General features: G+C 41.8%; 2 protein-coding genes and 1 long non-coding RNA gene across 3 annotated transcripts in view; 1 reads left to right on the top strand and 2 right to left on the bottom strand.

Annotated features, from left to right (window-relative positions):
• Positions 1–22,704: 22,704 nt before the first annotated feature.
• Positions 22,705–40,131, bottom strand: LOC116508379. The gene is made up of 2 exons (XR_004255324.1): positions 40,055–40,131; positions 22,705–23,122 (listed from the first exon to the last, which is right to left on the bottom strand). It is a non-coding gene; the product is annotated as an uncharacterized LOC116508379 (long non-coding RNA).
• Positions 40,132–49,883: 9,752 nt separating this feature from the next.
• Positions 49,884–52,113, bottom strand: LOC116508011 (acetyl-CoA acetyltransferase, cytosolic-like). Its single transcript, XM_032216450.1, has 3 exons — positions 51,781–52,113; positions 51,093–51,203; positions 49,884–50,142 (listed from the first exon to the last, which is right to left on the bottom strand). The coding sequence occupies exons 1-3, from the start codon at positions 52,096–52,098 to the stop codon at positions 49,975–49,977; spliced, it is 597 nt and encodes a 198-aa protein (XP_032072341.1). The 5' UTR covers positions 52,099–52,113; the 3' UTR covers positions 49,884–49,974.
• A 6,604-nt stretch (positions 52,114–58,717) lies between these two features.
• Positions 58,718–72,089, top strand: part of LOC116507570 (acetyl-CoA acetyltransferase, cytosolic-like) — a 46,439-nt gene continuing 33,067 nt past the window's right edge. Inside the window, 1 exon segment of the mRNA XM_032215791.1 lies at positions 58,718–58,810. Within this exon segment, the coding sequence (XP_032071682.1) occupies positions 58,756–58,810 (55 nt within the window). The 5' untranslated portion in view covers positions 58,718–58,755.

Below are 72,089 nucleotides of genomic sequence, written 5' to 3'. Positions count from 1 at the left end.
TACAATTAAAATGAACATTCTACCTAGAATTCTATACCTGTTTCAGACAATCCCAATCAGATTGGGTAAGGATTTTTTTCAAGATTTAAATAAAATAGTTTTGAAGTTTATTTGGCAAGGGAAAAAAGCTAGAATAAAACTTAAATTACTACAAGATGCTAGATCTAGAGGAGGATTTGGGCTACCTGATTGGGAGCTATACTATCAGGCAACAAACTTGATGTGGATTAAGGAATGGATATTATTAAAAAAACTCTAGATTATTGAATGTAGAAGGTCACGACTTACTGTTGGGATGGCATGCTTTCTTATGGTATAAGGGTACTAAATCACATGGTTACTTTAGAAGACATTATATAAGGGAGGCGTTGTTGTTAAACTGGGAAAAGGTTAAAAGACTACATTATTTAAAAATTCCAGTCTGGATATCAACAATTGAAGCATTTTCATATCCAATAATATATAAAAAGGAACAAACAGTTAGATATACAGAATTATTGAATACAGAGGGTGAGCTCAAATCTATTCAAGAGTTGAAACAAGAAGGGGTGGAAATGAACTGGTATTCATATGTACAGATACAATCTAGATATAATGATGATAGAAAAACTAAAGGTCTTTATAATAAAATGACTGAGTTAGACAAAATTTTAACAGGCACTGATGAAAAAGTAATTTAAAAACTATATGGATATTTATTGGAGTTTAAATTGCATGAAGAACAAGTTAAAGAAACTATGATAGCTTGGGGAAAATTTTTTAGGTATGGGATTGATTTAGAGAATTGGCAGAAATTGTGGTCTCAAAATTACAAAATAACAATGTCTACTGCATATAGAGAAAACTTGTATAAGATGTTTTACAGGTGGCACCTACCCCCGACCAGAATCGCAAGAATGTTCAAGAATAAATCAGAAATGTTGGAAATGTCACCAGATACCTGGCTCATACTACCACATGTGGTGGACTTGCACTGAAGCTAAAAGATACTGGACTAAAATCCACATGTGGTTGGAGAAAATGACACACAAACAAATAGACTTTAAACCAGAGGTCTTTCTATTGGGGATCATACCAGAAACCTACAACAAAGACTTAAAATATTTGATTTTAAATGTGTTAACAGCAGCCAGAATTGTATTTGCAAAAAACTGGAAAAACGAAACAATACCAAAACAGGAAGAAGTTATCCGAAAAATAATGGACTGTGCTGAAATGAGTAAATTGACATTTGAAATTAGAGAGCAAGAGGATGAACAATTTTATAAGATATGGGATTTGTTTTATCGGTGGCTAAGGGAAAAAAAAACTTTGGAAATGAAAAATGATATACTTATGCCTTAATTGAAGAAAGTAAATGATGATATAATTATGCTGTGAAATAATCTAATAATGACACAATGAAGTGTTAATATAAGGTCTGGGGATATAATGTATAAGGTTAAGAACTTATTATAATGATATTTCACTGCTGATAAGCAATTCTAATAGGGGAACAAATGAAAACTGGTATATATAGGCAACGATGCTTTGTTGAAAAATGAAGGAATAAGATCTCTGTTTGAAGGTATGAAATGCAAGGTTAACAATAAATATAAATATACTTTCTGGGGAATAATAATGATAATGTTAACTGAATATATATTGTAGAATGAAAATGAGGCATTTAGTTATATTAGATGAAATATTTGAGACGGTAAATATTATTTGAAGATGCAGATGTTAAAACACTTGTAACCAAACGACATGCTGTATGTGATGATGGTTTTTTTTTCCTTTTTTGTCTCCCCCCCTTTTTTTTAAAACCCTAGGTTATTGTGGTGTGTATTAAATATACAACAGAGAGATACGGGATGTGTGTATGGGGGGAAACGTAGTAGGGATGCACCTGTGATCAAATGACATATTGTATGGGATGATGGGTTTTTTTTTCCTTTCCTTTTCCCTTTGTTTTTTTTTTCTATTGTTATGTGATGTTGTCTATGTAATAAAAAATAAAATTATTTTAAAAAATGATAAAGTTTTTTATTCAGACCTGTTTTGCATGGCTGCAACATGGAGAGTTGTAATTTTAACGATGATGTGCAGAGTACTTACCGGCCAGTATGTGAAGCAGCGAATGATGCTTCATTATCGCCCTGCAATGGTAAGTAAATATGTTTATTTATTTATGATGTTGTAAATGACACTGGAGTGGATAACTCACTAACAAGATGTGGTTTATATTTTGCAGACTCCAAAATAATAACTCCTAGACAGCAAACTCTTCAAGACACACCGATTTTATATTCCGGTGCTATTAGCTGCGGTCATAAAGCTTCTGCAGATTTTTATGATCTAGACTATAACTGGGATTCTGAGCTATCCCAGAGACCACGCTATCTAAACAGTGAGTTAAAGAACTGCAATTTGTGTAAAGACTGGTTTGCTTGCAGCTGCGGACATGATTTGTGGAATACAGACTCAACGAATTGTAAAATAGCATGTTATGCACCTCTATATTCTGCTTCTGATAGTGGTGATGAGGAATATTTTTCTGATGGAGGGGACATGACCCTCTGAACTCTGTATAGCCAATAACAGATTGTGTTAATGTCAATGCTTGCCCCATTTGTCGGTGTTCTTTCAATATAATGAAGCATGAAAGGCTCTAAGCCATATTTATTATACTCCAGGATATGTAGGGAGTTATGGAGGAGTAAATACCCCTTTCCAGGAAGCTAGAAAACATGATAAAAACCTGACCATGAAGCAAGTCAAGACCTGGCTGGCAGGGCAAGATGCTTATACGCTTCATAAGCCTGCAAGAATTAATTTTCCTAGAAATAAAACAGTAGTGCTTAGATCATCAATGGCAGGCCGACCTCATAGATGTCTCCAAAATTTCTAAAGAAAATCATGGAAAAAAAATACATCTTAGCAGTTATTGAGGGTTATCTAAATATGCCTGGGCCTCCCCTTTATCTGATAAATCAGGGAGGGAAGTTACATCCGCCTGATGCAGGAGGGGGGTGCATAGGTAAACCCACCAGTGGCTGGCCAGGTTAGGTGGTCTTAATAGAATGGACCTTATAAATTCATATTAGCTTGGCTTTTCATTCTAGTGCCCTGGAGTTCCAAAGTTGACTTTTAGCTGGAGTGAACTTTCTCTCCAACTTCCTCATAAGTATTAAAAATAGGGCTGAACAGTGTGGCAAGACCCTGTAAAGGAGGGGCACAGGAAGCCAGGCGTGGGTGAGAGAGAGAACAGAGGTGAAACAGCTAACATTCCAAATGAACTTCTCCTTTTCGAAATGTCATGCTTGTCTTGTGTATGGAAACGCCTTGAGAATGCACAATGTGGAACATGGCATAAAAGTAGCATCCTGGGCAGAGCCCAGGAGTTCAGATTTTGGTGTGTGAACACACTGAACTTGATGCATCAAATAAACCTGTTTCTCTCACCTTCGTGGTATCGAGTCCTGGTCTTTCGTAAGTAGATTACAAACCTCAATCTGCTGCAACATTTTTGGCGAGCCAGCCAGGAGTCGAGGGGTCTTTGGGACCCTCTGGAACATCCACCCCGGTGTCGGGGCTCATCCTGTCAGGGGGAACCTCCCTGGCGCCAACGGACCCTTGATCCGAGGGACTTCCCAGCGACAGAGGGCTCCGGCAGCAGCAGTTGGCGATTCCAAGAACCACCAGAGAAGGACCAGAGACCAGGCACCTGAAGGCTGGCCAGCATCGCAGGAGGGAAGCCAAGTACAGGAGGCAAGTACTGTGGGAACCCTATTTAGGCCCGGACTCCTTGTTGAGCCGGAGGTGAGGCCTGATCTCCCTTGCTAGGTAGAAAGTTTTGGGGAGGATTGTTTAGTGTATGTGTGTGTGTGTGTGTGATTGAGGGGGGGCTACTGCATTTCTCTACGGTGGCCGTGTTTACCTGGTACCCTGGGTCAGAGCCTGTGTGGGGTGATTGCTAAATCTTTGTTGTCTGGTACCCTGGGAGGACCATGGGTGGGGGCAGCAGTGTTCCCTTGACCCCCTTACAATGTATGTTAAATCATTTTAAAGAAGGGTATATGACTCAGGATTATGGCATTGAGTGGAGCAGGCATGAGCTTAAAAAGTTTTGTGAATCTGAATGGCCCACTTTTGGTTTTGGATGGTCCGACAAAGGCACTTTTGATCCCAACATAGCTTTAAATGTCCATAGGTTAGTGTTTGATCCTGATGTAGGATATCCGTATCAGGCCCCATATATTGACGTGTGGTACAATTTGTTGAGGAGACAGTTTGGCTAAAAAAAATATATGCAAAGACCAACAGTGTATGCTTATGGCTGTTCGGGTTGCACACCCCAAATGTCCCAAGCAGAGCCCACCAATCCTAGCTAGTGCCCCAGAAGAGTTGCCAGAAGAGGAAGAGGATCACCACGACCCTCACCCCGACCATGCCAAAGGGGGCTACACCTAGTAGCCTTGTTGATGCCTTGAGGGCATCAACAAGCCGAGAATCTGTGGAGTGGATAGAGCGAGGGCTGGACGTTGTGACCTCTATGATGTCAGAAGAAAGTCCTGTCAGAGGGACAGGGGATGTGGACCCTCTGAGCTCACCAGAATTTTGGGAGAAGAAGAGGAGATAGAGCAGTTGCTGGGGGCTGTGGGAAGAAAGCCAGAACCAAGTGAGGACCAGTCGGTGGCAGCTAGAACCAGAGCCAAAACTGCTCCTATTTTTACTGAGCAATGCTTCCCTTCAAGGGTCCCGAGATGGAGCCCCTATGACCCCCACCAGCTGACTCTGCTACGCAATTATCAACAGTTAATTGTAAGGGCTGTCCGGCTGGGAGGGAAAACCAGCCACCAATATGTCTAAACCCAGTCTCATCACTCAAGAAGCTACCGAAAGCCTCAAGGCTTTTTATGCTCGTTTGGTAGAAGCCTACCAAATGTATACTCCAATTGACCCCACCCTTCCTGAAAATGCTCGGATGTTGGCTATGGCGTTTATTTTTCAGTCAGCCCCTGACATCCGATACAAGCGGCAGAAGCTGGAAGGGGCACTGGGGAAGCCCCTCAACGAGCTTATGGAAGTGGCTAGAAAAACTTTCGTCAATAGGGACTTGTTGGAGGAAAAGAAGAAAAAATCAAAAGATGCAGAAAAAAAGCAGAACTGCTCGCAGCAGCAATTATGACCATGCCAGGGGAGAGAAGAGGAATTAGGGAGGGGGACAGGGCCCCACCCTTGGGACAGAACCGATGTGCCATCTGTTACGAACATGGCCACTGGAAAGGAGAGTGCCCCATCCGGGACTGGGCTCCACCCCCTGAGGAAAGGGAAGATGACCTCCCTAGGATGCCAAGGGATTCCCCCCCCCACCAACCTGCCCCAGGAGACGTGAATCTCACAGGAGGCCCTTCAATGGCATGCAGAGGCGAAATGGTTTTCAGTCATTGATTCAAAGGATGCTTTCTTTGCGATCCCCATCCATCAGAAAAGTCAGCATTTGTTTGCCTTCGAATGCCCAGTCACAGGCAGGAAGCAACAATATGCTTGGACACGCTTGCATCAAGGCTTTGAAAAAACTCCCCCACCTTATTTGGAACTGCATTAGCCATGGATTTGGAACTTTTAGACATTGCCCCACCTGATGTGGTTTTGCAAGATGTAGCTGACTTGTTGGTCACAGGCCAGATGGAGGAAGCCTGTCATGCCAATGCAGCAGCCCTACTGCTCCTCCTACAGGAGAAAGGCTACAAGACCTCTCGGACCAAAGCCCAGTTAGTCCAGTTAGAGGTTAGATATTTGGGTTACGACATCCAACAGGGACAAAGGACTCTGGGCCATGAAAGGAAGGAGGCCATTTGCCAATTGCCACCCCCACGAAATAGGAAGGAATTAAGGGGCTTTTTGCGAGCAGCTGGGTTTTGCCGCATTTGGATTCTCAACTTCGCATTGTTAACAAAGCCACTCTATGAAGCTACCAAGGGGAATGGAAAAGGAACCCTTGAGGTGGGAGGAAGAGGAACAGAATAGCTTTTTGGAATTGAAGCATGCTGTTACTCAGGCTCCTAGTTTCCTGACTTGACAGGCCTTTTCAGTTGTTTGTGGACACTAAACAGAATATGGCTATTGGGGTACTGACCCAAAAGTTGGGAACCTGGTATTGCCCGGTTGCATATTTGTCCAAACAGTTGGATCAGGTGGCAAGAGGGTGACCCTCCTGTCTTAAAGCTGTAGCAGGAACTGCCCTGCTTTCCCAGGAAGCCAATAAGCTCACCTTTGGACAGCAATTAAATATCTACACACACCCCCATGCTCTCAGAGCTGTCCTCGACCAGAAAGGTCATTTGTGGCTTACCAATCCACAAATGTTGAAGTACCAGGGACTTATTACGCATAACCCCCTCAAGCTTGTCCAGTCATATGCTTTGAATCCAGCAACCCTGTTGCCTGAACCAGATTCTAAAATCACCCATGATTGCTTACAAACAATTGAAGAGACCTATGCCAGCCACCCAGATTTGAAAGATGAACCCCTCTCCAACCCAGATGCAACTCTTTTTACAGATGGAACCAGCTTTCTACATGAGGGCATGCGGAAAGCAGCTTATGCTGTAGTCACTCTTGATGATGTGTGGGAAGCCATGCCCCTACCTCCAGGAACTAGTGCCCAGCTGGCAGAACTACATGCACTCACCAGGGCTCTAGAATTGGCACAGGGTCTACGGGTCAACATTTACACAGACTCCAAATATGCCTTCCTCACTGTCCAAGTCCATGGGGCTTTATATAGGGAAAGGGGCCTCATCACAGCAGCAGGAAAAGACATCAAATATGGCCCCCAAATTATGCGTCTGTTGGACAGTGTCTGGGCCCCCAAACAAGTTGCCATTATGCATGTACGGGGTCATCAAAAAGGGATTTCAACAGCTGAAAAAGGAAACAACAAAGCTGATCGAGTTGCCAGAGCAGTGGCCTTGGATCCCCCTTCTTTACAGGCCACCTGCCTCACTCTGTGGACCCCGGCCCAGGAAGAACAATCCCCATCGTATAGTCACTCAGGAACCCAACAAGCTGAAGCGATAGGGGTGGAACTACTAGATGGGTGGTGGGTTCTGCCAGACAAAAGGGTGTTTGTTCCCCAACAGTTGGCATGGGACGCTGTCTCCTCCCTGCATAAGCAGTTGCACTTAGGAAAAACGGCTTAAAAAAAAAAGCCTTGGCTCAGGGAGGTCTATATCAACAATTTGTCTAGCTTGGCTGCTGCTGTTTGCTCTCAATGTCAGGTATGTGCTGCTAATAACCCACGTCAAGGCCCAGTTCAGGTGGGAGGGTCAAGAGGGCAGATCACACCATAAAGGATAAGATGCCCAAAATTTGTCAGGAAACCCATCTCGAATGGCCAAATGCCCACAGCATGGCGTTGCTGGCAAAGAGGTGCGCTCCCACCAAGGAGTTGGGTGTCTCGCCGTTTAAATTGTTGTATGGGAGGGTTCCTAATTTGCTTGGCCCACAGGTGTTGCCCATCCCCAAGTTGCAGACATGGTGAAGCTCAAACAGTTGCAAGCCCTGAATGCCATAGTCCACCAATTGCAAAAATATGTTCAGTCTTGTCGTTCTCATGTAATTGTAACTCCAGTCCACAACTTCCACCCAGGACAAGAAGTCTGGGTGAAGGACTGGTAGAAGGAACGTTGGGCCCCAAATGGTGTGGGCCGTATACTGTTGTTTTTTCTCCCCTTGTTGTTAAGGTAGCTGAAATTAGGCCTTGGATTCACTGGACCCATCTTAAATTGGCTGCGAAAGATTACTGGAAGGCCTCCAGTGACCCCACGGAGCCTCTGTGCCTCAAGTTCCAGAAGCACCAGGAGGAACGCCACCTCTTCTGCAGACACACGGGAAGCTGTCGCTTTATGAACAGGTGGTGAAGAACCAGCGCCCCCGCCCAACGCCCAGGCACAACCATGGAGACTGACTAGCGCCTACTCCAAGCTGCATGCATTAGGAGAGGCCTGATGCCAGCAGTTCTGATCATGGTTTTTCTCCTATTCATTTCTATTCTCATTGACTCTCTTTATCTCTATCAGGCAATCCTGGCCAGAGCGAAGGGTGAGGCCTCACTGGTGGTGTGGGAGGTTCCGAATGAGTACGAGGACCCAACCCCCTCTCCTGCTCCATCCTTTCCTAAAGGGGGGAATGAGGGTACTCCCCAACAACCGGAAGCTAGGCCACTCACCTCTACAAATGACTCCCCTCCACTGGTAACTTCTGAGCCAATGCTAGAGGAAATGGGTTCAGGGCCCTTTCCCCCTTTGCAAAGAATGCTTTTATCAGGGTGAACAGGGACTGCATTTTGTGTATAATGAACGCTGGTTATTAAATTGCCATCCGGAGGAGAGGCTATCCTCCTGTTCAGAGGAGACAGGGAACTATTGGCAGTGCCGAGTGAACCCCAGTGTCACAACTTGGGCACCAAACAAACGATACAATTCAACCATTAGGTGCCATCACAAAAAGGCCATTCAGAGACCCTTCCCAGACCCCTTTCCAGAAAGGACAAGGGCTCAGGTGAAGCGGGCACCCCTTGATTTCAGCCTGAAAATGGAATATGACATAACTTATGACCAGATTCCCATAATAGTGGAGTTAACGTGTCAGCTTATTGGGGATGTAGGGAATCAGTGGTTTCTACAATGATGGTCAGAGGATGAGAATCTGTCAAGCATGAATGCACAAGACCTGAGTAAGTACTGGTGCAGAGGTATAACGTGCAACACTAGTGCTAAAGCCAGTTGCCTGGAGGTCTGGATAATCCAATCCAACTACTTAGAATCATATCAATGCCATGCGGGGACACTTGACAAGAACCTCAGCAGAACAGCTATAGCCACTCCTACCACAGGGAGCCACTCCTACCACAGGGTAGGAACCCCCGTCCCACACGGACCCCTCAGGAGGGTGGGAGGGGTGGCTCACAAGGGAAGGAAAAGGGAGCCCCAATGGAACCCAGGGCCACAAGGGAGGCCATTACCCCCTCTCCATTGGAATGCACTCAATGCCTGCAGGCTCCACAGAAGGACAAAATGGGAAAAAGCCACAGACCCCATCTGGCCCTTGGGAAGCCCCAGAGAACATGTATTGGATTCGTGGCACATTGGCCTACGAAGTCCTCCCTGTGTTCTTTCTGTTGCCCATCCAATCACGACAGGTGCTAGGGGTCCCGGTGTATGACTCAGTGGGCCCCACCCGTCAGAAGAGGGAGGTGGACACAGCCTTCTCTAACTTTCCTTGTAAGGAACTGGCTGAATACGAGAAATCCAACATGTGGAACTCAGAGAGAATCATATGCACATATGGGAGGGCCACTTGGGCTGAGGATGGGTCTTGGGGTTACCGCACCCCCATTTACATGATCAACCAGATCATGCGCTTGCAGGCAGTATTGGACTTGGCTGGGGAGAGCATTGATAAATCTTTGAATATCCTCTCCACTGCCACTGACAAACTCCGTACTGCAGTGTACCAAAATCGATTGGCTCTTGATTACCTCCACGCAAGTGAAGGAGGGGTCTGTGGGAAGTTCAACTTGTTTAATTGCTGCCTTCAAATTGATGAGACTGGACGTGTCATTAAGCAGCTCACCACAGAAATGAGGCCACTCACTCATTTCCCAGGGTAGGAATAGAAAGGATTTGATTTAACCTCCACTTTTAACTCCTGGTTCCCAAAACTGCCAAGGTTGCAGGCCATCATTGCCTTGATTGGCCTGATCGCAGCAGGCTGTGTAATCATCCCCTGCCTTATGCCAATCTTTGTCCGCACTATCACAAACTCCTTATCACTCTTGATGGAGAAATGGGCTACTGCAAAGGTCCTGGCCCTGGTGGGACGCTCAGAAGAAGGATGCTCGAGCAAATATGTTGGGCTCATGCTTAATGGAGAGGAACCTGCCATTTATGAAACTACACAGTAATCTTAGGATTGGGTGCAGTTTCAAAAGGGGGGAATGATGCAGGAGGGGGTGCACAGGTAAACCCACCAGTGGCTGGCCAGGTTAGGTGGTCTTAATAGAATGGACCTTATAAATTCATATTAGCTTGGCTTTTCATTCTAGTGCCCAGGAGTTCCAAAGTTGACTTTTAGCTGGAGTGAACTTTCTCTCCAACTTCCTCATAAGTATTAAAAATAGGGCTGAACAGTGTGGCAAGACCCTGTAAAGGAGGGGCACAGGAAGCCAAGCGTGGGTGAGAGATAGAACAGAGGTGAAACAGCTAACATTCCAAATGAACTTCTCCTTTTCGAAATGTCATACTTGTCTCGTGTATGGAAACGCCTTGAGAATGCACAATGTGGAACACGGCATAAAAGTAGCATCCTGGGCAGAGCCCAGGAGTTCAGATTTTGGTGTGTGAACACGCTGAACTCAATGCATCAACCTGTTTCTCTCACCTTCGTGGTATCGAGTCCTGGTCTTTCGTAAGTAGATTACAAACCTCAATCTGCTGCAACACGCCTTCCAGAATATCTTTGAAACAGGACGTGCACCCCGAAAAATACAGACAGATGCAGGTAAAGAGTTCTTGAATACGGCGCTGAAGAAACTTTTAGCACGTTATGACATTCATCATTTTGTCACACATAGTGAAACTAAAGCAGCAGTTATAGAGAGGTTTAATAGAACCCTAAAAAACAAACTCTGGAGATATTTCACAGCTAGAAATACCCATCGGTATGTGGACATTTTGGCAGACACTCTTCAGGGGTACAATAGCACTTACCATCGTAGCATTGGGACTGCTCCTAAAACCGTAAATTTGTCTAACGAAAGGAATGTGTGGCTGAGACTTTATGGGGTAGGTTTAAAAAATAAAAGAAAGGAAAAATGTCTTAAGGTGGGGGATCATGTCAGGGTATCTAGACTGAAGGGGAAGTTTGAAAAGGGCTATCAGCAAACCTATACGGATGAGATATTCATCGTCAAAGAACTGGGGACAAGGGGGCAAGAGTGGTGTATAGATTAAATTATTACGCAGGTGACCCGATAGAGGGGGTATTTTACTTTGAGAAGCTCCAAAAGGTTCCAGCTGACCAACAGCGTATATACAGAATAGAGAAAATTATCCAAAAAAGAGGGCGGGGGAGAGACAGAGAGTTTCTAGTCAAATGGAATGGCTGGCCAGAGAAGTTCAACAGTTGGGTTAAGGCTACTGAAGTACAACATCTTTGAAATGTCAGATTTTTACATCACCCTCCCCAGCAATGCATCAGCAGCAATTTTCCCCCAAAACAAAAATTCTAATTTTACTATTCAATTAGCGAGATCGTTGGATCTTTCAGGGCCATGGGAAGTAGGTCTAGCAGAGATACAATATCCACATAGCTGGCATACATTAACATCTCCTGGATATTTTGAAATTGCTAACGAGAGAAAGAAATGGCATTTTTCTTTGAGAAGCGGGTACTATAATAACATCTGACAACTGTTGGAAAATATGAACAAACTTATATCAAATGCCAAGGATGGACCCAAGACAACCCTACATTATGATTCAGTGGGTCGGAAAATTAATCTTAAAGGAGATGAACCGCATACCATTCTAGTTAGTGGTGAACTTGGACATCTGTTAGGTTTGCTCCCTGGATTCAGCACCTTATATGTTTACACAGACATTGAAGAGCTCCAGATAGTAGGTGACTTCTATGTGCCATTACTACGCTGTGTACCTGTGCAGGGACAAGACAATGATTTCATAACTATGACCTATGCCCGTCCACATTATGTGCCAGTCAGCAAACATCACATCAATACCGTTACTATAGAAATCAAAACCGACCAGGACAAAAACGTGTATTTTTATTACGGGAAGGTGATTGTCAAGCTTCATTTTAGGCCTTGGAAAAGTGAAGGATGGTTGTAAACAAGGAGCACGGGAGACCTCAAGACTATGTGGCTTACTACAGGGCACAAGCTGGGGGAGGCCTTCCAGGCTTACGAGGAGCCCCCATTATATACGGGACCGGTTTAGGAGGGTTGTTCCGTGGACTTTTTCAAAAAGCAATGCCTTTTTTGAGGCGAGGATTAGAAATCATAAAACTGCATGTGAAATCTGCTGCCAAAAATATCGCCAGAGATGTTGCGGGGCATCTTGTATCCCGTGTTGTTGAGAACGGGCAGGATGGATCAGGGCTGGCCATAGCCAGGAAGAATTACGCATCGGGCCCACCTATTCCGTTTAAAAAGAGAAGACTTGTGAAAAAGCCCCGTCATACCAAGAGGAGACGTGTGGAGAAGAGGAAACCCTGTGACAAGGAAGACATATCTAATACATTATGTCATTTATTCATTCTGCTTCAGAGGAATGTTTCAAATCTGAACTGGATCTTATTCAACTGGCGCCTACACAGACCAGTATTGAAAACAGTTCCTATATCGAGATCCCCCCTTTATCAGCGCTAACGCCCAACAGACCCCTGGAATTTTTCATCACGGGGCATGGTGAGCATTACATGGATTTAAACAACACCCTCCTGTATGTGAGTTGCAAGATTGTAAAAGCAGACAGGTCGGATATTGATGACGGGGCAAGGGTGGCCCTGGCCAACTACCCCATAGCATCTCTGTTTAACCAGCTGGATGTTACCTTGGGAGATTGACTCATTACCCAGAGCCATCATTGCTATTCGCATAGGGCCTTAATTGAACTGATTCTCAACTTTGGTGGTGATGCATTGGGCACCCAATTTACTTCTGGGGGATTTTATAAAGATGACTCATCTCATGGAGAGTACTCTCCTGACAGCGGCTGGGAACTCTGGTTTCAAAGCGAGAGCGAGACACACGGCCGGTAGTCGAAAATGGGACCTGCTTGGGCCTCTGCATAGCGATCTGTTTTTTCAAGACAGACTGTTAATTAATGGCATAGATGTGAAAATCAAACTCACAAGAAGCAGAAATGAATTTTGCGTGATGAAGGATGGCAATGAGAATTACAAAGTGCAACTCCTGGCAGCTTCTCTCTTTGTAAAATGTGTGAAAGTAGCCCCGGGAGTGCGCCTTGGCCATGCAGAAGCTTTGCTAATCTCCAATGCCAAATACCTCATTGATCAAGTGGGGATGAAAGTTTATAGTATTCACGCAGGTAGTCTTGTGTGTAATTAGGAAAATCTATTTCTGGGTCAACTGCCTAAACAATTAGTGATTGGGTTTGTGGACAATGCAGCTTTTAGTGGGGATTATGAAAGAAATCCATTCAATTTTCAACACTGCAATGTCAATTTCTGCGCCCTGCATTGTGATGGCGAACAGATCCCCGCAAAGCCTCTTCAGCCCAATTATGAGCATGATCTTTTTGTGAGAGAGTACATGCAGATGGTGCAAGCAACAGGCAAAGGCATGAAAGACAGACCGATGTTAATCAGCCGGGAAGAGTTTAACTGAGGGTATACTTTGTATTGTTTTGACTTGAGTCCTGGTCAGGGATGCTCTGAGCACTATTCATTGATCAGGAACGGCAACCTCAGAGCCGAAATTAGATTTCCACAGCCCCTCCCCAACACCGTTAACATGATACTCTATGCAATCTTTGAAAACCTTATTGAAATAAGTCACACAAGGAATGTACTTTTTGATTATATGTGAGTATGGATACACAGCAGCTCCTCCACTTGTTCTCTGGAAATAAGGCCTTTCTAGGGGGTCTACCTTTGTGACCTGTTACCCCAGAGACAGATCACCAAAAGACCTTTTGGATTAATTGTAAATACCCATCCTCATACTCTTCCTGGGGAGCACTGACTGGCCCTCTACTTTCCATCTCCAGGATATGGTGAATTTTTTTATTCTTATGGAAGACCTCCGGATAGCCATGACTTTCCTGACACCGTAGTGATGTTTTTGGAGCAACAAGCTGAGAAGTACACATTTCACCAACGCCAATTGCAACACCCCAGTGCTGTGACCTGCAGGCAACACTGTGCATTTTTTCTACTGAACCGTACTGAAGGAGTGACCTATGAAAATATTTTAAAAATGTACTCCAATGCAGATGTTAAAAATGATCAAATGGTAAAGCTGTTTGTAAAAACTATAAAGGTGGGGAGGGGGCTTGGACCCTGTAGCCATCACCAGTGCATGCAGGCATGCATGCCTTACTGTAAAATAAAGAAAAAGACTTAAATGTTTTAAAGTTCACTGTGTTTTTATTCATTTTAAAAATTGAGCCAGTCACGAGAAGAAGGCAGGGCTTAGCAGTGAGAAGACGGAGTTTCAGGCTATTCCTGAAATTCCTCTATTCCGAAGGATTTTTGGACGGGTTCTTTGAACTCTAGCTGTCCCGGAGACGACAGTGAAGGTGAGGAGAGACCCAGGACCTCAGAGAAACCCGCAAAGTCTCTGGGGGGGGGGTATTAACTCCTCGTGCCAATTCCTTTCTGGATTAGCTGCGTGCTAACTGAAACTGCAGGTTGCTCCTAAGAATGGCAGAAGTGATGTCATCTGGTAAGCTGATTTTATTACTCAAGAGAGACTGTCCGCGGTAAAAGCCTAAACTAATTGAAACCATAAAATAGAAGAATCTAGCGGCGAATTGGTCTTTTTCTAATGGATTTATGGCTGGTGGCTACCTTATTTCTTAAATACTTCAAGGAATGCTTCGGCAACCCCCCTCACTGACTCTTTTAAAGTGGATCGTAAAGTCAACTTTCTCCTAATTAGCCTGTTACGATCTGACATCTTTACTACCTGGCTGTGTTTACGATCAGATAAGATTGCACAGTTTTCAGCGTGTTTATATTTGGAATTTCTAACTACGACACATCATGGCGTCTGAAGCCTCATTTCAGATTCTTCTCTCCGCATGTCAAGAGCTTTTTGACTCTTTTCAAAAATTGGAAAGAAAACTGGATCATATGATTTTAAAATATGAAGGAAAAACTGAGATTGTTGAATGTTTGAATGTTCCTGAAATACAAATGGAAAATCTGAGAAATGGCATCTGGTCTATCTCAGAGGAAGAAAGGAGGGGGGGAGCCATAAAGAAGATCCATTTAAAGAGACAGAGTGCAGGAGAAATGGAAACTCCACCCTGGAGAATTAGTCAATCTGAAAAATTTTACAAGCCTGGGACAACATCATTATTTCATCACTGACATTCAGAGCCAAAAGGTGCTAAGATATTTTTGTTTGGACTTGCTTATAAAAACATTTGGTAAATTTATTCAACGAATGGCAACTGGATTAAGAATATTTTGCTGTTGGAGGGACACAGGCTGACAGATGCAAGAATATAACTTAAAATTAGCTAAATCTGATTATTTTAATTTGTAATAGATACAGCTGAATAATAATTGATATTGATGGTAATGTATATAATGTGGAATTGGCTGATAGATTGAAGAAATCTAGCTAATCTAATTGCTCTCTTTGTAATAGATATAGCTGAATAATAATTGATATTGATAGTAATGTATATAATGTGGAGTCGATATGATAAATAACAATTGGATATGAGAAAACATTTTTGGATTATACATAAAGAGTATTAATTACAATAACTATCACTATTATAAAAACTAAATAAAATACATACAATCAAATGTTAATCAACACTGGGAAAATGTTATGATATATGATATAACTAAATATTATGGATGTCCAGCTAAAATAGGATATGAGGATTTGATGTAAATAGAGGACTTTATAAGTAGTAAATGAAATGTCAGCATGTGTTATGGATTAATTTTCTGGTATAGCTAAGGATGAAGGATATTTAAATAACTATAGGTAATTAAAACTGGAGGTATAATGATGTTAATATGGTAAACATTTGAGTTAAGATATTTGAATTAATATGAATTAATGGAAGAGAAGCACCAAAGCATGTTGTAACCAGCTGATATACTTTTTTTTTTAAATAGATACCTGTGTTTTGTTCTTTTTCCCTGCCTGTCGTGTTTTTTTTTTTGTCCTATTTTTTTTTTTTTTGCCTTTTCTTTTTGATTTTTTCTTTTCCCACTGGTGTGGGCAGGTATTGTTCAAGATTATTACTTGTATTAATACTTTTAAATAATAATTACAGTCAAATGAAAATGGATATATAATAATGCTTAAGTTAATATGAGTTATGTTTGTTGACCGTGGAGGATCTGTAATCGATTGATACACTCTCTACAGATGTAAAGAAAGATGCTGTACTTGTTTAAATTAAAATTAAAAAACATTTATTTTAAAAAAAAATTGAGCCAGTCACCAAACCTGAGCTGACTTCTAGGTTTTATTGTCCAAGGGCTAGTGGGTGTGCCTGTAAACATAGCCTTCTGAGCCCCAAAAGGTGCTGTCATAACAGAGTCGGGGCTAGCAGCAGTTTCAACCTTAACAACCAGAGTATCTTTCAACTTTTCTATTTGCTCTTTAACAGCAGTAGACCCCAACACAGAAGTTGGAACATTCACTTCAGCCATAGCATTCATAAAATCATCCCATCCTTTAGGTTTCCACTTCTCAGTAGGGGCTCGGTGTTGCGAGGCGCCTTTCACCAAGTCCAAAATATTAGTACCGGGAATAGGTATACCTTTGTATAAAAAGGTACCCCGATCATCCCAGGTTGAGACGTCCTGGTGTTTTTTCATTTTGTTCAGCAAAAGTTCTGCATTTTTCCTATAACGAGTGCTCACACCGCTTAGGATATCATCCATAGCGGTGGTCTGTGGAGTTGTTTGTGGCGGCTGTTCTGGTAATGTTGGAAGTGGCTGAGGCGGATAAATGAGATTCAGTTTGTCCTTTTCAGACTCATTTTGCCTGGTCAGTCTTAGATACCTCTGCAGTACAGAATTGTAGAGCTTAATCTTGTCATCCTCACTCAAATCATGCCTCTGAAGTATGTTGCGCATCTCATCATCCAACCGGTTAGTGGCTGCAGTCCCCATAGTAGGCGTCCTGCCCTGTAGCTGCTCCATCTGATGATGCGACACCAGATACATTTTCTCTGCATGGTCCATGGTTTACCCTGCTAACAGGCTAGTCAACAGAGGAATAGCAGCCCCTAGCAAGGGACCTATAAAACCGCCCGACTGAAGTATGATCTGTTTCTTCTTTTTGAGTGAAAGCTTTCTAACACTCAGCTTTTTAATGACACCCTTCTTATTCTTTAGAGACCGGAATTGTGAAGGTTTCAGAGGAAGATTTCCTTTTAGGGTGTTCAGTGCTATTTCTGCTATTGACCCCACCAGGTCATTATTAGCATTGCATAAAATGGCTTTTCTCTGTCTTGGTCCGGACTTTACTAAGATTTTTAAAAGCCCCCAATTTCTACGTAACCTCTCTGACATCTTAAATGAACTAGTGCTAAGATAACCGGGCTACAACTTTTTACTCTTCTTTTTCATTGTGTAAACAGTAGGCCAATCGGGGGAAGAGTCCCGTTCTTAGCCTATAGGATTCTGGAGTGGTGGCTGACAAATCTACTAATAGGTACCCGTGTGATTTGTGAGTGGCATCTTGGAATAATTCTAAAATACTTTGTGTTAGTGGGATCGATTTGCATTCGATCACGAATAAAACCAAATATTTGGAATTCAGAGCTATTGTCCTCATTTTCCTACCTTGAAAAAACAGGTTTTGTAGTAAAAGCCTTCTCTATTTGGTCACTGTCACTGACAGATGCCATGAGATCATCTATCACAGCTAGAGTTATTTGATTTGGCGGAAACAAAATATCATCTTCAAAAGAAGACGGAAGACCTTCCATAAACTTAATGTAAGGGAATTTATTAAGCAGTTATTTGAACAGAGGTTGCCAACAGCTATAAAACCACACAATATTTTGAGGACTTTGAGACAATACCCCATCACCATGTTCTAACATTTGTTTGATAAAAAAAGATTTGCCAGAATTGGACAGCCCACTTATAATACAGGAAAAAGGGTGTACAAATTGTGCAATGTTTTCCATAATCCTTAATAACCATAAGGCAGTGTACAGTAATCCTCACTCTTTAATAACCTTTTATTATACACTACTTTTAGAGTTTTTCGGAGGATCCTCGTTTCTAGGGTCCACTGTTTCTTAACCCTGACAATTCCCAACTGTTCTACACTGATCTCTTTTTTTCCCTCTGCATCAGGCAGACAATAATCATCTACCAAATCTTTCAAACTGTCAAAGTTAACTTTACTGCTATTACCACAATTTAGCATGATACCCTTCACTTTTACCACTGCTTAACCGTTGGACAAAGCATAAGCATACGTTTTGGGGCCGGCCGCAACAAACTCTGTTATCGTAGTGTTTGGTGGAATTTTGCTTGTCAGTTGTCCTAAATAATCACCCAAAGGGGGTGTCCACGCCCCCTCTCTACTTACAAAGATGACTGAATTGGTGTCATGGTACAGACATCTATTGCCCAGCCCCTCCAGTAGTCTATATAATTCTAGCCGTGCATAAGCGGTCGTAAAGCTGGCGATGAATACATTAGTGCATGAGGATTTGGTGGGTTGGTTCTTGGCTGCTTTCCACGTCATGACAGCTGTCTCTGTATCCACAAACTCACATGAAGAAACATCATAATAGAGCACAAAAAGATATTTGAATAATTCCTCAGGGTTTGTCACCACTGATGTAGTCAGGTGATTGGTGCTCTGGCCAAACTTGCCCCACAATGAATTTAAAAAGAGTTTGGCAATCTGTCTTTTGGCAGGATTTACTTCAATGTGGTCACATCGTAAATGCACCCCTTCCATCTTTTCATAATCCTGAATATATTGCTATTTATCCTGATCTGTTTTGCACCATTCAGGGTAACCACTGGCCTCCTGTTTCTGTCTGAGATGCATGTTCATATATCCTGAAAATAGCTCATTTGAAGTTCTTTCAAAATGCCAGATCTCATAGATTTCAACAATTCTGTAACCTTTTTCTAAGGCTACATTCAATTCAACAGTACACCATGTTCCGGTCAGAGTTCTTTCTTCATCACTGTGTTTACAGGGGGAGGTTTGCAGTTTTTCTGTGCAGGTTGCACACAAACTAAACATTAATTTGCCCCCTGATTTGTGAGTTAGGACTGGGAAATAGAGATTCCTTCGTGGGTACACTTTGACTTTGACTAGCCCAAAATATTGCTTTATGTCCCCAAAGTTTTGATAGATGATTTGAGGGTGCCCAATTGGATACTCCTTGGTCTTATTCACAAAAGGGTACAAACTGGTGAAATCATAGTATAAGATTTGTTCACCAGGTTTTGGTTTGTAGTACAGGCATGTAGCATTTGTTCTACCACCAAAAAAAGCATCTCGAGGATTCAAAGGAGTTGGGAGCTTATTCTCAACTAGAAACTGCTTCAAAGAGATGTCATCCTCCACCATGGCACGCCACTCATGTTCCCAGATGCAGCACACAGCATAACCCTGTGCCCTGTGCCCTTCTTTAATCCTAGTATGGCTGTGCAGGCTGCCATATGTTGAATCAAGTAATTTGTTGAAGTCTTTTTCAGAGTAGCAGACAGGGCACCCATGAAAAAAACACCCATGAAATTCAAAAGCTGTGGGGGTTCCATTTATGACCGCAAAACCATCCAAAAAATATTTGCCCACTTTCTTTTCACCGCCCTTCAGAGCATGTTGAATATTGAGCTTTTCAGTGTGCTCTATATACAACAACCATTGAATCGCTGGAACCGAATACCTTTTCTGTGTATTGTGATAATTGTCCAAAGGATCTAAAGCAATGGTATTGCTTTTCAAATATATGAACAGGTACTGCGCCATGCAGACAGATGCCAATGTGATATATTGGAAGGGGTCAATGCATTGAATCTCCTCAACAATATCCAACCCGACCCCACTGTGGTACTCACGCTCAGTCATTTTCATCACCTGATCCCTAAATCGAATACAGGCCTCTCTTAATATATCTACATCCTGTCTGCAATAGTAAGCCAGAGCCTTCTTTAGTTTAAACACAGTACCTCTATTAGCAGTGTGCCATTTCAGGAATTCTTCTCTTCCCCGGGCATCAAGGTTCCTGGGCTGTAATACTTGGTTTCAGGGAATGGTCGCACGTAGTCTTGATTGGCCATTGTATTGAACAAGTGAGGGAAATATCCTTTGAAACCACATAGCTTTGGGTAATTTGGATAATTTAAGTGGTAAAAATGAGAGGCTATCAATAAACCAAATCTTATAGTCTGGAAGGGTAATACACAGTAGTTTCCCCCCCGACTTATAAGTTGAACCCTAACCTTTTCACGGATCAGCTGCCTCAGTACAAGGTACCCATCATAACCTTTGGAGATGTGTGCAATAAAAGTACATCCTTTAAACTTATGATTTATAAATTTCTTTACAAACTGCTCCAGGCATCTAACACCATAACAATCCCACTTCACAACATCTTTATCGTCCTCATCCTTCACATATCCCTGGCACATGTATAATTAGGTATATGGGTGCCTGTTTCTTGGCAGCATTCAAAATCATATATAATGTATCTTTCGCCAATTCGTGGTCGGTCCAACGATTTTAGACAGCATAAATGACCTTCCAAGCTTTCAACCTTCTCAGAGCACTGCCCACATTTGACTTTCTTGCACTTTTTGTGGGGGGTAAACACATAAACCACACACGTTTCACAATATTTTTTAGTCTTACAGTCAACTTTTCCCTCCTTAGCGAGTTGTGTGTGTCTTTCAGCACATTCCTTAGACCGACAAGGCACTTTGCACCTACAGCACAGCACCTTCTCCACCTCAACCTGCTGACATTCTTGCTTTAGGCACGCTCTGCAAATATATTGACACCCATGACTAAATTTGTGGTGGTAAGCCGTGTGGCAGAATTTACAGAAATAGCATTCGCCCAGAGAGCCCTTGATATTTTTAATGCCATAGTAATGCTTGTCATGTAATAATATAAATACTATTTTTTCTTGCTGCGTGTGACCTGTAACAAAAAACCGCCACCCGTCCTGCATGTAAAACAAGATCTTTATAGTGACCCGTAAATGTTTTTCAAAGATGTGTACCTGAGAAAAGTCAATCCTGTTTCCTGTGGAAATACCCAGTCTTCTGTGAAGTTCCCTGGCCCTGGTAATAATTTCTTGATTTTTACCATCAGAACCAATCAGACAGAGCAAACAGCTAGCAAAACAAAGAAATTCGCCTTCCACATTGAAATCTACCAGATGCTGTCTTTTTTTCTCCAGTACTCTGGTGAGCTGCAAAGTATTTAACTTCCTAAGCCCTCCTCCCTCCTTGTTCTTCACGGTGGTAACCACTAATTGCAAAATTTCCCCCCACAATATCTCAGCCTTACTTTGAAGCAGATTTTCAACACTGGTCAGAAAATCATCAGCATTTAAATCATTCATGCACCTCCTATGAGAAAAGAGAGGATGGTTTTACCCCTTGTGCATCCAACCAGAGTTGAACAAAATCATTTGGGCCGATGTTCATAGCTACATTATTCAAAAGAATCTGTAACGCATTATGAATGGCCTCTATAGCAACTACAAAAGATCAGATTCGGTCAAGATTAACAAATCTGTATCGCTGATAGTATTCCACAGCTCTGAAATTCCAGATAGGATTTTCCCATGCCTGCACCATATCCAGAGAAACATTGTTCACATTCTGAGAGTTTACAGAGCTAGGAGATTGTAGCTGGGACATAGAATGACGTGTATCTTCTTCTGGTTGAGAGACAATCATAGAATCACAACTAACACTGTCTGCTGGGGATTCAGGAAGTCCGGCGCCATGCATTTTTGCTTTTTTGCAGGACGGCTCTGATTAAACAAACAAGCAAGGAAACAAAAAGTTATCACCAACATTCCTAATAAACACGCACACACACACACACACACACACACACATTTAGTTTCTAAAAAATAATACTAATAGAGTTATAGTTGGATAAAATGCTAAATATTATACCTCCTAATGGCATTCGTGCTGTGTGGCTTGTGGAAGGCTGAGGGGTCATGTTATGCTGGGGCCCCTGGGGTTCTGCAGGAATAGTGAGATCCACGAATGCCTGATCGTCCACCCATTCTGGAGGAAAAGACACCCCCCCCCAATAGTCAGAATTGTTGCAGAATGTTTATAAGAATCTAAATATATGAAAGTATGAAAGATAAATACCTTCATATGCCCTCAAACATTCTGAGTCTGTCAATTCATTCTAGTGAAAAAAACCAAAGAAACAGTCAAACAAGCAAGCAAGAAAGCAAGAATGTTATAAACACTTTTTTACATCTAACAAGGGGTCAGTGCATCAAAAAGAAGTTAGCCATTAGGCATAAAATTACTTACAATAGTAGATTCCATTCTGAATAGGGGTCTTCTTAGCAGTTCAAATTGCTCCAGAGGTATGGTTATGCCAGAAACCAGTAAACATGACTAGACAAGTATAGTCACTTACTTTTATACACCCTAGTGACGTCACAAATTAATCACATCAGAAAAGGGAAGTTCTTCACACCTTTTGCAAAAACTGTCCACCCTGCCTATTCGGAAGATGCATTTGAACAGAAGCTAACGTAGCAAATTAATCGCATCAGAGTTGATGAGTTCTTCACACCTTTTGCAAACACTGACCAGCCCCTCCCAACCAGCATAGGAAATCCCAAATGAATAATATCACATGAGCTTTAATTAAACAGTATCCCTGTGTTTAACATCTGACAAGTTTAAACAGAAGGGTCAGCAAAAAAAAACATAACACACCTTTCATATGTTTTGTAAAGCACATTTTATTATAAATTTCATAGCTTTAACAGTTTCTTGTAATTAATTTCTGTTACATTCTGGCATATGATCCTCTTCAGAGCCAATGGCAATTCAGCTTCAATCTTTGACATTAATGACAGCGGTTTATGACTCTTCTCGATACACTGTATGAATGTCTTGAGATCATCAAGTGTATCCCTGGTGAAATATAATTTATTCACTTAGTCAGTAATACTGATGATGACACAGAAAATATGCGGCATAGAAAGCCGAATACATAAGCTGTAAACAAGTTCTGTTTCATTGTTTCCATCCACATTATCTTCTGATTTTAAACATCCCATTAAACAATGATGTATTATTTTAATAACACACACTTTCAGAACTTGCGGCATGCTGACATTTTGAGGCTCCACCGTTTCTAAAACAGAAAATAAGGTAGAATTAGATTGGGGTATTTCAACTAATCAAAATACTGTTTTCTTAATTTTTATATTGACTTACCATTTTATATTTTGCAGAATCTGCAATAACAAAGCTTTATATGTTCATTCTCTTCAATGAAGCCAGGTCTTTTTCTTATTCTACACCCATGCTTGGGAGGTTTGGGGGTCAAATTGATATCAAACCAATCCACTTCCGAGGTTGCCGTAGAGGGTTTGTTGCATTCTGGTGGCAGGGGTCTTGTGTCAGAGCATTCGATACTGGCTTTTGCTGTTGTTTTAAAAACATCTTTGGAATCAGAGGTTGCCATCTTCAAGAGACTGCTGAAATTAAGGCAAACTAACCAGCTCTTGTACTGACAAGTACGCCTTGCGCATGCCCAGAATCACAGGGGAGGGGGGTGGGTGGGGCGGGTATGGCATGTCCGGACATGCCCCACACATGTCTCTTGTGCATGCCCAGAATCACAGGGGAGTGGGGTGCGTGGGCAAGTAAGGCTTGTCCGGACATATCCCAGGCATGAATGAACAGGCTTATCCACTGTATGCAACCTGGCGGGGTTTCCTATTGTGAACATTTTAATTCCTGTTAACATTCCTTGTCCTTTCCTGTTGGTGGGCTTCAATCTACCTAGAAATAAATATTTTTTAGAGAAAAAATGGTTAAATGCAGACCCCATGTCTCAACAAAAATTAAAACCAACATTGCCTAGAAATAAATACCTTCTAGAGAAAAAAGTGGGTTTAAACGCAGTCCTTGGGAGATTGATTACAAATAAAAAACATTTTTTATTTTACAACCCCCCTCCCACCACCCTTGAATGTCCATAGAATTAATCTAGGGTTAAACTAATCCATGTACACAGAGTGTTGGCATCTTTCTTGATGGGGTAAGTTTCAACACGTCTTATCTGAAAAAAATAGGTCTAGGATATTGCACAACACCATATCTGTTTGGGCTACTCATCATGATGGGCTTAAGTCATTACAACATATCCGGCTAGGGTTATGATCTTGTGAAACCTGCACCACGTGGGGTCAATTATGCACATCCCAGCCAGGGAGGAGGGGTATGCACATCACATCCAGAGGGTGGGGGCTGTGCACATCACTTCCGCTTAGGGGCATGATCTGGTGACATAATCAGCACGTGGGTTTGTTTACTTTGATGACGTCACTGATCAAAAGTATTGATAATTTTCATTTAAAAAGGTATGCACTATATCTACTGGTCTCCCATCTTAGTATAAATACTATTATGTGACAGTAAATTAACCCATTTAATTGCTTAGTCAAAATCAATGTGAAAAAATGAAATTGGAAGCTTGTTCAATAATTACTTAAAATAGCTTTGTTATTTCCAAGTAAGCAGTCAATAACATAATATACAGTTTATATCTACTCTAATGGCTAAACTACAATGAGCTTGGTGTAGTTTACAGCATAATGTGTGAATTAACCCAATGTATTGTATTGTATTGTATTTGGTTTATTTGTATGCCGCTCTTCTCCAGGAGGGACTCAGGGCGGCGAACTCAAAGGGAAAAGGGAACATAAACAACAGTACACATAATTAAAATACACAAAAATCACACAGCCATACCAGTCGAGAGGGGAGGGGAACTCATCAACCCCAGGCCTGCCGGCACAGCCAGGTTTTGACGGCTTTCCGGAAGGCCTGGAGAGAGGTGAGGGTCCGGATCTCCATGGGGAGTTCATTCCAAAGGGCCGGAGCTGCTACAGAGAAGGCCCTCCCCCGGGTAGTAGCCAGATGGCATTGGCTGGTGGACGGAACCCGGAGGAGGCCGACCCTGTGAGATCTGATGGGTCTTTGGGAGGTAATTGGCAGCAGGCGGTCTCTCAAGTACCCAGGTCCAATACAATGAAGGGCTTTATAAGTTACGACTAGCACTTTGAAGCGTATCCGGAGACCGATCGGTAGCCAGTGCAGCTCGCGGAGGATAGGTGTAACATGGGTGTACTGAGGTGCACCCACAATCGCTCGTGCAGCTGCATTCTGGACGAGTTGAAGTCTCCAAATACTCTTCAAACGCTGCCCCATGTAGAGCGCATTAACTTGTAACTTGTAAACCATGGTTTATGTCTTATGCTTTTCGTGTAAATGTGTTTTTTATTTTCCATTTTCATTTTCGTACAGTCACATATATACTGTGCATAACCGGGGCCATATAACATTAAACAATAAACACAGCCATTCCTCTTGCCAACAATACCCCCCAAAATAGAAACCCAATGTACCTCTTCGACCCTCCATACACCCTTTCTTTTGCCCCCCTCCAACTTTCCATCTTCCCTCCATCATTCCCCTCTACCCCTCTACCACTCCTCTCTCACGGTACACTCCCTCCCTTCCTTCTCACCCTCCCTCCAATCCTCTCTCCCACCCTCTCTACACCTCTTTCTTCTATCCCTCTACTCCTCCCTTCGGTGTATTTCTACTATATATATTCAGCTTGTCCTATTTTTACAGTGGAATTAAAGAGCAACAGTATACAAGTGCAGTCGCGTTACTTTGAAATCTAACACATACTATATATCCCCTCCCCCCTCCCCCCTAACACCCCACCTCCCTTCCCCCCCGACTTCCCAGAGCCCGTACATGGTACAGATTTTTAACAAACACAGTCTAAAATATATTAAGACAAAGGAAATAAAAAAAAGAAGTTAATAACATATCTGCATTGAACTCCGCTTCTTCCTGTTGCACTAACTTTGAGCAGTTTAGATTATTCCTAATCTTAAGCATAGGCTATCTGTAATTTCTTAGTCCCATATTTGTTTTGTATATAGTCAATCCATTTTTTCCAGTCTCGTTTATATCTCTCATTTGAATGGTCTTTAAGATATGCTGATATTTTAGCCATCTCGGCTAAGTTTATAACTTTCATTTATTTTCTTTTTTTTTTTTCTTCTTAAATACATTTTATTTATTTCATTTTCATTTTCATTTTATACAATCACTTATATACTGTGCGTAAAAAAAAAAAAGAGAAAAAAAAAACCCAACATGACACTTCATTCCCCCATACACCCTCTCTTCTCCCCCTCCAACTTTCATTTCACCCCTCCAGCATTCCCCTCTTCTACTTCCCTTCCCCCTCAGACATCTCCCCCTCCCTCCATCTCACCCTCCTTACATTCCCTCTCACTCCCTCTTTACTTCTCCCTCCTCTTTCCCTCTTCTCCTCGCTTTGGTGTATCCATACATTTCAGTTTGTTTTAAAAGAGAAAAAGAAAAAAAGAAAAAAGAAAAACGAGCCGCAGTATACAAGTGAATTCTTATTGTTCTAAGAATTGAAACTGTAATTCCACCCTCCCCCCTCCCCCCTATAATCCCCCCTCCCTAACCCCCTTGCGGCTTCGCAGGTCCCATACCCGGCATAATTCTTTAACAAGCATTTGAGTATAATAAGGCCAGCTAACTTTAAAATTAAAAAAATAAAATAAAAGTAAAGCCAAAGAAAAAAAAAAAGAGAATAGTAAAAAATACAAAATAAAAAAAACACACACACACACACAAAAAGAAAGGAGAAACAAGAAGGGTCAATAAACCCACTACGTTAACACAGCTTCCCATTATCTGTAAATCTTAAACAATGTAGCTCATTCCAAATTTCGGTTATTTTACTACTTGCAGGGTTTCAAACTGTATTAGAGCCAGGTAAGTTGATCAATTAGGATTCCCCAACTAAAAGTCTCATTGCTTTGTCTATCTATTCAGACCTTTAATTTATCTCTTTTTTATCCGAATATCCAAACCTTTCTATAAAACCATTTAACTCAAGTACTTCTTTCATTTTTCATTTCCAACACCTCCCTTTCTATCCTTACCCACCTCCACATGTAAATTTTTTTACCTTCCACCCTGCCTTTATCCATATCCACATATATATTTTATCCGCATCCATTGCTCCTCCCATATTTACTCCACTTTCCTGAAGACTCTCCGACCAATCTTTCTTGACCTTATATTGAAATAGCAACTCAAACAAACATCAGCTTGCATTCTAGCCCCAGGTAGTCTAATTAAGCTTTCGCTACCCTTCCCTCTCCCACGCGCCTCCCAACTCCGTTCGTCCCAGACCACAACTCAAAAAGATCGCAATCTCCGCTCTCCTCGCCTAGGAAAATAATTCATGCGCAATTTGAGTTAGAGTTCAGACAAATCTTATATACAATATGTGTCCACAATCAGCAACGCTTCTTTCAGTCTCCATGTCTCATCATCGATATACAACTTTTCCATTTTATCCCAGACGGAAATCATAAAGCTTTAAGAACATCGCTAAGTCTTTAAGTAGTCAGGACCCTGGTCTCAGGCTGTTGTCGCTAAATGCCAGGTCTGTTGTTCATAAAGCTCCTCTCATCCGGGACTTAATTTTAGACGAGAGGGCAGACCTGGCATGTATTACTGAGACCTGGCTGGGCCCAGAGGGAGGAGTCCCCCTTGTAGAGCTGTGCCCAGAAGGATTTCAGGTGCTGCATCAGCCGAGAGCCCAGGGAAGGGGTGGGGGTGTGGCCGCTGTCATCCGGGAGTCGTTAGTTCCTCGTAGGGTCCCTGCCCCGGAGATTGTCGGGTGTGAGTCTTTGCTGTTAAAGTTGGACCTCAAGGGTCAAGTGGGTCTGCTGCTAACGTACCTGCCTCCCAACAGCGTTGCAGCAGCCCTCCCCTCGCTCCTCGAGTCGGTAGCCGAGCTGGCAATTGAGTTCCCTAGGTTGATGGTCCTGGGGGACTTTAATTTGCCGTCGCTCGGTGAAAACTCTGATGGGGCACAGGAGTTCATGGCTTCCATGACAGCCATGGGCTTGACCCAAGTAATTCGAGGCCCAACCCATTCAGCGGGACACATGCTTGACCTTGTATTTCTCTCGGAGCAGTGGATTTGTGAACTTGGTCTGAGGGGGAGTGACATCATACCCCTGTCGTGGTCAGACCACTGCCTACTGAGGCTCGACTTCCGGAGGCCAAACCCCCACTGTAGGGAGGAGGAACCGACCAGGTGGTTCCGCCCCAGGCGCCTTATGGAGCCGTCAAGGTTCCAGACAGAGCTTGGGGTTATTCCTGACACTCTCGCCCACAGTCCGGTGGAGACTCTGGCTGCTGCGTGGCACTCGGCAGCGTCGGAGGCCCTCGACCGGATTGCGCCACTGCGGCTCCTCCGAGGCAGCGGATCCCGGAGACCCCCTTGGTTCACCGAGGAACTCCGGGAGATGAAGCGCCGGAGGAGATGCCTAGAGCACCGTTGGAGGTCCGATAAGTCCGAATCGAACCGAGCAATGGTAACCACCTGCACCAGGGAATACACCAGGGCACTCAGGGCAGCAAAAAGATCCCACATAGCCACCCTGGTTGCATCCGCTGAGTCCCGTCCAGCCGCCCTGTTTAGGATAACCCGCTCCCTACTGAACAAAAGGGAGGCGGGGGAACCCTTGCAGGGCAGAGCTGAAGAGTATGCCCAATTCTTAGCGGACAAAATTGCTCGGTTTCGGTCGGACTTGGACTCCACCCCCGCAGTTCCAGCCGAGGCACAGGGGGACCAAGTAGAACAGCTCTGGGTTGAGTTTCAGGACGTTACCCCCGGGGATGTGGACAAGGCCATGAGAGCTGTAAGTTCCTCCACCTGTGTTCTGGATCCGTGTCCCTCATGGCTGGTCACGAACTGCAGTGAGGTGACACGAGGCTGGATCCAGGCGGTTGTAACCGCCTCCCTTCAGGAGGGGAACTTCCCCGCCGCACTGAAAGCGGCGGTGGTGAGACCCCTCCTGAAGAAACCATCCTTGGATCCAGCTGTTCTTAATAGCTATCGCCCAGTCTCCAACCTTCCCTTTTTGGGGAAGGTTGTTGAGAAGGTGGTGGCCTTCCAGCTCCAACGGTCCTTGGAGGAAGCAAACTACCTAGACCCCTTCCAGTCAGGCTTCAGACCCGGTTACAGCACAGAAACCGCTTTGGTCGCATTGATTGATGATCTCTGGAGAGCCAGAGATGAAGGACATCCCTCCATCCTGGTCCTCCTTGACCTCTCAGTGGCTTTCGATACCATCGACCATGGTATCCTTCTGCGACGACTGCGGGAGGTGGGAGTGGGAGGCACCGTGTTACGGTGGTTCTCCTCCTACCTCTCGGACAGGTCGCAGTCGGTGTTAGTGGGGGGGCAGAGATCGTCCCCTAGGCCCCTAAATTATGGGGTGCCTCAGGGTTCGGTCTTATCCCCCCTACTATTCAACATCTACATGAAACCGCTGGGAGAGATCATCCGCAGGCACGGGATTAGATACCAACAATATGCGGACGATACTCAATTGTATCTGTCCGCCCCGTGCCAACTCAATGAAGCGGTAGATGTGATGGGCCGGGGCCTTGAGGCCGTTATGGACTGGATGAGGGTTAACAAGCTTGTGCTCAACCCAGAAAAGACCGAGTGGCTGTTGTGTTTTCCTCCCAAAGATTTGACTAATATTCCACCACTCAGGCTGGGGGGTCAAATTTTACACCCCTCAGAGAGGGTTCGCAACTTGGGAGTCCTCCTGGATCCACAGCTGTCATTTGACCACCACCTAACAGCTGTGACCAGGGGGGCATTCGCCCAGGTTCGCCTGGTGCGCCAGTTGCGACCCTACCTGAATCGGGAGGCTCTCACAACAGTCACTCGGGCCCTTGTGATCTCTAGGCTGGAATACTGCAATGTGCTCTACATGGGGCTGCCCTTGAAGAGCATCCGGCGACTTCAGCTAGTGCAGAACGCAGCCGCGCGAGTGATTGCGGGTGCACCTCGATTCACCCGCATAACACCTATCCTCCGCGAGCTGCGCTGGCTGCCTGTCGATCTCCGGATGCGCTTCAAGGTGCTATTAATCACCCATAAAGCCCTACATGGCAGTGGATCTGGATACTTGAGAGACCGCCTTCTGCCAATTACATCCCTGCGACCAATAAGATCCCATAGACTAGGCCTCCTCCGTATTCCATCGGCCAGCCAGTGTCGGCTGGCAACCACAAGGAGGAGGGCCTTCTCAGCAGTAGCCCCGACCCTTTGGAACGAGCTCCCCGTGGAGATTCGTACCCTCTCCACCGTCCAGGCCTTCCGCATAGCCTTGAAGAACTGGCTCGCCCGTCAGGCCTGGGGATAAGGATAGTTGCCCCTCCCGAATGATGAATGTATGTTGCCTACCATTTTATTATATGTTTCTATCTTGATGTCTGTATTCCCCTTTCCCGGTTTTATGTGAGCCGCCCTGAGTCCCCTCAGGGAAAAGGGCGGCCTACAAATTCTAATAAAACTCTTAAACTCTTAAACTCTTTATTCTTTAGTCTTCTGCCCTTCCGGAAGAGGAAAGCAACACCCTCCGCCTTGTAGCCACGTGTCTCGCTGTTTGTCTTCTCCTTCTCCTTGTCTCTCCCCAGGTCCGGATGAATCAGGAAGTCCCGCCTTCAGGGTCTCGTAGTAAAATTCTCGGGCTTCACAGAGAGAATTAATGCGGTGTTTTTGGTTGCCAAATGTAACTGTAATACCAGCTGGGACTTCCCATTTGTATGGAATCTGAGAATTTCTGAGTTCTTCGGTTAAGAAAGCGTACTCTCTCCTTGATCTTAATATTTGAGATGGTAACTCTTTAAAAACAATCAAGTCCTGTCCATCAATTCTCAACCTCTTGCTGTAAAGCCTCTGTATTATCTCATTTCTGGATTCCCTTGTGGTAAAGTATATAATTATGTACCTCGGAAGCTGTCGCTGTTTTGCTACCCACGAATTCTGGCGGTAAATTCTTTGAATCTGCCAATCAAAGTTAAATCCCGGACTTCCCACCAAGCGGCTGAAAGCCTCAAAGAAGATCTGTTTCAAATTCTCCTGTTGGTTTTCACGCAATCCTCTAACTCTTATGGCAAAGGCAGTCTTATTATAATTTATCATGACAAGTTGTTTTTGAGCATTTTCAATTTCCTGTTGTAACGTTTGAATTTTGGATATCAAATTAAGATTAGTTTCTTCCAAAAGTTCCAATTTGTCCTCCGTTTCAGCAATATAATCTGTCATGACTGTCATTACTCTGATCATATCCTTCTTTGCCTGAGCAATTTTAGCATCAAATTGATCATATAAATCCGATATCAGTTGATTAATTTCCTGTCTGAAATCATTAAGCGTTTTGAGAAGAAATTCTTGTGTTAACAAATCTCCCGTGGAGGGTGTAGGAGGCAAGGGTAGCGGCTTCATAGCAGTTTTTGGAGATATGTTATTAAGGAAGCGCTTCTGTTTAGATTTGGGAGCCATTCCAGAGTAAAAATAAAAGACAAGCAATCAAGCGAGCCAAAAATCAAAGTCTCTGCTCCCCTCAGTTAATCTTTTAGCAATTAGTACGGAGAAGCCTTCAGGAGGGTAGGGCTGACTAAGTACGTCACATCAAACACAAAAGCTACGAGATCGCCATCTTGTGACGCAGCTAAAAAAGAAAGGGAGCTTGCGAAATTGAAGCTGGTATTTTAGATAGTAATAGAAGAAATTCCTCAGGAATGGTCCCCGCCCGGATTGACTTTTAAATAGCTTAGCTTTGTCCTGGGGGGGGGGGCAATCTGCCTAGGGCTGCAAAAAAGGCAGCGCGGAAAACTGGCCGGAGTAAAGGCTCAGCTAATGTTGAACCTCTTCTCCATTCACAGCAAAAAAAAGCTATGAATTACAAAGAGATCCTAACGACTGACCTTCTCCCTGCCCCTTTCTGCCAGAAAGGGGAGATATCTATAGATCTTATAAGATATACGAACCAGAATCCTGACAGGAGCTTCATTGAGCTCCCGACGGCGGCAGGCTCCTCCCCCCGAAGCCCTAAGTTTATAACTTTCAATGTCCATTCTTGAGTTGTAGGCAAGTCTTCCTTCTTCCAGTATTGCGACACCAACAGTCTTGCTGCCGTTATTAGGTGCAGAACCAAATTAGTCTCTACCGCTGTACAGTCAGTACATATACCTAGTAAAAATAACTTAGGAGTAAACTTTATCCTTCTTTTAAAAATATTTTGCATAATCCCCCACATTTTTATCCAAAATGCCTTAACCTTTTGACAAGTCCACCATATATGAAAATATGTAGCATCGAGAGAACCACATCTCCAACATTTAGGCTGTACATTCGGGTACATAGAAGCCAGCTTTTTAGGATCTAAGTGCCATCTATAAAACATCTTATAAAAATTTTCTCTCAGGTTTTGTTCTTGTGTGAATTTCACATTTCTTACCCATATTCTTTCCCATGTGTCTAACATTATTGGTTCTTCAATATTTTGAGCCCACTTTATCATACAATCTTTAACTAATTCTGTTTCCGAATCCATCTGTATTAGTACATTATATATCCTCTTTATATGCATTAAACTTTGATCTCTTATTTGTTTAAACAAATTATCCTCAACTTGGATAAAACCAGTTTTTTGGTCTATTTTCCACCTTGATTTGATTTGATTTTTTGATTTGATTTGAAGTTTATTTGTATGCCGCCCTTTTCCCTGGGGGGACTCAGGGCGGCTCACAACCCAAAGGGGAGGGGGGAGACAAACTTTTAACATATAAGACAATACATAATTAAAAATACAACATTCATACCATTCGGGCGGGTTACAGTCTTAGCCCCAGGCCTGACGGGATAGCCAGATTCTGAGGGCTGTGCGGAAGGTCTGGAGGGTGGTGAGGGTACGAATCTCCACGGGGAGATCGTTCCATAGGGTCGGAGCTACCACCGAGAAGGCTCTCCTCCGCGTAGTTGCCAGTCGGCATTGACCGGCAGATGGAACTCGGAGGAGGCCTAATCGATGAGATCTAATAGGTCGCGTGGAGGTAATTGGCAGGAGGCGGTCTCTCAAGTACCCAGATCCACTACCATGTAGGGCTTTATGGGTGACAAGTAGCACCTTGAAGCGCACCCGTAGATCGACAGGTAGCCAGTGCAGCTCGCGGAGGATAGGTGTTATGTGGGTGAAGCGAGGTGCACACACAATCGCTCACGCGGCCGCATTCTGGACTAGCTGAAGTCGCCGAATACTCTTCAAGGGCAGCCCCATGTAGAGCACATTGCAGTACTCCAGCCTAGAGGTCACAAGGGCCCGAGTGACTGTTGTGAGAGCCTCCCGGTTCAGGTAGGGGCGCAACTGGTGCACCAGGCGAACCTGGGCAAATGCCCCCCTGGTCACAGCTGACAAATGGTGTTCGAAAGTCAGCTGTGGATCCAGGAGGACTCCCAAGTTGCGGACCCTGTCTGAGGGGTATAGTGTTTGACCCCCCAGCCTGAGAGGTGGAATATGTGCCGAATTGGTGGGAGGGAAACACAACAGCCACTCGGTCTTATCTGGGTTGAGCATGAGTTTGTTAGCCCTCATCCAGTCCCTAACAGCTTCAAGTCCCTGGTTCATCACGTCCACCGCTTCATTGAGTTGGCACGGGGCGGACAGATACAGCTGTGTATCGTCCGCATACTGGTGGTATTTTATCCCGTGCCGCCGAATGATCTCGCCCAGCGGTTTCATGTAGATGTTGAAAAGTAGGGGGGACAAGACCGAACCCTGCGGCACCCCATATGTTAGGGGCCTAGGGGTCGATCTCTGCCCTCCAACTAACACCGACTGCGACCTGTCCGAGAGGTAAGAGGAGAACCACTGCAAAACAGTGCCTCCCACCCCCACCTCCCGCAGTCGTCGCAGAAGGATACCATGGTCGATGGTATCGAAAGCCGCTGAGAGGTCAAGGAGAACCAGGATGGAGGCAAAGCCTCCGTCCCTGGCTCTCCAGAGGTCATCGGTCAATGCTACCACCTGGCCTGTAATTGGCCATACTGGAACCATGTTTGAACTACCTTCTCCTCTTTCAATACCTCTAAAGATTTTAGTTGTAGAACCCCCCTTTCCAAAGTGAGAAGTTGTCTGTAGGTGGTTCTATCCTGTTTTTGTGCTATATTCATATTTTCAATTGCATGTCTAGGAATTGCCCACATGGGTAACTTGTCATTTAGTTTATATTGATATTTTTTCCAGACCCGCAGTAAAGCATTTCTTAAGATATGACTTTTAAAATTTTTATCCAATTTTTTGTTGAATAACAAGTAAGCATGCCAACCATATACCAGATCGTGTCCCTCGATATTCAGTATTCTATCATTGGTTAAATGGGTCCAATCACTAATTGCGGATAGCGCCACTGCATCATAATATAATTTTCGGTTAGGTAATTTCAAGCCTCCTCTCTTGCGTACATCTTGCATTATTTTCATCTTTACCCTCGGCTTCTTTCTGGCCCATACAAATTTGCTGATACCCTTCTGCCATTCTAAAAGATTCACATCTTTTTTAAGTATAGGTAACATTTGAAAAAGAAATAAAAATTTTGGTAAGATGTTCATTTTCACTGCCGCTATCCTGCCCAACAAGGATAAGTGCAATTTCTCCCATTTTTTCATCTCTATCTGTATAAATTGTGCTTATATAATTTCCCGTTTGAGGCTAAAATATTAACCCCAAGATATTTGATTTTTTTGACTACCTCACATCCTAGCATCCCTCCTAGTTCTTCCTTTTGTTTAGTATTCATATTTATGGCTATTATTATTATTATTATTATCATTATCATTATTATTATTACTATTATTATTAATATCCTGAAGGTGGGACACCCTGCACCATCTGGATCTGGAGAAAGACCACAAGAAGGACAAGATAGACAGCAAACTACACAACTACCAGACAAGACGCACCATCTCCCCTTCCCGGAAGGGCAAGGTGTCATGGAACAAAGAGCTAGCCGCATGATTACTAGAAGAATGGAGAAACAAGCTAAAAAGCAACAACATCAACAATCACCGGCCATTGATCAAGGAGCTACAATAACAAGTCTGGAAGCAGTGGGAGGAGCTAGGACTAAGGTTAAACAGGCCATGCAGGAAGCTCTAAAAATGCTTCAGCCAACCAAAGATGACAACTAAGATTTTAACATGGAATGTCAATGGATTGAATTCCCCACAGAAGAGAAAGAAAATATTTCACTATCTCAAACAGTTTAAGAATGACATAATTTGTTTGCAGGAAACTCATATTAAATCAACTGATCAAAAATATTTGATTAACTCGAAACTTGGTCAACATTTTGTAGCTTTTGCTATGGAAAAGAAGAATGGTATAGTTGTATACTTAAGAAAAGACATGAAAGCTGAATTAATTGAAGCAGATCCCTTCGGAAGATATATCGCTTTAGACCTAATCCTAGAAGGGAAAAAGATATTACTTTTGGGAATTTATGCCCCTAATCAACAGCAAGATGGATTCTATAGAAATCTTCATGCTAAATTAGTACAGTGGGACTATAGTTCCTGTATACTATTGGGTGATTGGAATGGTGTGATAGACACTAAGAGAGATAAGAAGACTTCTCGCCCAAATACTAAGATGCGAGCAAAGTTACCCAAACCTTTTTTTGACATCATGGATGACTTTGAATTGAGAGATATTTGGCGAGAAAGAAATGCAGAGGAACATGATTTCACTTTCTTCTCTGATAGGCATCAATCCCTTTCAAGGATTGATGTTATACTAACCACTAATGATTTGCTTTCTAGGGTCAAGAAGACAAAGATTGTGGCTAGGGTCCTTTCGGACCATAACCCAGTTTGGATGGAGTTGGGAAGGGTAGTGCAGGCAAGAAGGTTTTGGAGATTGAATGAAAACTTATTTAGATATGAAAAGTATATTAATGATTGTAAAAAATTGTTATTTGAATATTTCGTTTTGAATATGAATAAGGGTACATCTATGGAATTCGTATGGAATGCAAGCAAAGCGTATATGAGAGGAGTGCTGATGAATATAAATAAAACACATAGATATAAACAAGGGTTAAAACGAACAGAATTAGAAGAGGAAATTAAGAGAAAAGAGTTGGAGTTAACAATGAACCCAGGCGATACAAAGGTTAAGGAAGCTATTACCATATTAAAATCTCAATTTGACATGTTGATCTCTGACCAGGTAGCCACTAATTTATTATATGCAAAACACAATACTTTTTGTAATGCAAACAAACCTGGCAGATGGTTAGCTTATCAGATTAGGAAAAAAAGGAAAACTCGAAATATATCTAAACTGATTTACAGAGGGAAGGAGGTGTTTCAACAGGAAGAGATTCAAAAGTCATTTTGGGAATTTTTTAGAAAATTGTATAAAGGGGATAAAATTAATGGTCTAGATATAGACAAATATTTAGATAAAGAGAAAATACCTTCAGTTAGAGAAGAGCACAGGCAAAAATTGAATCAACCAATAACCTCGGGGGAAATCTTGCAGGTAATAAAGCAATTAAAGTTAGGGAAAGCACCAGGTACAGATGGTTTGACAGCGGTTTACTATAAAAATTTACAATTAGAAATGGTAGAACCTCTTAGAGAATTATTTAATATGATTCAAACGGAAGGTAAAGTGCCTCCATCTTGGAAGACAGCGTTTATATCTTTGATACCCAAAGAAGATCAAGATACTACCCAACCCAAAAATTATAGACCTATTTCATTACTTAATGTAATTATAAAATCTTTACTAAAATACTAGCAAATAGGTTAATGCTGGTTATTCAACAATTGATACACACTGACCAAACAGGTTTTATACAGGGGAGACAGATGAAAAGTAATGTCAGATTAATTATTAATGCATTAGAATATTTGGGAAAGAACAACCAGATCCCTGCTGCGTTTATATTCTTCGATGCTGAGAAGGCTTTTGATCGAGTTAATTGGCAATTTCTATTGAAGATATTGCAAAAAATGCAGATAGAAGATAATTTTTTACAGTCAATTAAAGCAATATACCAACAGCAAACAGCACAAATCATAGTCACTGGAAGTTTAACAGACTCTTTTCAAATTGGAAAAGGTACAAGACAGGGCTGTCCTTTGTCCCCATTATTGTTTATTATAACTTTGGAAGTATTGTTGAATAAAATACGGGGCTTGGATGGTCTAAAAGGATCAAGATTAGGCAGCAAGAATATAGAGTGCGCGCTTTTGCGGATGATTTGGTCATAATATTGGAAAAACTGCAGGAATCCAGTATGGTCTTAATGAATACGATTAATCAATATGGTCAAGTGTCTGGTTTTAAAATAAATTTAGGAAAAACAAAAATATTAGCTATAAATATGAATACTAAACAAAAGGAAGAACTAGGAGTGATGCTAGGATGTGAGGTAGTTAAAAAAGTCAAATATCTTGGAGTTAACATCTTAACTTCAAATGGGAAACTATATAAGCATAATTATGAACCACTTTGGCATAGTATACAGACAGAGATGAAAAAATGGGAGAAATTGCACTTATCTTTGCTGGGTAGGATAGCGGCAGTGAAAATGAACATCTTAACAAATTTTTTATTTCTTTTCCAAATGTTACCTATACTTAAAAAAGATGAGAATCTTTTAGAATGGCAGAAGGGTATCAACAAATTTGTATGGGCAGGAAAGAAGCCGAGGGTAAAGATGAAAATAATGCAAGATGTACGTGAGAGAGGAGGCTTGAAACTACCTAACTTAAAACTATATTATGATGCAGTGGCACTATCTGTAATTAGTGATTGGACTCATTTAACTAATGATAGAATATTGAATATTGAGAGACACGATCTGGTATATGGTTGGCATGCTTACCTGTTATTCAACAAAAAATTGGATAAGAATTTTAAAAGTCATATTTTAAGAAATGCTTTCCTGCAGGTCTGGAAAAGATACCAATATAAATTAAATGACAAGATACCCATGTGGGCAATTCCTAGACACGCAATTGAAAATATGAATATAGCACAAAAACAGGATAGAATTATCTACAGACAGCTTCTTATCTCGGAAAGGGGGGTACTACAATTAAAATCTTTAGAGGTATTAAAAGAGGAGAAGGTAGTTCAAACATGGTTCCAGTATGGGCAATTACAGGCCAGGTGGAAAATAGATCAAAAAATTGGTTTTATTCAAGTTGAGGATAATCTGTTTAAACAAATAAGAGATCAAAGCTTAATGCATATAAAGAAGATATATAATGTATTAATACAGATGGATTCGGAAACAGAATTAATTAAAGATTGTATGATAAAGTGGGCTCAAAACATTGAAGAACCAATAATGCTGGATACATGGGAAAGAATCTAGGTAAGAAATGTGAAATTTACACAAGCTCAAAACCAGAGAGAAAATTTTTATAAGATGTTCTATAATGGCATTTAGGTCCTAAAAAGCTGGCTTCTATGTATCCAAACTTACAGCCTAAATGTTGGAGATGTGGCTCTCTCGATGCTACATATTTTCATATATGGTGGACCTGCCAAAAGGTTAAGGCATTTTGGATAAAAATATGGTGGATTATGCAAAATATCTTTAAAAGAAGGATAAAGTTTACTCCTCAGTTATTCTTACTAGGTATATGTACTGACTTTACAGTGGTAGAGACTAACTTGATTCTGCATCTAATAACGGCAGCAAGACTGTTGGTGGTGCAATCCTGGAAGAAGGAAGACTTGCCTACAACTCAAGAATGGACATTGAAAGTTATAAACTTAGCCGAGATGGCTAAAATATCGGCATATCTTAAAGATCACTCAAATGAGAGATATAAACGAGACTGGAAAAAATGGATTGACTATATACAAAATAAATACGGGACCAAGAAATTCCAGTTAGCCTATGCTTAAGATCAGAAATGATTTAAATTGTTTAAAGTTAGTTCAGCAAGAAGAAGCTAAGGTCAATGTAGAATGTCATTAATTTCTTTATTTCTTCTTTTTCAATAGATTTTAGACTGTGTTTGTTAAAAATCCATACCGTGTACGGGTTCTGGGAAGTCGGGGGGGAGGAGGAAGGGGGGTTGGGGGGAGGGGGGAGGGAGGGAGGGGTATATATTAGGCTAGACAAGAATTTGGTGGTAAACTAGAATTATTTTGACATAAAAAAAATTGTACTTCGATGTCTTACTGATTGAGGAATGATGAAATGTTTGTCTTAAAAGAAATAAAACTTTTGAACTTGATAAATTCTCTAAAAGTTTCCAAAAAAAGTTCTTTCGTTAGCAAATCTCCAGTAGGGGGCATAGAGGGTGGAGGCTGCATCTTTGTGCCAGGTATGGGGGATGTGCTTCTAGGAGGAGGTTTCAGCCCAGGATTTAATTTTGATGCCATTATAAGTCTTATCTTCAAGCAATTAATCAAACTCTACTGGCCCGCTATGCAGCTTACAAGAAAAAAGGTATTAAATCACCCCTTTGTTAGCTCTTTAGGATTTTACAAAAGGTTTCAGAAAAAAAAAGGCATTGTAACGAAGCAGCTCGGCATATTCAGCGCCATTTTGGGCTTCTCTATATCAGAAATATATATTAGCAAAGTTGATAAGAGGAAAGTCTTGTAAACTCTTCAGAGAAGTGAAACTAATTAATAAGAAACTGCTAGCCAGCTGTTCCTCCCTTCTTCTTTTTTTATAAACTTCGTAGAACTTTGCAGAAAGTTTGCAGAAGGTTTCAAAAAATTAGCATTGTAACGAAACAGTTCAGCATATTCACCTCTGTTTTGAATGTCTCTATATTAGCAAAGAGTCTTAAAATTTTAAAAGTGAAACTAATTAGTAAAGATCTGTTGGCCGACTGTGAGGCGAAATTCACTCCCTTTTTTTGAAGTTTTGAAAGTCCGTATAATTAGATAAACAATGTTAGTCAGCAATTCAACTGGCTCGTCACCATTTTAGACACCTCTTTAAGTAGATAAAATAACGGAAGAGGATCTTGTAGCAAAGAAGCTAGATTTAAATAAACAATTAATGCTCCCGCATACGAATTCTGCTCATTTTGAAATCAGGTAATTCAATCTTTGAACTGAGTGGGAGGGAAGCTTACTTGGGGCTGCAAGGCAGCCGGAGATTTCCAGCGCGGAGCAGTTCTGCCTTCAGCTGGCCCCTCTTCTCTTCATAGACACAGAAGCTGCAAAGATCAGAAAGGCATTTGCTTGACAAAACTTCTCTCCTTTCCCTTCTTTTCCCGAAGAGGAAGGTGTCTGTCAGATGTCTGATAGATGATCATCTTAACAGATAACACCACTGGTAATAAGGGAGCAGCTGTGTTTAGCTGCTACCATCAGTAAGTCCCGCCCAGGAAGTCTATGTGTCTTATGCTTTTCAAAGAACCAGTATTCCCTCCCCTAAGTGTGCTATACCTATCCTTGAAGGGACAGAAAACTACACTGGAATGTAATTGGCTGTTCCCATTGCCCATTTTCATCATGCTTTTTACCTTGAAAACATATACAATAAATAGAATACGAATACAAGTAAGATATATAAATCAGTTCAAATTACTAACTCAGTCATATATTAAAGGCCACTAAGACAATATTTTCAATAATTTTCACAGGAGCATGTTATATTAAATTATACAAACCTATAAGGGAAAATTAAATATTACATTCGGATAGCAATATTTCCCTCTATAAATATAATTTATTACCTAAATTTTAATTTTATAGCACTTTTATTGTGAAGTTCCTGGATTATTTCCTGAAAAGACAAAAATCAATTTTATATTTTAATAACTGAACCAGTGATTATTACAAAACAATAAAATGTGATTTACTATTACCTATTTATCTATAAAATGCAATGAAAATAATGAAAATCATATGAAATATGTTTAATAGTATTTTTATAAAGAGAGGGACCAACGAAGACAAAAGTGGTTAGAACACACAAAGATCATAATGTCCTGATGGGCAATGCGGTAAGATCTAGAGTCCACAGTTGCTCAACTTACAAGGGTTGAATTTAAGCCGGGTTCTCCTTATCCATTTTCCTACCAATATAGACTCCAAACACTGAAAAGAACTTTGACAACATAATTTCGTTGGCCAGGTTTGGAGACATACCACTGAGTATTATCAGCTATACTTGAGTTTTACATAAATGATGGGATGTACTACGTCATGATATTACGTGTTCCCTTTTGGACACCTATGTTGTTATTATAGACTTCCTAAAGAATCAGAAAGTTAAGGTTTAGGCTATGAATAACAGTGCTGATTAATTCAATCAGAAGGCATACGATAGGTAGTGAAAGTATAACACAGGTGTGCGACTAAAAAGCTGTTTGATTATTTTCATCAAATTTCCATGTATTTTGGTGTGCTGAAAACAAATAAAATATTGAAAAATCTCCTAGATGTCATGATTTGCCACAACATGCAAAATTGTCTTCAAACTTAACATTTTATAAAATTTTTGGTATTTTTTAATATTATGGGTTTTTAACCAAATTTAAAGTCCAAATTACTATTAATTAATTCACATAAGCGCATTTAAGATATAAAATGCCAAAAAAGGGTAACCACTGGCCTCCTGTTTCTGTCTGAGATGCATGTTCATATATCCTGAAAATAGCTCATTTGAAGTTCTTTCAAAATGCCAGATCTCATAGATTTCAACAATTCTGTAACCTTTTTCTAAGGCTACATTCAATTCAACAGTACACCATGTTCCGGTCAAAGTTCTTTCTTTATCACTGTGTTTAGAGGGGGAGGTTTGCAGTTTTTCTGTGCAGGTTGCGCACAAACTAAACATTAATTTGCCCCCTGATTTGTGAGTTAGGACTGGGAAATAGAGATTCCTTCGTGGGTACACTTTGACTTTGACTAGCCCAAAATATTGCTTTATGTCCCCAAAGTTTTGATAGATGATTTGAGGTGTCCAATTGGATACTCCTTGGTCTTATTCACAAAAGGGTACAAACTGGTGAAATCGTAGTATAAGATTTGTTCATCAGGTTTTGGTTTGTAGTACAGGCATGTAGCATTTGTTCTACCACCAAAAAAAGCATCTTGAGGATTCAAAGGAGTTGGGAGCTTATTCTCAACTAGAAATTGCTTCAAAGCGGTGTCATCCTCCACCATGGCATGCCACTCATGTTCCCAGATGCATCGCACAGCATAACCCTGTGCCCTGAGGTATTCTTCTTTAATCCTAGTACGGCTGTGCAGGCTGCCATATGTTGAATCAAGTAATTTGTTGAAGTCTTTTTCAGAGTAGCAGACAGGGCACCCATGAAAAAAACACCCGTGAAATTCAAAAGCTGTGGGGGTTCCATTTATGACCGCAAAACCATCCAAAAAATATTTGCCCACTTTCTTTTCACCGCCCTTCAGACAATGTGGAATATTGAGCTTCTCAGTGTGCTCTATATACAACAACCATTGAATCGCTGGAGCCGAATATCTTTTCTGTGTATTGTGATAATTGTCCAAAGGATCTAAAGCAATGGTATTGCTTTTCAAATACATGAACAGGTACTGTGCCATGCAGACAGATGCCAATGTGATATATTGGAAGGGGTCAATGCATTGAATCTCCTCAACAATATCCAACCCGACCCCACTGTGCTACTCATGCTCAGTCATTTTCATCACCTGATCCCTAAATCAAATACAGGCCTCTCTTAATATATCTACATCCTGTCTGCAATAGTAAGCCAGAACCTTCTTTAGTTTAAACACAGTACCTCTATTAGCAGTGTGCCATTTCAGGAATTCTTCTCTCTCCCCGGGCATCAAGGTTTCTGGGCTGTAATACTTGGTTTCAGGGAATGGTCGCACGTAGTCTTGATTGGCCATTGTATTGAACAAGTGAGGGAAATATCCTTTGAAACCCCATAGCTTTGGGTAATTTGGATAATTTAAGTGGTAAAAATGAGAGGCTATCAATAAACCAAATCTTATAGTCTGGAAGGGTAATACACAGTAGTTTCCCCCCCCCCGACTTATAAGTTGAACCCTAACCTTTTCACGGATCAGCTGCCTCAGTACAGTACTCATAACCTTTGGAGTTATGTGCAATAAAAGTACATCCTTTAAACTTATGATTTATAAATTTCTTTACAAACTGCTCCAGGCATCTAACACCATAACAATCCCACTTCACAACATCTTTATCGTCCTCATCCTTCACATATCCCTGGCACATGTATAATTAGGTATATGGGTGCCTGTTTCATGGCAGCATTCAAAATCATAAATAATGTATCTTTCGCCAATTCGTGGTCGGTCCAACGATTTTAGACAGCATAAATGACCTTCCAAGCTTTCAACCTTCTCAGAGCACTGCCCACATTTGACTTTCTTGCACTTTTTGTGGGGGGTAAACACATAAACCACACACGTTTCACAATATTTTTTAGTCTTACAGTCAACTTTTCCCTCCTTAGTGAGTTGTGTGTGTCTTTCAGCACATTCCTTAGACCGACAAGGCACTTTGCACCTACAGCACAGCACCTTCTCCACCTCAACCTGCTGACATTCTTGCTTTAGGCACGCTCTGCAAATCTATTGACACCCATGACTAAATTTGTGGTGGTAAGCCGTGTGGCAGAATTTACAGAAATAGCGTTCGCCCAGAGAGCCCTTGATATTTTTAATGCCATAGTAATGCTTGTCGTGTAATAATATAAATACTATTTTTTCTTGCTGCGGATGACCTGTAACAAAAAACCGCCACCTGTCCTGCATGTAAAACAAGATCTTTATAGTAAAGATCCCATAAATGTTTTTCTCCAGTACTCTGGTGAGCAGCAAAGTATTTAACTTCCTAAGCCCTCCTCCCTCCTTGTTCTTCATGATGGTAACCACTAATTGCAAATTCCCCCCCCCCCAATATCTCAGCCTTACTTTGAAGCAGATTTTCAACACTGGTCAGAAAATCATCAGCATTTAAATCTTTCATGCACCTCCTATGAGAAAAGAGAGGATGGTTTTACCCCTCTGCATCCAACCGGAGTTGAACAAAATCATTTGGGCCAATGTTCATAGCTACATTATTCAAAAGAATCTGTAACACATTATGAATGGCCTCTATAGCAACTACAAAAGATCGGATTCAGTCAAGATTAAAAATCTGTATCGCTGATAGTATTCCACAGCTCTGAAATTCCAGATAGGATTTTCCCATGCCTGCACCATATCCAGAGAAACATTGTTCACATTCTGAGAGTTTACAGAGCTAGGAGATTGTAGCTGGGACATAGAATGGCGTGTATCTTCTTCTGGTTGAGAGACAATCATAGAATCACAACTAACACTGTCTGCTGGGGATTCAGGAAGTCCGGCGCCATGCATTTTTGCTTTTTTGCAGGACGGCTCTGATTAAACAAACAAGCAAAGAAACCAAAAGTTATCACCAACATTCCTAATAAACACGCACAAAGGCTGGGTATTGTCAGCTTTACTTGAGTTTCACATAAATGATGGGATGTACTATGTCATGATATTACGTGTTCCCTTTTGGACATGTTGTTGTGATAGACTTCCTAAAGGATCAGAAAGTTAAGGTTTAGGCTATGAATAACAGTGCTGATTAATTCAATCAGCAGGCATACGATAGGTAGTGAAAGTATAACACAGGTGTGTGACTAAAAAGCTGTTTGATTATTTTCATCTAATTCCCATGTATTTTGGTGTGCTGAAAACAAATAAAATATTGAAAAATCTCCTAGATGTCATGATTTGCCACAACATGCAAAATTGTCTTCAAATTTATCATTTTTTTTAAAAAAAATGGTATTTTTAATATTATGGGTTTTTAACCAAATTTAAAGTCCAAATTACTATTAATTAATTCACATAAGCGCATTTAAGATATAAAATGCCAAAAAAACCTTAAAGGGTTTGTCCGAGTTATGTAAAAAAAATATAGCACTGTAAATCTGATGGTCAGCAATATATACAAAAGCTAAGCAAGTTTTAACTCTGTGCTTCTAATGGTAGAAGGGGTTAATCTTTCCTGAAGATTCCAGTGGGAGGGAGACACAGGGCAGATAGCAGCATCTTCGGTCAGTGCAGGGGGCGTGTCCAGCACCGGTACGTCTCCTGTACAGACACAGAGATGCTCTCCTGCATGCCACACTTGTGCACGAATCATCATCAGGTTCTTGTTTCTAGGCTGTTCGTACTTTTTCATCACAATTCATGTTAGCTCATCATTCTTCAACTGTTATGTTATGGCTCCGCGGAAGTGTATTATCTCGCCAGACAGTTTCTGTTTCATCTGTGGTGAATATACAGTGTTGAAGCAACAGCAGAATATTACAGACTTTGTGAAAAAAGTATACTTTGCATACTTTGGACTAAAAATTGGAGATCAAGGTAAAGTTTGGGCGCCTCATAAAGTGTGCAAATGGTGTGTTGAGGACCTCCGAAACTGGTTCAAGGGTAAGAAAAAAATCTTTCTGTTATGGGATTCTTATGGTATGGCGAGAGGAAAAGAACATAGTGATGACTGTTACTTTTGTTCATGCGATGTGAAAGGGTTTAATTCCAAATGGAAGCATTCCATTTCATACCCCAATCTTCACTCAGCAATTCATCCCATCCCCCATGGCACAGATATACCAGTACCCAAGCCCCCTGCTACCTTGGAAGAGATACCTAGCTCTGATGAAGGTGAAGTCATACCTGAACCAGATGACGAATCAAGTTCTGACTTTGAAGATGATACAAGACCAAAATTGTTTTCTCAGGAGGAGATAAATGATTTGGTAAGAGACTTGAATCTTCCTAGCGATGCCATTAAGTTACTCGGATCAAGGCTGAAAAGCAGGAATTTATTGTTGGTTTATTGTATCAATTTCGAAGGTCTGATGGATCAATTTAAAAACCAATATGATTCAGAGCAATGGCGTCTTTTTTATAGATTCTTCAAAAAGAAGTCTCAAAGCAGTTTTGCTCCACAACAGTTTTTACGCTTCCATACCTGTAGGTCATTCTGTACACTTGAAGGAAACCTACGAGAACTTGGAATTGGTTCTTCATAAACTTAAATATGAAGACCATGATTGGCAAGTGTGTGGGGACTTGAAGGTCTTGTGCATGCTGCTCAGGCAACAAGCTGGGTATACCCTTGTTTTCTGTGTCTATGGGTGAGTCAAGAGCGACAGAATTACTGGACCAAGAAGAGTTGGCAGCCGAGGGTGCTAACAGTCAGTGAAAAAAATGTCCTCCGAAAAACTTTGGTATCTTCCCATAAAGTCATTCTAGCACCTCTCCACCTAAAATTGGGATTGATGAAGCAATTTGTAAAATCACTTCCAAGAGATGGACCAAATACTTGGGTCACCAAGTTTCCATGCCTGTCGGAGGCAAAATTGAAGGAAGTTGTGTTCGTTGGACCAGACATTAGAAGGCTTATAGTTGATCAAGAGTTTGTCAATACCATGATAGATCCTCAAAAAGAAGGGTGGATTGCATTTAAAGAAGTTGTACAGAAATTTTTAGGCAATAACAAAAATCCTCACTAAAAAAAAGATCGTCGGAAGAATGCTGAAAGCATTTCAAGCTTTAGGTTGACTGATGAGTTTGAAAGTGCATTTCCTCCAGTCCCACCTTGACTACTTTCCTGAAAATTTGGGAGCTGTGAGTGAGGAACAAGGTGAATGATTCCACCAAGACATTAAAGGGATGGAAAGGAGATACCAGGAAAATTGGAGCATTACAATGATGGCAGACTATTGTTGGATGCTTCAGAGAGACATTCCAGATGCTACACACAAGCGTAAATGCACCAAGAGGAGCCTCACAAGGAAGAAGAATCGAGTTTAGTGTGTGTAGGTTAGTTCATTTCAGTTCAAAAAAGGATTTTAATGAAAATATTGTAATAAAACTTTAATTTTATAAGCCTATTTCCATTTGAGATATTGCCTTATTTAACATAGTTATCTAAATTGTCAGGAAACGTGATGTCCAATGACAAAATGGAGGTCATTTTCAGATTCAGTGCATCAAAAAACATAAAGATTACATGGAATAACCAAAACAGCTCTCAAAAAACTTTTTTTTGCAGACCTAGATTATATAATCTATAGGATTCTAAAAGATGGAAAGAGAAGTTTTGTTTTAGCAACTGTCATGAATGTACTTTGGAATGTTCTGAATGTTTGGACTTCAGCATTGTAACTGTTGATGTAAGGTAAGATTATTTGAACAAGAATTTGAATCCCCTTTAATTGGGGGACACTGATTATTTCAACATTTTGCTGGCATTCAGTTCAAAAAGGTTGCTGGTTTACTAACCTTGGTTTGTTTGTTTGTTTGTTTGGGCAGATGTTTCTTTGGGTAAGGCAACCTCAGAGCATCAAATACCCCCATAAGAATGCCAGCGCAATGCAGAAGGCTCAATCTTTCTCTGTCTTACACATAATATCTTTGACTCTGATTGGGCCACTTAGTTTTTTTCAATATTAAAATAAAAGTGGAAAAAATAACCAATATAGGTCAGTGTCAGGTGACCAATGAACCAAAAGGTCACTGCAATGCTAACTAACAATAAAGGTTGTTGCTTCACTGGCCAAGTGTGGTCTATTGTCTTGGTTAGTATAGGTTTGAATCATATAATTATGATTAGTGCCCAAACATGACAGTGGGCATCTCAGCATTCTGGAAAACTCCAACTCCAATGAAACTCCGAGACAGGCATTTTTTCAAAGCTCCCATTTATTAGATTAGGTATCCAGGGACATCTGGGAAAACATGAATCTGAGATTTCTGGGCTTTCTCTCAATAAGTCAAAAGTCTAAACCCATCCTCTGCACCCATCAGTCCATCACATCGTCCAATCCCAAATCATCCTAACTCGAGACATCACTCCAACTACTCCTCCATGTGCAGGAATACCATGACCTTGACCAAAAAGAAGCATGCTATTTTGTCTAACTGCATTCCCTCTACTAAATCCTCCCTACTAATTTCCCAAGCACAAGAATGGGGCAATGTGGAAGCTTCCAGTGTTAATATGGCTTCCAAAGCTGACAGTCCATATTACTGATCAACCTCAGACAAAAGTATTTCCTCCATGTAATCCTTAGTATATTTGTCTTGCTAAACTAAAAAAACCTCCAGTTGATTAATAGAAATTTATTTATGTCATTAAATGGAATTAATCCATGCTATAGGGGTAGTCCTAGAGACTTACAACCATTCATTTAATGACTATTCAAAGATACAATGGCACAGAAAAAAGTGACAAGGCCAGTTTTCACACTTATGACTGTCGCAGCATCCTCACAGTCATGTGATCAAACTTTGTGTGCTTGGCAACTGCTATGCATTTACAATTATTGCAACATCCTGGGATTGTAATTTGCAACCTTCCTAGGGAGCTTCTGACAAGCAGAGACAATGGGCAAAGCCATAATTGCTTAATGACTACATGTTTCACTTAACAACTGTAGTGATATGCTTAATCCTGGCAAAAATGATTATAAAAAGGGTTATGACTCCCTTGACTACTTTGTTTAGCAATGGAATTTTTGGGCTCAATTGTGGCCATAAATCGAGGACTACTTGTAAAGTGGCCTTAAATCTCTTGCATTGCTTCAGAGTGGCCAAGACACATGATTGCTCACTGACAGTAAGATTAACCAAAAAAAAAGGAGGTAGAGTATGGAGGTGGCGCAGTGGTTAAATGCAGCACTGCAGGCTACTGCTAGATCAGCAGTTCAGCGGTTCAAATCTCACCGGCTCAGGGTTGACTCAGCCTTCCATCCTTCCGAGGTGGGTAAAATGAGGACCCGGATTGTTGGGGGCAATATGCTGACTCTCTGTAAACCGCTTAGAGAGGGCTGAAAGCCCTATGAAGCGGTCTATAAGTCTACTGCTATTGCTATTGCTATTCTCTCATGATAAAGCTTAGTAAGATGACTCCAGAAATGAAGTTTATTTAGATATCTGTGACATGTACTAATTTTATTTGATCCTGACAAGCTTGGGAGACTTGAACCTGCTTTGTTAATTTGCCTCTCTAGCTCAGCATTTTTAACCCAAATATGCCCACAGGTTGCAGGTGTTGCTGATGAAAAGGAAGGTATTCGGACGGAATGGTTTAGGTTTCCATGATGGCTGTGACTATCATTGATCGTCAGTGTGTATTCCCCCATTTCTAATCGAATGATTGGTATTATGGGCAGCTTTTTGCAAGCAAAGAAACTTTTTGTATTTTTGTACAAGCAATCCTTGACTTACAACAGTTCATTTAGTGATCATTCAAAGTTACGTCACTGAGAAAAGTGACTTATGACCATTTTTACACTTACGATTGTTGCAGCATCCTCACCATCACGAGAGGCCAGGTGATGCAAAGTGCCCTCGACATGAGTGATGTCGAGTTGGCCATGCCCACCCAGTCACATGACCACCCAGCCATGCCTACCCAACTGGTCAATAGGGCAGAGAACAGTTGTTACATTATTTGATCCCACCAATGCATATTTTGTATTTGTATCAGTAGTATAATGCAGAATGTAAAGGGGAGGAGGTTGGAAAAAACCTGATAGCTTCAGCAGTAAACAAAGTCAAGTTACAGCCAAACACTTAGCTTTTGGTGCATTTCTTGTAAGTATTTTGCTACTGGGAATAATGCAGCAGAATGCAAAACCCCCTCCCTTTTGTACACACAAACTGTGATCGTAGTTTTATGCTAGTATTGGAGAAGGAGGAAAAGTTATAATATAATGGCTGTTTTTTTCAAAGGCAGGATTAAGTTATCTGCAGGGGTTAATATTAGGGTGGGAGTGGACAGTATGCCTTCTGCTTCTAAAAGATTCAGTGGATCCTTTGTCTTCATTAGAAATCTGAGGCGAGAAGATTGTTGAAGAAAGTTCTACTTAAACTGATAGCAAGGTGCTTAGAGCTTACCTAGTATCAAAATGTAAGTATTGCCTAATATTGTTTCTTTATTACTTACTAATAAAGTCATGTTACAAATTGATATAAAATCAAAGAAAAATTTCCTTTATCTTTCTATACACATAGCTATGCCCATTCCTCCTCCTATACATAAAGCTGCAACTCCTCGTTTTCCACCTGTTCGTTCTAGTGAGTGCAGAAGTGTAACTAGGATTCGACAACCAGATGCTCCAAGGGCGTGGCCAAGAGCAACAGCCCCACCTTCAATGTTAACCTGCCAAAAGAAAGAAAAATATCAGAAGCATATGTTAAATCAAATGTAGAAGTCTTCCTTTCCTACTTTGGAACCTAATGTTTAGAACAAGAATTGAAACCTCTGACAATAGATTTTATAGTGAAGTGGGCAAGACTAACCAGCAATTACAACCCACTGATTCTGATTCCACCCCCTGGGGAAATGGAGAAAAAATCCAATCTTTGGTAGGATAGCCCTTTAGGTAAGATTCTTACCACACACCCCTTTAAGCTTCTCTTCCACAGCCTAAATATATCCAATTCCTTCAATCGTTCCATATAGAATTTTGTTCTCTGGACTTCTTTTGTTTTATTTTTTTAATGTTCTTTTTGGATTGCAATGCCTAGATATGTTCCTTTGGAAGTGCTACTAGAACTCTACAGTTCAACATAAGCTTTCTTTCCAAAAATCAATGACATTTTATTTGAATACTAGCATCACGGAATGCCAAATTCTATCTGATGTTCAATAATTCCTTGTGTGTCCAATCAAATAATCAAATCAATTCCTTGTATGTCCAAACAAATTTCTTGTCTGTCAATCTAATTGCTCTTGGCCAAAAAAGAATTCTAATATGTCTTTACATTTATCAAGCAGATTTTTAAAAAGTGAACAAGATTCTGAAAGGTTCAGGATCACAACACAGAGAAAGATACCGTAAGCTTTTAATCACTGAATACCAATTTACATTAGAAGGAATTCCCCATCTATATAGTTTTATCAAGTTTCCCCAAATTGATGTCCTGCAATTTATTTCAGATGATAAAACTAGTTTGAATGTTACCCTTTCCATCCCACCTAGCAATATTGCATGTTTGCATCAGACAAAAATATATTTCATTACTCTATCTGGAGCAGCATATGCATTCCATGCTATAACTAATCTGCAATATTTGAGGTATTGTTTTTTTCCGCAATTTTAAACATACCTTTTCTGGCTTGAGTTTTAGTTCTTTTGTTATTGCAACACCTAATGCAGCAAAAGCTTCATTAATTTCATATAGATCCACTTGATCCAATGTCCAACCAGCTTTTTCCACCTGCAAAAGATCAACAAGCTCATTCACTTAACATGGTTAAAAATCGTGGCTGAATTCTGTTAAAAACCATGTGTTCTATTTTTTCCCCAAATTTGTAATAATTTGAGATAAATGAGACTGGTTTCAAATACTGTTCAATGCTCAAATCAGTATTTAAGATACTGATTCGTATCTTAATAAACTCTAATCTGGAATTTAAACAAATAAGGGCCACAAATGCATACAACTCCAAAGTTGGCACTGATACTGGACTTATCCCCTCCAATAGCTGTGATAAAAATGCAAAATTCAATTAATCTTCAATCTTCACTAATGACCAATGCACTTGTTTTCTTTCCACAAAAACATATGTCCACGTGCACAACTGCATAAACAAACACACATTTAATATCCAGAAAAAATACCTGGAAAAATTCACTAATACTGAGAATAAATGAAACATTTATTAACAAAGCTACCATAATTCATTAGGATACAGACGGGCTATACGTATTATGATATGAATATACTATGCTTAAAAAACAGTTGGGTTTTTCAGAATATTAATTCAATGTAATGGACCCCGTTCCCTACTTACAGCTTTTCTTATCGCTGTGATGGGTGCTATTCCCATAACTGAAGGATCAATACCAACTTGAGCCGAAGACACGATCCGTGCCAAATTAGAATGCGTATGGGCCAGAAAGATGGCTGCCGGGTCTGCCGCTCGGCTTTTGCATTGACAAAGTTTCAGCAAAAAGGAGGATTTGGCACTCTGGACCTGACCCAAGACGAGGCGAGTCTGCCGGAACATCCAGCGGTCCCGGGGCTGGTAGCAGTAGCGGAGAATTCGGTCTCCCTGAGCTGCCAGCTCGGAAAGACGCTGAGCCTTAGAAACGCCAAGAGTCATCGGCATTGCTGGCCGCAGACACTATAAGAAGCCGCCGAAGCTGCTGGTTGCCGACATCGCCCGTCTCTTTCCATCTGAGCCGCCTAACATCGCGGCTCGAACGAACGAATTAAAATAAATGTTGGGAAGTGTAGCGGACGGTGGAGATTGGAATTGAGTTAAACAACAAGAGAGCTGGTGAGAGGGGAGTTTGGGAAGCGTCAGAGACGCCGAGGGACGCTGCTTGCCGCTGGCCACCGACATTGCCGGCCATGGTTGCCATCTGACGCCGCCTAACATCGCGGCTTGAACAGAAGGAACTGGCGGAGACCGCGGAGATTAAGGAGAACTAAGGGAGAGTTGGTGAGGGGGAAATTGGCCCCTGGGACAGAGTTGAGGGAGTGCGGAGTGTCCTGTGATTCGGAGCTGGCAACGGACCGGTAAACTTTAATTCTCCGAGCTGCCAGCCTCGATGGACGCCAACATTGTTGGCTAATGAAATTGACCACCTTGGACTTGTTTTTTGACGCGCTGGGCCCTAAGAACATCGGGCCCGATTATTGAATGGAGCGTCCCCCCCCCTCCCCTTCTATCGGAGATAAGCTTCCCTCTCTCCCTCTTTGGACTCTTCTGATCCTGGAAATGACACCAAGAGAAGCTGTTGAAATGAACACACTTACCAGACTTCTTGCTACTATGGTTAACTCCCCGGTTCTCATTATTGCAGCTGATTCTCGAACTCACTTTACCCCCCAGCCCCTCCCCCCCCTGGACTACACTGAACTTTTCAGAAGAGCCCCCCCTCAAGGTAGGCCCTCCCTCAGGAGAGGGCGGAAGACATCTTTGGACTACCATAAACTGAACACTGTGTCTGTGAGCCCGCGCAATTTTTAAATTTTTAAATTTTAATTTTATTTTTAATATGGTATATTGAGTGCATGGGATTGTTTGAGATGATATGAATGATCTCACTTTTATTACTATTACTGTTGTAACTTTGTGTTTTAATTATTTCGTGAGGACTGCTTGAGTGAGAGTTTGGGTATGACTGATTCGGAGGACCTGCCGGGGTATGCGGGAGTCACCGGGGTGGTTGGGGGGACCACAACCATGGGAGAGGGTCGGAGCATTGCGGTCATAACAGGGAGAGGCAGATATGGCGGGGACTTTAGGGCAGGCCATCATCGGGGAAGGAGGGCTCGCTGTGTCATAGAGATCCCTCCTTCCGGCCCTAGGAGTCCCACTCCAAGGTCAGATGGCGCGAGTACTCAGGACCCTGGTCTCAGGCTGCTGTCGCTAAATGCCAGGTCTGTTGTTCATAAGGCCCCCCTCATCCAGGACTTGATAACTGATGAGGGCGCAGACCTGGCATGTATTACTGAAACATGGCTGGGCCCGGAGGGAGGAGTCCCCCTCGTTGAGATGTGCCCAGCCAGATTTCAGGTGCTACACCAGCCGAGAGCCCAGGGAAGGGGTGGCGGTGTGGCTATTGTAGTCCGGGAGTCTTTAGTACCTCGTAGGATCCCTGCTCCGGAGCTTGTCGGGTGTGAGTCCCTGCTAGTGAAGCTGGACCTCAAGGGTCAAGTGGGTCTGCTGCTTACGTACCTGCCTCCCAACTACGTTGCAGCAGCCCTCCCCTCGCTCCTCGAGTCAGTAGCCGAGCTAGCGGTTGAGTTCCCTAGACTTATAGTTCTGGGGGACTTTAACTTGCCTTCGCTCGGTGAACACTCTGATGGAGCGCAGGAGTTCATGGCTTCCATGACAGCCATGGGCTTGACTCAAGTAATTCGAGGCCCAACTCACTCAGCGGGTCACACGCTTGACCTCGTATTCCTCTCGGAGCAGTGGAGTTACGATCTTGGTCTGAGGGGTAATAAGATCATACCCCTGTCGTGGTCAGACCACTACCTACTGAGGCTAGACTTCTGGAGGCCAAACCCCCACCGTAGGGAGGAGGAACCGACCAGCTGGTTCCGCCCCAAGCGACTGATGGATCCTGTTAGGTTCCAGACGGAGCTTGGGGTTATTCCTGATACCCTCGCCCACAGTTCGGCGGAGACCCTCGTCGCTGCCTGGCACTCGGCAGCTTCGGAGTCTCTAGACCGGATTGCGCCGCTACGGCCCCTCCGGGTCAGCGGCCCCCGGAGGCCTCCTTGGTTCACTGAGGAGCTCCGGGAGGTAAAGCGCCGGAGGAGACGCCTAGAGCACTCGTGGAGGTCCGATAGGTCCGAGTCGAAACGGGCACTTTTAACAGCATGCACCAAGGAGTATATTCGGACCTTAAGAACAGCAAAAAGAACATACATTGCCTCCTTGGTAGCGTCCGCCGAGTCCCGCCCAGCCGCCCTGTTTAGGATAACCCGCTCCCTCCTAAATAGGAGGGAGACGGGGGACTCCCTACAGGGTAAGGCTGAGGAGTATGTCCAGTTCTTGGCGGACAAAGTTGCCCGGTTTCGAGCGGACCTGGACTCCACCCCAGTAGATCCAGCCGAGACACAAGGAGAAGACTTGGCAAACCATCTCTGGGTTGAGTTTCAGGAAGTTGCCTCTGGGGATGTGGACAAGGCTATGCGAGCTGTGAGTGCCTCCACCTGCATACTGGACCCGTGTCCCTCCTGGCTGGTTGCCAACAGCAGTGAGGTGACACGAGGCTGGATCCAGGCAGTTGTTACCACTTCTCTTCGGGAGGGGTACTTTCCCACCGCGCTCAAGACAGCGGTGGTAAGACCCCTCCTGAAGAAACCGTCTCTGGATCCAGCTGTTCTTAATAACTATCGTCCAGTCTCCAACCTCCCCTTTATAGGGAAGGTTGTTGAGAAGGTGGTGGCTCTCCAGCTTCAGCGTACCTTGGAGGAAGCTAACTATCTTGACCCCTTCCAGTCTGGCTTCAGACCCGGTTACAGCACAGAAACCGCTTTGGTCGCATTGACTGATGATCTCTGGAGAGCTAGGGATGGAGGCCATGCTTCCATCCTAGTTCTCCTGGACCTCTCAGCGGCTTTCGATACCATCGACCATGGTATCCTTCTGCGACGACTGCGGGAGATAGGGGTGGGCGGCACTGTCTTGCAGTGGTTCTCCTCCTATCTCTCGGACAGGTCGCAGTCGGTGTTGGTGGGGGGGCAGAGATCGTCCCTGAGACCCCTAACTTATGGGGTGCCACAGGGGTCGGTCTTATCCCCCCTACTATTTAACATTTACATGAAACCGCTGGGCGAGATCATCCGAAGGCACGGGATAAAATACCACCAATATGCGGACGATACACAGTTGTATCTGTCCGCCCCGTGCCAACTCAATGAAGCGGTGGACGTGATGAACCGGGGTCTGGAAGCCGTTAAAGACTGGATGAGAGCAAACAAGCTGATACTCAACCCAGACAAGACCGAGTGGCTGTTGTGTTTCCCTCCCAAAAATTTGACCAACATACCATCACTCAGGCTGGGGGGACAAAACTTACACCCCTCAGAAAGGGCCCGCAACTTGGGAGTCCTCCTGGACCCACAGCTAACTTTTGACCACCATCTCTCAGCTGTGACCAGGGGGGCATTTGCCCAGGTTCGCCTGGTGCGCCAGTTGCGGCCCTACCTGAATCGGGAGGCCCTCACAACAGTCACTCGAGCCCTTGTGATCTTCAGGCTGGAATACTGTAATGTGCTCTACATGGGGCTGCCCTTGAAGAGCATCCGAAGACTTCAGCTAGTCCAGAATGCGGCCGCGCGAGTGATCGTGGGCGCACCACGGTTCGGCCACATAACACCGATCCTCCGTGAGCTGCACTGGCTACCTGTTGATCTCCGGGTGCACTTCAAGGTCCTTCTCACCACCTATAAAGCGCTCCATGGTAGTGGATCTGGCTATTTGAGAGACCGCCTTCTGCCAATTACCTCCCTGCGTCCCATCAGATCGCATAGAGTTGGCCTCCTCCGTATTCCATCCGCCAGTCAGTGCCGACTGGCGACTACTCGGAGGAGAGCCTTCTCTGTTGCGGCTCCGACACTATGGAACAATCTCCCCGTGGAGATTCGTACCCTCACCACCGTCCAGGCCTTCCGCACAGCCCTCAAGAACTGGCTAGCCCGTCAGGCCTGGGGATAATCTTATTTTTGCCCCTCCCGAATGCTGAGTGAATGTTGAGTTTTACTGTCTAATTTATTTTTGTGCACATTTCCTTTGTATTGTCCTACACTCCCCTTCCTTTTTGATTGTAAGCCGCCCTGAGTCCCCTCAGGGAAAAGGGCGGCCTATAAATGTCTAATAAATCCAAATCCAAATCCAAAGGAATGAGATTTCATTTAATTGCTTCTGATTTTTTCATAAGAATAACAGCAGCGGCACCATCATTTATATCTGAAGAGAAAAACAACTAAACCTAGCTTTAAAGTATCTAACAAAGCTTGATAGATACAGCAGTTTTGCCCAGCTTTATCTTCATGGATATTTCCGTCACAAAGCAGTAATTTCCAGTGGATTTTTTTCAATTTGGCCAGGATGAGAAATGAAAGAAAAAGAAATTTCTCCTGGAAAAAATCTAAGATCTGCTCTCTTAAGCTGACATGGTTTTTATCTCTGAAACAACTCTTAACTTTTTAGGTTACATATATAGATGCTTTTTTAAAAAAGGAAAGTCCATATTTAATTGAAGAGTACATACACCTACCGTATTTTACAGAGTATAAGACGAACCTTTTTCTCTCAAAAATGAGGCTGAAAATCTAGGTGCGTCTTACACATTGATTACAGCATTTTTGCCTCCCAAAACTCCATCCTTTCACCAAAATGGCTGTGCATAGCTTTTAGAAGGCTTTCAGAGAGCTCCTGACTGGAAGAGGCATAAATGACCAAAAAATGGGCCGTTCCCCACCCCACCACCCCAGCAGCACTCTCTAAGCCTAGGAAAATGTAGCAAATCCCTCCGTTTTTTAATGAGGCAGTGGTGGGTTTCAAAAATTTTTAGAACCTCTTCTGTAGGTGTAGCCTGCTTTGTGGGAGTGGCTTGCCAGCCATGTGACTGGGTGTGCATGGCCAACTTGTAAAATGTGGTGAAACTAACTTAACAACGCTCTTGCTTAGCAACCAAAATGTTGGCTCAGAAACTCTGGCATTTGAAGCACGCAAGTCTTAAAGCTGTCAAGTTACAAGACCCTTGCACCCCTAACCCATTAGAAAAAAAACCCAGGGGTGTTCAAACTTGACAGCTTTAAGACTTGTGGACTTCAACTCCCAAAATTCCTCCTCTCGCTCTTCATCTTGATGATGTGTGGACGGGGGGGGGGGGGGGAGGGAGCTGGAACTGGTTCTAAACAGCACTGTAGATTTTGTGGAACCTCTTCTATAGAAGAGATTAGAACTGGCAGGAACCCACCCCGGTATGAGGTCTTTGAAATCAGAGGGATTTGCTTCATTTTGAAATGCCCCATAGATGTCTAGGAGGCCTTTAAAAACTGAGCAAATCCCAAATTAGCGAATGCCTTGGCAAAAGCATGGAGTCATCTCATTCAAGTTACGAGATTCACTCTCACGAATTCTCGAGGTACAAATGGAATGGGCAGGATCCATTACATTCACAACACGAGGACTACCTGTAGTACCAGAATCAAAATGTTTGCAGTTGTAGTTAATGATCAGTAGCATGGTTTCTTCTTCTTTTTGCCATTTTGAGGGAGCCAGACTTAGCATTAGGTACAATTTTGAATTTTTTGTTTGTTTTTCTTTAATTTAATATACTTTCTATCTGGTCCTTTGCATTCTTCATCCAAGACCTTACTCACACAACGCTACACTCCAATAATTCATTTTTTTTCACTAAATCCAAATTGTACCAGTTGAATTAGAAAAATGTCCCCCCTCCCTTTATTCTTCATCCTTAATCAAATCAGATTGCTGCAACTGGAAAAGATCCAATTGTATAGCTTATCTTTAAATTACTCAACAAACCAACCTGAGGCATTTGCTGCAGTCACGGTGCCTGTCCCATCGGTTATGAAGCAAGTTTTCAACTTTGCCACTGTTTCTAGGTTGCACCCATGACGAGGATGTTCATCAACTTTCACTTCCATGGGGCCTGTCAAAAACAAATATTTCAGTAGCAGCCGTTTTATACTTGCTACAAAAAAGGAAAGGTGGAATTTTCCTATTAGTAATTCTACTTCTCATTCTTTTTCATTAAAGATACACACTCCCCTTACTGATGGTATTTTACCTGTCAAAAATGTATACAAATATGTCAAACATATGTTGGATAAAGGCTAAGAAATACTGGGATCAGATATGTACCTTGATTCAGAGAATTCTTGGAATGCAGAATTGAAACCAGATATTTCTCTTTTAGGTTTGATGGATACATTTCTTGAAAAAAATGGGTCTGCTTTTATTTATGGTAACATCAGCAAGACTTTTGTTTATGCCACAGGGATGGAAGGACATATGGATACTGGCAAAGGAACTACCAATTGTCTCCTTCTGAGCCATCATCTGTCAGCTGCAACCCAGTTTTTGTCACTTGAAGATGGCTGCCCTTTCAATCTAAGCCTTGCCAAATAAAATAAGAGGTGGGCAGAGTCCCGGGGGAACCAATGAGAATTAAGGTCCACTTGGCTACAGAGTATAAGGGAGATGCGAGAGAGTTTGCACTGGCAGAGCACAGCTGCAGGAGCGACAGTGTTTCTGCCTCTTTGAAGCATCATGGATTGCGAGGACGAGGCTGTCGTTTTCGTTGCTGCTGCAAGGACCCCAGTGGGTGAGTTGTTTTCTGCCCTGAATAAAACCCAACTCCTGGTAATAAATTTTATGAATGGATAGAGATAAGAGGTAGGAATGAGAGAGAAGTTGACAAATGCCAATAACTGTTAGTATGAAAAATAAAGATGCTGTAGAATTATGGATATAATGTGGAAAAATTGTAAATAGGTTAATGTAGGTAGAAATTTAGTTAAAGCTCATTTTCTCCCCACTCCCTTTGTTGTATTATTATAATTACTGTAAATACATTTGTCAGGCCTGCAGCCATATTCCATTTTGTTTTTGTTTCTTATAAAGATTTTTTTTAAATTTTTGAATAAACACAAACAGACAAAACACACACACACACAACCCCCCCTCCCAAAACCATTTTCCATTACAAATTGTAGAAGTGTGTCGATTGGTTACAAAAACTTCCGTGCAGCCCTTCCACAGTCATCACCTATAATTCATATCAAATCATATATTTTAAATCAAGTATATTTATATATATTACTATCATCATACCTCAACCTTCATTTGACTATAATTGTTTTTACATCCTTTTATATAAAATATTCCAAATTTAAAGCAAGAACACATAATGGCATTCCATGAGCTCTCCCAATATCATCCAGTAACATTACATCTTTATAACATGTTCTATTTAAAAATTGGTTATATTTAATAACAGAGTTAATAGATATATACACATACATACACACACACATACACACACACACACATATATTCATTATTATCATTATAAATCAATTATTTAACTATCCATTATCACTTCATTTTATACATAATGCTCTAAATTTAACTAAATTTGACTTAATTATAAACCTCCTTTCGTAGTCACCATTTGCAATTTATATCAAATTTCTTATCAAATATATATATACATACATACATACATATATATATATATACACACATATACACACACACTCACACACTCTCTCTCTCTCTCTCTCTCACACACACACACACACAAACATATACATACATACATACATACATACATACATACATATATATCCATTATTATCATTATCAATCAATTATTTAACTGTATCCATTATCACTTCATTTTATACATGATGGTCTAAATTTAACTAAATTGACTTAATTTTTTATTATAAGCTTTCATAACATCAACCTGTGTCTTTCCAGGAATAGTGCAATCTTATGTTTCTTGCCATTTGTGGCATTAGTATTCTGGTTATTTCCTTAGTAAGTTTTGTATGGACTTCTCTTTGCAACCTATTGCTTATTGCAAATATTGTATAAGCTCGAAACACTCCATTTGCTTCTTCGATCAGCTTATCTTTGGTTATCACTAGTGCTTCTGACAAAATTTCTCTCCTTAGTTTCATCAATTCTTCTCTCTTTTCTTCTTCTATACTTTGAGATCTGGGGTACAACTCCAGTCCATCTATCTCCCCTTTCCATATTCCACTCTTTCCATTTCCAACCACACTCAGTTCACTGTCAGTATCAGCAATTTTCTGTCTCTTTTTTTATTTTTTCCTTCAGTTTTTAGAACTCTGACCTCCACTTTCTTCATTTGATGATCATCCTCAATTTTTCCATCAAATTTTCCTGTTCTAAAATCTATGTTCTCCGATCTCTTTTCAATTCTCTCTATTACTTCTAATAATTTTTGAATTTCAAACATAATCTTTTGCAATGTTAAAGTTTCTTTTTCATGTTGTGCAATTCTTCCAACTTGTAAACACTGCCACTATGGCATTCAAAACTTTTTATTTAATTTAAAACAAGTTCATTTATAATCTTCCAAGACAAGGCTTTATTTTCACTCCACTCCAGCTGCCAATGAAGCTCCCGAGAAGCACCTGTATAAACAACCCATGCTCTTCTCACTATCACTCTCTGTAAACAAGCTGAGGAAACTTGAAATGCAAAATCAAATGATCAAAGAGAAAAAAAATAGACAATATTTCCAAGCTTTCCAAGCCTCCAGCCTCCAAGTGGCAATGTTACTTCCTTTCCCTCTGTTATTACAGCCCTCTTTGTATTCCTTTTATATCTTCTTTATATTCCAGACTTAAAGAAAACAAAATTCTTAAATGGAGCAAAAGAAAAACAACCATCTAAGCATTATAAAAATAAGGAAAAAGTTTTTAATCCATAGGTATAAAAAGAATATAAAAAGTAGTAGAAGAAAAACTAATCTGTTTAATTTAAAGAATAGGAAACGTTTGCAAAGGTTCCATCCGTAAAAGAAAATTTTAAAAAAGGATAACACACTGTCTAATGTAGCTTAATTTCACCACTTGTTCTCTTCTGATTTCAAATTTAATTTATCTTTAATTTTTTGGGAGGCAGTCTCTTTTATAATAATAAGATTTCTTCACCAGATGGACACACTTTCTCTTTCCGTTTTCCTTCCATTCCAGAGCTGTCCCAACTCCAGCAGCTTCAATGGCTGTGCTTCTGTTGCCAGCAAAAAGAGATTATCCTGGATCAATCAGGGGCTTTGCAGTGTCCCTGAGATCAGCAGGACGTACTCTTCCTTATCACCATCTCTTCGGGATGGTTTAGGTCCAAAAGGACTGTCCAGCAGCAAAAGTATCAACTGCGATCTTGGAGCTCCAAGATCGCATGCCGTGTCGTTGTGACACCAGCTCCTCCTCCAGCCATATTCCCTTTTGGATCTTTGGCCTGCCACACTTTCTATTATTCTACTATGCCATTTCTATTGTGGGAAAATGGGAGGGGGGATGGTATGGAGTTAAATGCTATGTAGCCAAAATAAAATTCCTTTCTAGAATCCAAGGTCATCCTTTGTCTCTATACCTCTGCACCTGACTGGAACTGGTTGGGTAGAACTGCCAGCATGGCAGTGGAAGATTGGACCATGTGATGGATTTGTGGGTGTGGAGGCAAGATCTTGAACTTTCAACTGGGTGGGGAAAACCAGGAAGTTTTCAGATTCGGGTTTTCCCAGATGTGCCAACATGGCTCTCTTAATAAATTGGAACTTTGAGCAATACTTTGCCTTGGACTCTGATATAATTTGGGATGCTATTTGGAACCCTGACAATATTAATGTTATAGTTATTAGCTTGTTAAGTATGTTAAGATTTGCTATTGATTCTTCTTTGGCTTTGCTTTGTTTGTAATTGTTATCCTGACACGGCACTGTCTTTTCAATAAAGTATTTTTAAAAAAACCAACTCCTGGTCTTGCATCTAGAAAAGAATCTAGACAACCTTGGAGACTTGGCTTCCAAACACAGTATTACATCTTAGCTTGGGATAGTTGTTCCCATCCCCAAATGCAGATCTTTTCCTCATCTGATTAGTTCTTCTACACAGTTTTATGTATTTATTATCTTTATTAATAAATCCAGTGACGTGCGGTGAGGTTTATGGCTGGTGAGGCACTGATGTTATCACAATCAGATTTACAAACATTAAAACCCTACAAATTATCTTAACCAATATTTGATTGGCAGCAATTAAATGGTTGTCTTTGAGGTCTAATATCAGCATTTTTTACACATACTGTAGTACACAAAAAAGCACATTTAATTGAAAAAAAATGAAGTTATTATGGGTCTTACCATTATTTATAAATGAAGTCCATCCGCCGCTCCTTCTGAAGAAAGGCATCTGTGACTTGCTCGTAGAATTTTTCGATATCTTTTAATTTTAAAAGTATCTCTCTCTCAATGGCGATCATGGCCAGGGAAGACAGTCGTCCTTGATTGGTCTTGTTCCGACTATATGTTTTTAGTCTCTTCAGTGCTGAGAATGACCGCTCCACCGATACTGTCGTAGCTGGAACAGTGAGCACAAGCTGGAGCAACTTTGTGGCCTGAGGAACAGTCTGAATGAGATCTTTCTGGGCCAAAAAGCTAAGAAGCTGTGCAGGAGATTTACATGTATCCCTGATCACTTGTGAGCTGTACAGTCCAACGAGATCCGCCTTCAGTTTCACAAAGTCAAAAAATCTGGCATATTTTGAAAGGCTCTGCAGTTTCATGTCATCAAAACGTTGGAACATTTCACTAAATTTTGTGCAATCCACCAAACCAAGGAAAGTCAACTCACCAAAATGATCAAACCTAGCCTGCATTTGATGGTTTATGTTCTCCAAAATGTTACAAAAGACTCGTTTTTGTTCAGATATAACCGACTCTCTACATCCAGTCCCTGTCAGGCCAGGTGAGCTGCATTTCTTCTCAAATCGGTCATATAAACTGTTGAACTCCAGTTTCATGCGCTCAAGAGCTGTAAAGGTGTCACGGATGCGTGCAAGACAATATTCAATGTCCATCACTTTGTTTTGCAGTACTTTAAAAAGTGTGTCAGTTTCATTGAAAATGTCCTCATATGCCATAAGCATGTTGATGGTTTTGACAGCCACCGATCGTATCCTGCTGCCATCATTAGTGTGTCATTGTCCCAGTTGTCAGGATTTTCTACAATGACATGAAATAACGCACGCAGATCATTGTGGTGCATGCTTATTGTTTGCACCAGCCTAGAGTTAGAACTCCATCTTGTGGGCGCTGCTCTGGGTAAACGGCGCTTAACAATATCATCCAGCAAGTGAGTGCGCTTTGTGGACTTGCTGAAAAATGACGCTAGTCCCTCAACTGTTTTAAAAAATGTGCGACACTCCGGCATGCACTTTGCTGAATGCAAAAGCACCAAGTTCAGCTTGTGTGCATAACAGTGTGAGAACATGGCTTCGGGCACTTTTTCTTTTATTTTAGCTTGCATGCCATTAAGTTCTGATGCCATTACAGCGGCCCCATCGTAGGTCTGAGCTACAAGCTTTCCAACACAGTCATACGTCTCCAACACTCTCAGGATATACTCAGCAATTGCGTGAGCACGTCTGTCCTCACTCACATCATCAAATCCCAAAAACGCCTCCTTCACCTCACATTTGGCATCAGTCATAGCCACATACCACAGTATGACAGAAATCTGAGCTCGGTTTGTGACATCTGTGGTCTCGTCTACTTCTACAGCAACAAATGGAGTTGCACTGATCTCTTTTTTAATGTCATTTCTAATGACATCACTGACTGCTTCAATTAAATCATTCTGTATTCTGTTTGACAAGCCGGAAAATACAGTGGATGTTTTCAAATGTTTAGCTAGCCTGTCATCTTTCTTAGCATAAGAATGTAAGAGTTCAACATAGTTTCCATGATTGGTAGAGTTTGTACTTTCATCATTTCCACGAAATGCCAGCTGCTGTTTGGCGAAGAAGCAGGTGGCTTCGATGAGATCTTTTAAAATCTCTCGGTTTTCCTTTACCTTAGCATTGTGGATGCTGATATTGAGTCTGCGTTGTTCGTCTAAAGCTATGTCTATCCTGGATATGCCGAACGTTTTTAGTGTGATCTGACTATGTATGTGGTTGGTCGACTGCTCATGTTTGCTGAGGCTTCTCTGCAAATTCTTCAGGTCACAATATCCCCTCTGAGTCCAGACATTGTCGCAAGTTGAGAAAAGAAGGCAGGGAAAGCAGAAAAGGCGGTTTCTTACTGAACATCCACACAACCAGCCTTTTCGTGTGTACCATACCGTTTGGAAAGAGCGGGTATTTTGTCTATTCCTTTGAAGCAGGCCGTTTAGCTCCGGTGCTCCTTTAATTCCTTTAATTATTATCTTCCTTTAATTATTATCTCCTGCTTTGATTGAAAGTCCAGTTTAGAAAAAACTTTTAGTTTAGAAATGTAATCCTCCATTTCTGAAAGTGGAAAAGGTGAGGGGGGAAAATGAATGACTGCACTTGACTTTTTAACTCTCATACAGAACCACCAAAGAGATTAGTTTCTGGCATTGTCTGCATGGATGGAGAATTGGAGATCTACATGGATCTTCAAAAAGTCAGAACTTTCCCTGGTCACCTGGTGGAATCACAAGGCGACTGCAGGTAACACAAAGATTCCACAATTGTGCAAGCATTACCCAAGATGCTGAGGAACAGAAACATTTCACATTTTATATAAAAGGATATTCATGAAAAACTTTATGAAATAGTTGCTTCTGCAACTTAGCATATTGCTGTTTTTCTTTAATCTATAGCACTTCAAAGAACAAAGTTACTGTCACTGCTGAAGGACGAGGAGGACGGTAACAGAAGGGGTTCCGGCTGCCTGCCCCATCTGCCGCCCGTCTTCGGGGACTCGCCCAGCCCATGCACTTTAAAGTGCCGGCATGGCTTGGCCACCATTCAGCGAAAAATGTTTGTCAAATAGATAAGCTAAAATATGTTTTTCTAGAGCCTGACCTTTTAAGTTTCCCTTCCCCACTCCCTCAACCTAAATTAAGGATTCCTTGCTAGAATATATACAAGCCTTAACTTCCAGATGCACCTAACCCCCAGAGAAGAGTAACTATTTTTAATGTGTTCAATATCATGGGTATAGTTATGGGAAATGTTTCCTGGCTAGGCACACTGTGGGATTGATCTGTAGGATATTTTAATATGCCCCTAAAGTGAGTCCTTTCTTTGTTTCCTCCCCTTTCATGGGACGAGGAAAGAAGACACAAAGTATATTGAGCACTCTGCCTGTTTTCTGATGCACTCAGTGGATGAAGAGGGAAAGTACACAGTAATGAAAAGGTAAAACTGCATAGGGCTGAAACGTTAAACCTGAACAACACTATTACAAAGTGTTCAGCTTTACGCTTGTTCATGCTTTCCCCTAAAAGTACCACTGCCACCCACTTGCCCCTGTGGAGTGTATTGTAATGTAGACTGCCTAGTTATTACACTGGACTTGAACCACATCTTCCTCCCTGGTAGAGACTATCCACCCAGCATAATCTCCTCTTGTTAATTTATTCCTGTAGCAGAGAAGGATACCACAAACCCACCTTTAGGGATTTATATGCATACCCTTCTAAGGTTTAGAATAATAGGGAGAAAATCTCACTTAGCACCTGCAATTTGCAATGTTTGACATTGCTTTATTATACTCTTGCTTTTGGAAAAGAAGTCTACATGCACAAGGAAGAAAGGGGGAGGGACCAACTTCTATTTCCTAAAGAAACACATAATGAACACACAGCTGTGCTTCAGAAGCATTTCCAGTGCTGACAACAATGAAACTCACAGCCTCTTTTTCGGTCTTCTCTGAAGAGTTAAATGTTTGGCTTCAATTTTATTTTTAAGACCTGCACTAATTTACCTGGTTTCATAGGAAGAAAAAAGAATTTTTTTAACTTTTATTTTTATGGGTTTGTGTTAATTTTTTGTTGTCTGTTTATATTGAATAATGTGCTACATTTGTAAAATGTAAGAGGTATATATAATATATGTATATTTCTAAGGTACAAAATGAGCCAAGGTGGCGCAGTGGTTAAATGCAGCACTGCAGGCTACTGCTAGATCAGCAGGTCAGCGGTTCAAATCTCACCGGCTCAGGGTTGACTCAGCCTTCCATCCTTCCGAGGTGGGTAAAATGAGGACCCAGATTGTTGGGGGCAATATGCTGACTCTCTGTAAACCGCTTAGAGAGGCCTGAAAGGCCTATGAAGCGGTATATAAGTCCACTGCTATTGCTATTGCTATGAAACTTTTCTTTTCAAAATTTTTCTTAGAGGAGAGAAAAATATTTTTTCAGGAAAATTTTAAAAAAGCAGCAGTGAAAGCTCCCTTTTCCCTTGTTTCCCTCCTTCCCTTTTTGAAGAGTGAATCAACAACGTGTGATCTAAAGTGAAGGGATGAACACAAAGAGGACATAATTATGTATGTTTTTTAATGCAGAGGTCCATGCTGTTCTTGTCTCTTTGGTTTTCTTGTTTTTGTTTTGTTTTTTACAGGCAGAGGGCCATTGAGTAGGGATTCAGAGGAGGTGGGGTTCTGGTTTCTTTTTTGCTCTAGCAAAGGAGGAATACAATCAACGTTTTAGCGTGCCGGCAGGACTCGCCCCCCATTCAGCGAAACTGCCTTTAAATGCCTGCTTGCCTTCCGCGCGGGCCGGCGCAGAAGCCAAACCGGCACTTCAAAGTCATGCTGGCACTTTAGCTTGTCCCTCGGCTGCCATTCAGCAAAACATGTTTCGCTGAATGGCGGCCGAGGTCTAAACTGCCGGCATGCCTTTAAATGCCTGCTTGCCTTCCGCGTGGGCTGGCGCAGAAGGCAAGCAGGCGCTTCAAAGTCATGCTGGCACTTTAGCTTGTCCCTCGGCCGCCATTCAGTGAAACATGTTTTGCTGAATGGCGGCCGAGGTCTAAACTGCCGGCATGCCTTCGTGCCGGCCGGCCATTCAGTAAAACATGTCCTGGTTTGTGGCCGGGCTGCACGCTTGCACTTTAAAGTGCATGCCGCCCGGCCACAAACCAGGACATGTTTCACTCTATGGCGCACTGAGGCGGCATGGCTTAAAAAAATAAAAAAATAAAATGATAAAAAATAAAAAATGAAAAATAATAAATGAAAAATGAAAAATAAAAATAGATGTGCCAGCCCGCGCGCCAGCAGAGGCGGGTAAAAAAAAAAAACCACACACACACACACATACACATAATAAAAACAAATTACATTTATTTACATTACAAATAAATTGAATTCCCCCCTCCTCGCTCTGACCTACATACCTTCCAGCTGCGTCGAAAATGCTAGATTTGGTCTAGGCGGGGGCAGGCAGGCTAGGCTAGTTGCTGCTAGAGTCACCACGTGGATGACTCTGCTTAAACATTTTAAAATAGGCTCGAAACAAAGTGCCCTCTGCAGGAGGAGGCAGGAGTATCACGTGCCTCATTTGCATACGTAATTTTCACGTTTTAACCCTTGGTTGACACTTAAAAGGCGAAAAATTCCTTATGGAAAGGAGGCCCATAGTTCTCTAGCCTCCTCCTATTAACTGCACTAAGGAGACTCAGAGTCACTGTGACTTAGAGTGTGGGAGCAACTACCTTGGCCTTTTTAATTATTTTGAAAATAGTTTCCTTTCCCTCAGGAGACTGGTGAGGCCCCGCCTCCCCTGCCTCTAGTGACTGCACGTCACTGAATAAATCCATCCATCTTACTGTCAAGTGACCATGGGTGACTTACATTATCAAAACTATAACATAAAACAATTAGAACATTAAAAAAATTAAGTGTTAAAAATGCTTTAAAATGAGGACATTGTAAGTTAACAAAACTGGATAAAAGGGATGGATATATAAATGGGATGGGGTGGGATCTACTCCTAATCTACTAAACAATTCCAGAGTGGGATGTTGGGGGTCCCATTGGACCCCCCCAAGTCAGTTGGCAGAACCAGGTTTCCAGGCCTTTCAGAAGGCCAAATGGAGGGACGGATCACGCCTTGAGTGGCACAATATTTCAAAGGCTGAAAGTCACAGCAGAAATAGTTCTTTTTCTTGACTCCACCAGGCAGAACTCCTTGTATGATGGGGTTTACCTTGCCTTCCTGATGGAGCGAATACAGTTGGTCAGTCCTATTTTGTATTTTATAAGGCCTTCCCTAGAGTTTTGTATGAAAAATGTTACATATGGGCCTATGTAGCACAGACTTGCATGTCTCTGCAAATTGGTTAGCCAAACCGTGGTGTGCTGTCCCAACAGTATATAGCTAATGTAAGAATTAAGAGCTGTCTCCTTTAAGAAACTACCTCATGGGAAATGTAACTACCTTATGGGAAATGGAGGCAGAACTGCCTTGTGGAAATGTAGTTCCATAACATGTGACCACATCTGTGTTCCCTGATTGGGCAGTGGGGTACTCTGCCCGGGAAAAGCGATTTATTACTGGCCACTCGCTGAATCACCTTTTGTTCTACCAGAAAGCAGCTTTGTGCCAGCAGCATGGGTTAGAGCAGTGTTTTTCAACCTTTTTTGTGCAAAGGCACACTTTTTTCATGAAAAAAATCACGAGGCACACCACCATTAGAAAATGTTAAAAAAATTTAACTCTGTGCCTATATTGACTATATATAAAGTGTTTTTCCCACGGCACACCTTACACTATGTCACAGCACACTAGTGTGCCGCGGCACAGTGGTTGAAAAACACTGGGTTAGAGGATATTAATGTCTTTTTACACTACGTGATGGGACAGATCATGGAAAGTGAGAAGAATCTTAACACTGAACTGTAAGTTTTGCTATTAAGGAAGCCTGATAATAAACGTGGTCTGAAAGAACGTCCTAAGCATAGAGTTTAACTGGCTGCCCAAGCAGACCTCATTGCCCGGGACATGCGGGAATTTTAAATAGCTGTCATTGGCCAGCTAGTCTGCCTGAGCTCAATAAATGGCAATCTCCAGCAGCCTGCAGTGGCAATACGGGAAATAAAAAGTGCTGAAAGTTTCTCGAGCCTCCTGTCTCTTCTTCCTGCGCTGATCTAATATTAAGAATTTTTTTAAAAAAACTTTTTTTTGCAAGAAATTTTTATTTTTATTAAACAAACAACATACACACAAAAAATATCATCATCACATACAGCATGTCGTTTGGTTACAAGTGGTTTTGCATCCATATTCTCAAATAGCATTTACAATCACAAATTTTTCATCTAGTATAACTAAATACCTCACTTTCATTGTTCAATATATGTTCAATTACAATTATTATTATTATTTTTCCCGATAAACCTGACATTCCCTTACATTCTTGATTGTCTATTTAATAACAGTGTACCTTTATATAATCACAAATCCCAATATGAAAGAGATTTACCAGCCATTTGTATTTGTATATCACTATTTTCAATTATGTATAATTCCACCAATTGACTATCAAGTATGCTTATGTTCATTATTATCCTTATACATCATACATTCAAACAAAGATGTTATTCCTTCATTTTTCAACAAGATATTCTAAATAGTGTATAAATAGTGTTAAGATTTTATCTAACTCAGTCATTTTGTTGTAAAAATCTTTTGATTTTTTATCTTCATTATATCTAGATTGTATCTGTACATATGAGTACCAATTCATTTCTATCTCTTCTTGTTTCAACTCTTGGATAGATTTGAGTTCACCCTTGGCATTCAATATTTCAACATATCTAACAGTTTGTTCCTTTTTATATATTATTGGATATGAAAATGCTTCAATCATTGATATCCCGACTGGAATTTTTAAGAGTGTAATCTTTTAACCTTTTCCCAGTTTAATAACAAGGCCTCCCTTATATAATGTCTTCTAAAATAGCCATGTGCTTTAGTTCCCTTATACCATAAAAAAGCATGCCATCCCAACAGTAAATCATGACCTTCTACATTCAGTAATCTAGAGTTTTTTAGTGTTATCCACTCCTTAATCCACATCAAGTTTGTTACTTGGTAGTGTAACTCCCAACCAGGTAAGCCCAGTCCTCCTCTAGTTCTAGCATCTTGTAACAGTTTAAGATTTATTCCTGCTTTTTTCCCTTGCCAGATAAACTTCAAAACTGTTTTATTTAGATCTTGGGAAAAAAACCTTACCCAGTCTGATTGGGATTGTCTGGAACAGGTATAAAATTCTAGGTAGAATATTCATTTTGATTGTAGAAATTCTTCCCATCATTGATAGTTGTAAATTTTCCCATTTCATCAAGTCAGTCGCAATTTATTGTTTTAGTCTAATATAGTTATCCTCCTTAAGAGTACTGCATCTAGGTGATAAATATATCCCCAAATATTTAACCTTGCTTGTGATTTGAATCTGCAAAGCTTCTGACAACTCTTCCTTTTGTCTTGCTGGTATATTCTTTGTCATAATCTTTGTTTTGTCTTTATTTATTTTCAAACCTGCTACTTTTCCATATTCTTCTATTCTTTCTAACAATTTGGGTGCTGTTTCTAGTAGATCTTCAAGAATAAAAACCAAATCATCTGCAAACGATTGTAGTTTATATTCTTCTTTTTTTAATTTTCATTCCTCTTATTTCTTCTTCTTCTCTAATCTTTCTGTTTAGAACTTCTAATGTGAAGACAAAGAGTAACAGTGATAATGGGCAACCTTGTCTCGTACCTCTCTTTATTTCAATAGAATCTGTCAATTCTCCATTTACCATTATCTTTGCTGTTTGTTTATGCTATACCATTTGTATGGTTTGAATAAATTTCTTACCAAAGTTCCAGGGACGTGCACTCACTAGAGGCAGGGGAGGCGGGGCCTCACCAGTCTCCTCAGGAAAGGAAGGAATTTTAAAGATTTTTTTTAAATAATTAAGGCCAAGCTAGTTGATACCAGACTTCAACTCACAGTGATTTGGAGTGTACATAGTGTTTAAGTATAGGAGGAGGCCAGAGAACTCAGGGCCTCCTTTGCATAAGGGTTTTTTTGCCTTTTAAGGGTTAACCAAGGGTTAAAAGCAAAAAAATTAGTATGCAAATGAGGCCCATAGTTCTCGGGCCTCTTCCTGCAGAGGGCACGTGGTGGCTCTAGGAGCCACTATCCTATCCTGCCTGGCCCTGGAGCCTAGCTAGACCGAATCTGGAATTTTGGCGTAGCTGGAAGGTATGTTGGTCAGAGGGAGGGGGGAGGAATTCAATTTATTTGTAATTTAAGTAAATGTAATTTGTTTTTATTGTGTGTGTGTGTTTCTTTCTTTCTTAACTTCACTCAAACAAACTCTCTCTCAATTTGAGAGAGAGTTTGCTTGAGAAGAGAGGGAAGGAGCAGACGTAGGGAGGGGAGCCTTGTTTGTTTGAGAAGAGAGGGGCAGCCCTCTCCCCCCATCCTGCTCCCCTCTTCCTTTCCTCCTCCTCCTCTCCCCTTTCTTCACCGGCTGCCACCTCACCCCCTCCGCCTCCTCCATCCCCCCTGCTGTGTCCGCCAGTGCCAGGTGTCTCGTGTTTATGGCGGGCATAAACGCGAGATGCCTGGTGGACACAGAGGTGGGGATGGAGGAGGTGGGGGGAGAGGAGGAACCGCGGAGGCAAAAGGCGAAGAGGGGTGGGGGGGGGTGTTTGCAGCCCTGGTTCCATCTCCCAGCAGCCCCAGGAGGAAACAGAGAAGAGGGGTGGGGGGCACTGTTCCCTCTAAGGTGCGCGGCTGCGTGGCCGCGCACGTGGCAAGAAAACCCCGCACAGCAGTTTCTAACTGCCGCGCAGTGATTTCTGCCAAAGCAAACGTGGGGGAGTCCTTTGCAGGCAGCTAGAACTGGCCGTCCGCAAAGGACCTCCACAGACTTGTTTTGATGAGCATGGAGCGACTGACGGTAGTTTGTGCCGGCCGCGGCCGCTCAAACTAGCGTCAGTCGCCCCTGTGTTCAGCAAAGCAAGCCCGGGGAGATCCTTTGTGGGCGGCTAATCCTAGCCGCTTGTGCCTGGCGCTGCGGCTGTAGTACCCCCCCCA

The sequence above is a fragment of the Thamnophis elegans genome, chromosome 4 (genome assembly GCF_009769535.1).
Source record: "Thamnophis elegans isolate rThaEle1 chromosome 4, rThaEle1.pri, whole genome shotgun sequence".
Lineage (NCBI taxonomy): Eukaryota > Metazoa > Chordata > Lepidosauria > Squamata > Colubridae > Thamnophis > Thamnophis elegans.
The sequence above is the reverse complement of the archived record's forward strand: the minus strand, read 5'-3'. Positions and strand labels throughout refer to the sequence as shown.

Excerpts from the sequence above, each read along its gene's own strand:
- LOC116508011 (XM_032216450.1), bottom strand. The coding sequence starts at position 52,098 with ATGCCGATGACTCTTGGCGTTTCTAAGGCTCAGCGTCTTTCCGAGCTG. Across the intron at positions 51,204-51,780 it reads TCACAGCGATAAGAAAAGCT|GTGGAAAAAGCTGGTTGGAC; the intron begins GTAAGTAGGGAA and ends GATCTTTTGCAG. Across the intron at positions 50,143-51,092 it reads TAAAACTCAAGCCAGAAAAG|GTTAACATTGAAGGTGGGGC; the intron begins GTATGTTTAAAA and ends TTCTTTTGGCAG.